Source organism: Oncorhynchus kisutch, linkage group LG2, assembly GCF_002021735.2.
Source record: "Oncorhynchus kisutch isolate 150728-3 linkage group LG2, Okis_V2, whole genome shotgun sequence".
Taxonomy (NCBI): domain Eukaryota; kingdom Metazoa; phylum Chordata; class Actinopteri; order Salmoniformes; family Salmonidae; genus Oncorhynchus; species Oncorhynchus kisutch.
The window spans coordinates 77,431,348-77,503,436 of record NC_034175.2 but is presented as its reverse complement, the minus strand read 5'-3'; the positions used below and the strand labels follow the sequence as shown (position 1 = coordinate 77,503,436).

General features: G+C 45.6%; 1 protein-coding gene across 2 annotated transcripts; it reads right to left on the bottom strand.

Annotated features, from left to right (window-relative positions):
- Positions 1-16,064: 16,064 nt before the first annotated feature.
- Positions 16,065-24,285, bottom strand: LOC109905336 (trichohyalin). 2 transcript variants are annotated; one of them, XM_031801708.1, is made up of 6 exons: positions 21,735-24,285; positions 19,616-19,795; positions 19,357-19,416; positions 19,096-19,173; positions 18,919-18,968; positions 17,299-17,424 (listed from the first exon to the last, which is right to left on the bottom strand). In XM_031801708.1, exons 1-6 carry the CDS (start codon positions 24,063-24,065, stop codon positions 17,406-17,408), a joined length of 2,718 nt encoding a protein of 905 aa, XP_031657568.1. In that variant the 5' UTR covers positions 24,066-24,285; the 3' UTR covers positions 17,299-17,405. The 2 variants fall into 2 exon arrangements, with proteins under 2 accessions (XP_031657560.1, XP_031657568.1); XM_031801700.1 differs by lacking the exon at positions 18,919-18,968 and having other exon boundaries at positions 16,065-17,424.
- Between the last annotated feature and the right edge of the window lie 47,804 nt (positions 24,286-72,089).

Sequence of the window (72,089 nt, the reverse complement as noted above, 5' to 3'; positions counted from 1 at the left end):
GCCATATTATATACAGTTGTAATATGTATACAGCCATATTATATACAGTTGTAATGTGTATACAGCCATATTATATACAGTTGTAATGTGTATACAGCCATATTATATACAGTTGTAATATATATACAGTTGTAATGTGTATACAGTTGTAATGTGTATACAGTTGTAATGTGTATACAGCCATAATGTGTATACAGCCATAATGTGTATACAGCCATAATGTGTATACAGCCATAATGTGTATACAGCCATAATGTGTATACAGCCATAATGTGTATACAGTTGTAATGTGTATACAGTTGTAATATGTATACAGCCATATTATATACAGTTGTAATGTGTATACAGCCATAATGTGTATACAGCCATAATGTGTATACAGCCATAATGTGTATACAGCCATGCCATAATGTGTATACAGCCATATTATATACAGTTGTAATGTGTATACAGCCATATTATATACAGTTGTAATGTGTATACAGCCATAATATATACAGTTGTAATGTGTATACAGCCATAATATATACAGTTGTAATGTGTATACAGCCATATTATATACAGTTGTAATGTGTATACAGCCATATTATATACAGTTGTAATGTGTATACAGCCATAATATATACAGTTGTAATGTGTATACAGCCATAATGTGTATACAGCCATAATGTGTATACAGCCATATTATATACAGTTGTAATGTGTATACAGTTGTAATATGTATACAGCCATATTATATACAGTTGTAATGTGTATACAGCCATAATATATACAGTTGTAATGTGTATACAGCCATATTATATACAGTTGTAATGTGTATACAGCCATAATGTGTATACAGCCAATGGTATACAGCCATAATGTGTATACAGCCATAATGTGTATACAGCCATAATGTGTATACAGCCATAATGTGTATACAGCCATAATGTGTATACAGCCATAATGTGTATACAGCCATAATGTGTATACAGCATATGTGTATACAGTTGTATGTGTATACAGTTGTAATATGTATACAGCCATATTATATACAGTTGTAATGTGTATACAGTTGTAATATGTATACAGCCATATTATATACAGTTGTAATGTGTATACAGCCATATTATATATAGTTGTAATGTGTATACAGCCATAATGTGTATACAGCCATAATGTGTATACAGCCATAATGTGTATACAGCCATAATGTGTATACAGCCATAATGTGTATACAGCCATAATGTATATACAGCCATATTATATACAGTTGTAATGTGTATACAGCCATAATATATACAGTTGTAATGTGTATACAGCCATATTATATACAGTTGTAATGTGTATACAGCCATAATATATACAGTTGTAATGTGTATACAGCCATAATGTGTATACAGCCATAATGTGTATACAGCCATAATGTGTATACAGCCATATTATATACAGTTGTAATGTGTATACAGTTGTAATGTGTATACAGCCATAATATATACAGTTGTAATGTGTATACAGCCATATTATATACAGTTGTAATGTGTATACAGCCATAATGTGTATACAGCCATAATGTGTATACAGCCATAATGTGTATACAGCCATATTATATACAGTTGTAATGTGTATACAGCCATATTATATACAGTTGTAATGTGTATACAGCCATAATATATACAGTTGTAATGTGTATACAGCCATATTATATACAGTTGTAATATGTATACAGCCATAATATATACAGTTGTAATGTGTATACAGCCATAATGTGTATACAGCCATAATGTGTATACAGCCATAATGTGTATACAGCCATATTATATACAGTTGTAATATGTATACAGCCATAATGTGTATACAGCCATAATGTGTATACAGCCATAATGTGTATACAGCCATAATGTGTATACAGCCATAATGTGTATACAGCCATATTATATACAGTTGTAATGTGTATACAGCCATAATGTGTATACAGCCATAATGTGTATACAGCCATAATGTGTATACAGCCATATTATATACAGTTGTAATGTGTATACAGCCATAATGTGTATACAGCCATAATATATACAGTTGTAATGTGTATACAGCCATAATGTGTATACAGCCATAATGTGTATACAGCCATAATGTGTATACAGCCATATTATATACAGTTGTAATGTGTATACAGCCATATTATATACAGTTGTAATGTGTATACAGCCATAATGTGTATACAGCCATAATGTGTATACAGCCATAATGTGTATACAGCCATAATGTGTATACAGCCATAATATATACAGCCATAATGTGTATACAGTCATATTATATACAGTTGTAATGTGTATACAGCCATAATATATACAGTTGTAATGTGTATACAGCCATATTATATACAGTTGTAATGTGTATACAGTCATATTATATACAGTTGTAATGTGTATACAGTTGTAATGTGTATACAGCCATAATATATACAGTTGTAATGTGTATACAGCCATAATATATACAGTTGTAATGTGTATACAGCCATAATATATACAGTTGTAATGTGTATACAGCCATAATATATACAGTTGTAATGTGTATACAGCCATAATATATACAGTTGTAATGTGTATACAGCCATAATATATACAGTTGTAATGTGTATACAGTTGTAATGTGTATACAGCCATAATATATACAGTTGTAATGTGTATACAGCCATATTATATACAGTTGTAATATGTATACAGCCATATTATATACAGTTGTAATATGTATACAGCCATAATATATACAGTTGTAATGTGTATACAGCCATATTATATACAGTTGTAATATGTATACAGCCATATTATATACAGTTGTAATGTGTATACAGCCATATTATATACAGTTGTAATATGTATACAGCCATAATATATACAGTTGTAATGTGTATACAGTTGTAATGTGTATACAGCCATAATATATACAGTTGTAATGTGTATACAGCCATATTATATACAGTTGTAATATGTATACAGCCATATTATATACAGTTGTAATATGTATACAGCCATAATATATACAGTTGTAATGTGTATACAGCCATATTATATACAGTTGTAATATGTATACAGCCATAATATATACAGTTGTAATGTGTATACAGTTGTAATGTGTATACAGCCATAATATATACAGTTGTAATGTGTATACAGCCATAATATATACAGTTGTAATGTGTATACAGTTGTAATGTGTATACAGCCATAATATATACAGTTGTAATGTGTATACAGCCATATTATATACAGTTGTAATATGTATACAGCCATATTATATACAGTTGTAATGTGTATACAGTCATATTATATACAGTTGTAATGTGTATACAGTTGTAATGTGTATACAGCCATAATATATACAGTTGTAATGTGTATACAGCCATATTATATACAGTTGTAATATGTATACAGCCATATTATATACAGTTGTAATGTGTATACAGTTGTAATGTGTATACAGTCATATTATATACAGTTGTAATGTGTATACAGCCATATTATATACAGTTGTAATATGTATACAGCCATATTATATACAGTTGTAATGTGTATACAGCCATATTATATACAGTTGTAATATGTATACAGCCATATTATATACAGTTGTAATATGTATACAGCCATATTATATACAGTTGTAATATGTATACAGCCATATTATATACAGTTGTAATATGTATACAGCCATATTATATACAGTTGTAATGTGTATACAGCCATATTATATACAGTTGTAATATGTATACAGCCATATTATATACAGTTGTAATGTGTATACAGCCATATTATATACAGTTGTAATATGTATACAGCCATATTATATACAGTTGTAATGTGTATACAGCCATATTATATACAGTTGTAATATGTATACAGCCATAATATATACAGTTGTAATGTGTATACAGTTGTAATATATACAGCCATAATATATACAGTTGTAATATGTATACAGCCATAATATATACAGTTGTAATGTGTATACAGTTGTAATGTGTATACAGTTGTAATGTGTATACAGTTGTAATGTGTATACAGCCATATTATATACAGTTGTAATGTGTATACAGTTGTAATGTGTATACAGTTGTAATGTGTATACAGTTGTAATGTGTATACAGTTGTAATGTGTATACAGCCATATTATATACAGTTGTAATGTGTATACAGCCATATTATATACAGTTGTAATGTGTATACAGCCATAATATATACAGTTGTAATGTGTATACAGTTGTAATGTGTATACAGTTGTAATGTGTATACAGTTGTAATGTGTATACAGCCATATTATATACAGTTGTAATGTGTATACAGTTGTAATGTGTATACAGTTGTAATGTGTATACAGTTGTAATGTGTATACAGTTGTAATGTGTATACAGTTGTAATGTGTATACAGCCATATTATATACAGTTGTAATGTGTATACAGCCATAATATATACAGTTGTAATGTGTATACAGTTGTAATGTGTATACAGTTGTAATGTGTATACAGTTGTAATGTGTATACAGCCATAATATATACAGTTGTAATGTGTATACAGCCATAATATATACAGTTGTAATGTGTATACAGTTGTAATGTGTATACAGCCATATTATATACAGTTGTAATGTGTATACAGCCATAATATATACAGTTGTAATGTGTATACAGTTGTAATATGTATACAGCCATATTATATACAGTTGTAATGTGTATACAGTTGTAATGTGTATACAGTTGTAATGTGTATACAGTTGTAATGTGTATACAGTTGTAATGTGTATACAGTTGTAATGTGTATACAGCCATATTATATACAGTTGTAATGTGTATACAGCCATAATATATACAGTTGTAATGTGTATACAGCCATATTATATACAGTTGTAATATGTATACAGCCATATTATATACAGTTGTAATGTGTATACAGTTGTAATGTGTATACAGTTGTAATGTGTATACAGTTGTAATGTGTATACAGCCATATTATATACAGTTGTAATGTGTATACAGCCATATTATATACAGTTGTAATGTGTATACAGCCATAATATATACAGTTGTAATGTGTATACAGTTGTAATGTGTATACAGCCATAATATATACAGTTGTAATGTGTATACAGCCATAATGTGTATACAGTTGTAATGTGTATACAGTTGTAATGTGTATACAGCCATAATGTGTATACAGTTGTAATGTGTATACAGCCATAATATGTATACAGCCATAATATATATACAGTTGTAATGTGTATACAGCCATAATGTGTATACAGTTGTAATGTGTATACAGTTGTAATATATACAGCCATAATGTGTATACAGTTGTAATGTGTATACAGCCATAATATATACAGTTGTAATGTGTATACAGCCATAATGTGTAATGCATAGACCAAGATACAGTAGAATAGTATAGAATACAGTATATACATATGAGATGAGTAATGCATAGAATAAGATACAGTAGAATAGTATAGAATACAGTATATACATATGAGATGAGTAATGCATAGAATAAGATACAGTAGAATAGTATAGAATACAGTATATACATATGAGATGAGTAATGCATAGAATAAGATACAGTAGATGTTGTAACTTTAATGGGTTACAGAGATAATGTTTAAGGTAATTCATTGAGCTGTATCTAAAGATATTTTCTTTACATCTGTAATTGTCTTAGAATTTGTGTGTTGGAGATTGAGAGAACTACATACATATTTGTTGTATTGGTTAGTATTGAATTACGCTTTTGACAACAAGTTCCAGAATGCCTTGCGACCGGAAGTAGAGAGAGAACGCGCCAGTTATGTGCAAATGTCAAGTGATTATTCTGACTTTTCGCTATCAACTTTTATTGTTCTGTAGAATCTAAAGTTGTTAAATGTAACGTGAACAAGTATTATTACTAAAATAAGCTTTCATTTCAAACCCGACGTCCCAAGTCATTACTTTGAAGATAGTTATTCTATAGTAGAATAGTGTGGAATACAGTATATATATATATGAGATGAGTAATACATAGACTAAGATACAGTAGAATAGTATAGAATACAGTATATACATATGAGATGAGTAATACATAGACTAAGATACAGTAGAATAGTATAGAATACAGTATATACATATATATATATATATGAGATGAGATGAGTAATGCAAGATATGTAAACATGATTAAAGTGACTAAGTGTTCCATTTATTAAAGTGGCCAAGTCTGTATAGATAGCAGCCTGTCTATATGTTGCATATATTCACAATGGAAATAGAAAGAAAGGGAAATTATTTAATTATCACTTTCCCCATTCAGTGGTCTACGCATGACAAGCAGTTCCCAAGTGGTGGAGTACTGTGTACGCAGGGCCATGGCTATGCGTAAATTTACGCACTGAAGCAAATGTTCATGTTGATAAATGTGTCCCCGGTCTTTCGGCACCGCTAGGTCGGTTTGCAGCAGCTGACGAGCAGGGCTCCAGACACTGTGGGCCTGGGTTTGAATGCGTTGCTGACCAATATGGCGCACCCCTCTCAGACTGCCCGAAATTACAGTTAAAGGACAGAACATTTTAAAGTAAATTATATTTTCTTGAGAGGGTTTAGTAACGTCAGTCCCTCTATCGTTTTCTGTGAATACCATTGATCGAGGTCGAGAGGGAAGAGAGGATAAACAGGCTACGGTGGAAACGCCTCGTCAGGTCGATCAGCAGGCGCCAGTGTGAGATGGAAACAGATTGCGCATTTTATAGTATCTAGAGCCCCATGGCGGCCGGTAGTCAAAACACATTTAATATCAAAGACGCTGGACAATAACTTATACCATTTGTGGTAGGTGTTCTATACAATTTATGACAGTATGATGAAAACAACGTCTGAAAAAAGGATTCAGTAAAATTGTGTTGTTCTGGAAACACGTTATTTTGTTTTTTTGAAGTTAAAACATACATAGAGTTGAAGTTGGAAGTTTACATACACTTAGGTTGGAGTCATTAAAACTTGTTTTTCAACCACTCCACAAATTTCTTGTTAACAAACTATAGTTTTGGCTAGTCGGTTAGGACATCTACTTTGTACATGACACAAGTAATTTTTCCAACAATTGTTTACAGACAGATTATTTCACTTATAATTCACTGTATCACAGTGAAATAATCTGTCTCTAAACAATTGTTGGAAAAATGACTTGTGTCATGTACAAAGTAGATGTCCTAACCGACTAGCCAAAACTATAGTTTGTTCCCAAAAAACTATAGTTTGTTCCCAGTTTGTTCTGACCCAATACCAGTGGGTCAGAAGTTTACATACACTAAATTGACTGTACCTTTAAACAGCTTGGAAAATTCCAGAAAATGATGTCATGGCTTTAGAAGCTTCTGATGTATTTCAAGGCCTACCTTCAAACTCAGTGCCTCTTTACTTGACATCATGGGAAAATCCCCCCCAAAAAATGTTTAAACCTCAGAAAAAAATTGTATACCTCCACAAGTCTGGTTCATCCTTGGGAGCAATTTCCAAACACCTGAAGGTACCACGTTCATCTGTACAAACAATAGTACACAAGTTTAAACACCACGGGACCACGCAGCCATCATACCGCTCAGGAAGGAGATGCATTCTGCCTGGGTAGATTTACAGGACTACTGTTTAACCCCTATTATAGTGCCATGATTAGTGAGGATCAGGACTACTGTTTAACCCCTATTACAGTTCCATGATTAGTGAGGATCAGGGTAGATTTACAGGACTATTACAGTTCCATGATTAGTGAGGATCAGGGTGGATTTACAGGACTATTACAGTTCCATGATTAGTGAGGATCAGGGTAGATTTACAGGACTATTACAGTTCCATGATTAGTGAGGATCAGGGTGGATTTACAGGACTATTACAGTTCCATGATTAGTGAGGATCAGGGTGGATTTACAGGACTATTACAGTTCCATGATTAGTGAGGATCAGGGTGGATTTACAGGACTATTACAGTTCCATGATTAGTGAGGATCAGGGTGGATTTACAGGACTATTACAGTTCCATGATTAGTGAGGATCAGGGTGGATTTACAGGACTATTACAGTTCCATGATTAGTGAGGATCAGGGTGGATTTACAGGACTATTACAGTTCCATGATTAGTGAGGATCAGGGTAGATTTACAGGACTACTGGTCAACCCCTATTACAGTTCCATGATTAGTGAGGATCAGGACTACTGGTTAACCCCTATTACAGTTCCATGATTAGTGAGGATCAGGGTAGATTTATAGGACTACTGGTCAACCCCTATTGTACACTTTTCTCACCTTCCAATTGATTGATTGAACTTCAATATGACAACTTTCAGGATGAATCAAACCACCATTTTTGATTCATCAATATATTTGGTGCATATAAAGGCTCTCCAAACCTGTTTTTTATTTATTTGATTTATTATACATACTTTCCTAATCCTGCCTAAATAATCTACAAAATCAGAGTATTTTTAAGTGTACCAGTTGGTGCTGAAACAGATGCATATACAGTACCTTGCAAAAATAATTCAGACCGTTTCGTATTTCTTCACAAGTGGGATTAAAATGAATTGACTTGTCATTGAGCAGCTAACCGATCGCTGCAGCTGTACATAGTCTATTGGTAAATAGCCCACCCATTTTCACCTACCTCATCCCCATACTGTTTTTATTTATTAACTTTTCTGCTCTTTTGCACACCAATATCTCTACCTGTACATGACCATCTGATCATTTATCACTCCAGTGTTAATCTGCAAAATTGTAATTATTTGCCTACCTCCTCATGCCTTTTGCACACATTGTATATAGACTCCCCCTTTTTTTTCTACTGTGTTATTGACTTGTTAATTGTTTACTCCATGTGTAACTCTTTGTTGTATGCTCACACTGCTATGCTTTATCTTGGCCAGGTCGCAGTTGCAAATGAGAACTTGTTCTCAACTAGCCTACCTGGTTAAATAAAGGTGTTCTCAACTAGCCTCCCTGGTTAAATAAAGGTGTTCTCAACTAGCCTACCTGGTTAAATAAAGGTGTTCTCAACCAGCCTACCTGGTTAAATAAAGGTGTTCTCAACTAGCCTACCTGGTTAAATAAAGGTGTTCTCAACTAGCCTACCTGGTTAAATAAAGGTGTTCTCAACTAGCCTACCTGGTTAAATAAAGGTGTTCTCAACTGGCCTACCTGGTTAAATAAAGGTGTTCTCAACTAGCCTACCTGGTTAAATAAAGGTGTTCTCAACTAGCCTACCTGGTTAAATAAAGGTGTTCTCAACTAGCCTACCTGGTTAAATAAAGGTGTTCTCAACTAGCCTACCTGGTTAAATAAAGGTGTTCTCAACTAGCCTACCTGGTTAAATAAAGGTGTTCTCAACTAGCCTACCTGGTTAAATAAAGGTGTTCTCAACTAGCCTACCTGGTTAAATAAAGGTGTTCTCAACTGGCCTACCTGGTTAAATAAAGGTGTTCTCAACTAGCCTACCTGGTTAAATAAAGGTGTTCTCAACTAGCCTACCTGGTTAAATAAAGGTGTTCTCAACTAGCCTACCTGGTTAAATAAAGGTGTTCTCAACTAACCTACCTGGTTAAATAAAGGTGTTCTCAACTAGCCTACCTGGTTAAATAAAGGTGTTCTCAACTAGCCTACCTGGTTAAATAAAGGTGTTCTCAACTAGCCTACCTGGTTAAATAAAGGTGTTCTCAACTAGCCTACCTGGTTAAATAAAGGTGTTCTCAACTAGCCTACCTGGTTAAATAAAGGTGTTCTCAACTAGCCTACCTGGTTAAATAAAGGTGTTCTCAACTAGCCTACCTGGTTAAATAAAGGTGAGATAAAAAATAAAATAAAATAAAAAATGTGTTAACAATCTACATGTCAAAGTGGAAGATTTAAAAACAAGTTAATATAAATAATTATAACTAAAATAGTAATTATAACTAAAATAGTAATTATAACTAAAATAGTAATTATAACTAAAATAGTAATTATAACTAAAATAGTAATTATAACTAAAATAGTAATTATAACTAAAATAGTAATTATAACTAAAATAGTAATTATAACTAAAATAGTAATTATAACTAAAATAGTAATTATAACTAAAATAGTAATTATAACTAAATAGTAATTATAACTAAAATAGTAATTATAACTAAAATAGTAATTATAACTAAAATAGTAATTATAACTAAAATAGTAATTATAACTAAAATAGTAATTATAACTAAAATAGTAATTATAACTAAAATAGTAATTATAACTAAAATAGTAATTATAACTAAAATAGTAATTATAACTAAAATAGTAATTATAACTAAAATAGTAATTATAACTAAAATAGTAATTATAACTAAAATAGTAATTATAACTAAAATAGTAATTATAACTAAAATAGTAATTATAACTAAAATAGTAATTATAACTAAAATAGTAATTATAACTAAAATAGTAATTATAACTAAAATAGTAATTGTATAAGTATTCAGACCCTTTGTTATGTCAAAATGAGTTCAGAATGTGGCTTAACAAATCACATAATGACATGGAATAATAGGGGTTGACGTGATTTTGGAATGACTTCCTCTGTCCCCCATACATATAACATCGGTCCCTCAGTCAACTGTTGAAGCACAGATTCAACCTCAAAGACCAGGGAGCTCTACAAAAGCCTTATAAAGAAGGATAGGGATTGGTTGCCGAGTAACAATAACACATCAGACATTGAACATCTCTTTAAGCATGGTTAAATTAATAATTATGCTGTGGATTACACCCATCTAGTACCGGGTCGGTCCCCCTGTGCATGCAGAACAACCTGAATTCTTTGGGGCATGCTACAAGGTATCAGGAACGTTTCACAGGAATGTTGGTCCATGCTGACGCGATAGCATCACGTGACAAGGCACTAAAGTCATATAAATACAAACTGGAAAAGAAATAGACTTGTTGGTCTAAATGTAAAGCCTAACAGCCTTCTGAACAACCTCTATCCCCAAGCCATAAGACTGCTAAATAGCTAACAGCATGGACTCTCTGAGTTAACCCCTGTATTTTATTTTTGCACTGTCTCTATGTACTCTCTCACACACTCTAGTCCACTTCCCCCTATACATATCTACCTCTATTACTGGCTCTATGTACACTCTCACACACTCTAGTCACCTTCCCCCTATACATATCTACCTCCATCACTCCAGTATCCCTGTACATTGTTAATATGGTACTGACCCTGTATATAGTCACCTTCCCCCTATACATATCTACCTCCAGTATCCCTGTCTCCTTCCCCCTATACATATCTACCTCCATCACTCCAGTATCCCTGTCTCCTTCCCCCTATACATATCTACCTCCATCACTCCAGTATCCCTGTCTCCTTCCCCCTATACATATCTACCTCCATCACTCCAGTATCCCTGTCTCCTTCCCCCTATACATATCTACCTCCATCACTCCAGTATCCCTGTCTCCTTCCCCCTATACATATCTACCTCCATCACTCCAGTATCCCTGTCTCCTTCCCACTGTACATATCTACCTCCATCACTCCAGTATCCCTGTCTCCTTCCCCCTACACATATCTACCTCCATCACTCCAGTATCCCTGTCTCCTTCCCACTGTACATATCTACCTCCATCACTCCAGTATCCCTGTCTCCTTCCCCCTACACATATCTACCTCCATCACTCCAGTATCCCTGTCTCCTTCCCCCTACACATATCTACCTCCATCACTCCAGTATCCCTGTCTCCTTCCCCCTATACATATCTACCTCCATCACTCCAGTATCCCTGTCTCCTTCCCCCTACACATATCTACCTCCATCACTCCAGTATCCCTGTACATATTCAGTAGTATGCTTCTTACATTGTGATGTTATTTTTAGGTTTATTTCTGTTGTGTGTTTGTTCTACCTTGTTATCTTCACATTGATATTGATTTACTGTATTGTTGGGTTCGGAACTTTCAAGAAAGGCATTTCACTGTATTTGGACAGGTGACATGAAAACTGTAAACCTTCTGTTTGGGGCAGACCCAATACGTCACTGAGTAACTGCCTCCTTATTTTTCCAGCATAGTGGCGGCTGCATCATGGTATGGGTATGCTTGACATCGGCAAATAATGAGGAGTTTTTCAGGATAAAAATAAATGGAATAAAGCGAAGCACAGGAAAAATTCTAGATGAAAACCTGGTTCAGTCTGCTTTCCACCAGACACTGGGACATGAATTCACCTTTCAGCAGGACAATAACCTAAAACACAAGGCCAAATCTACACTGGAGTTGCTTACCAAGAAGACAGTGAATGTTCCTGAGTGGCCGAGTTACAGTTTTGCTTGAAAATCTGTGGCTGTCTAGCCATGATCCCAACACCTTGACAGAGCTTGAAGATTTTTGAAAATAATAATGTGCAAATGGTGCACAATTCAGGTGTGCGAAGCTCTTAGAGACTTACCCAGAAAGACTCACGGCTGTAATCACTCTTAGAGACTTACCCAGAAAGACTCACAGCTGTAATCACTCTTGGAGACTTACCCAGAAAGACTCACGGCTGTAATCACTCTTAGAGACTTACCCAGAAAGACTCACAGCTGTAATCACTCTTAAGAGACTTACCCAGAGAGACTCACAGCTGTAATCACTCTTAGAGACTTACCCAGAGAGACTCACAGCTGTATTCACTCTTAGAGACTTACCCAGAGACTCACAGCTGTAATCACTGTTAGGGATTTACCCAGAAAGACTCACAGCTGTAATCACTCTTAGAGACTTACCCAGAAAGACTGTAATTGCTGCCAAAAGTGTTTCTGTCTAACCTGTACCGACTCAGAGCTGAATATTCATGCAACAACTATATTTTAGTTATATAATTTCTAATCATCTTTAAAAATATATAGATGTTTTGTTTTTACATGGACAGAATATTTTGTGTACATTGTTGAGAAAAAAGTTCAATTAAATCCATTGGAATCCTTTGTAACATGTGGAGAAATCCAAAAGGGGTCTGAATACTATTGCCTTGTTTTTACATGATCCCTATATTCTGAACCTGTTCTCTAGAAGGATTCTATATTCTGAACCTGTTCTCTAGAAGGATTCTATATTCTGAACCTGTTCTCTAGAAGGATTCTATATTCTGAACCTGTTCTCTAGATGGATTCTATATTCTGAACCTGTTCTCTAGAAGGATTCTATATTCTGAACCTGTTCTCTAGAAGGATTCTATATTCTGAACCTGTTCTCTAGAAGGAATCTATATTCTGAACCTGTTCTCTAGAAGGATTCTATATTCTGAACCTGTTCTCTAGAAGGATTCTATATTCTGAACCTGTTCTCTAGATGGATTCTATATTCTGAACCTGTTCTCTAGAAGGATTCTATATTCTGAACCTGTTCTCTAGAAGGATTCTATATTCTGAACCTGTTCTCTAGATGGATTCTATATTCTGAACCTGTTCTCTAGGATTCTATATTCTGAACCTGTTCTCTAGAAGGATTCTATATTCTGAACCTGTTCTCTAGAAGGATTCTATATTCTGAACCTGTTCTCTAGAAGGATTCTATATTCTGAACCTGTTCTCTAGATGGATTCTATATTCTGAACCTGTTCTCTAGAAGGATTCTATATTCTGAACCTGTTCTCTAGATGGATTCTATATTCTGAACCTGTTCTCTAGAAGGATTCTATATTCTGAACCTGTTCTCTAGAAGGATTCTATATTCTGAACCTGTTCTCTAGATGGATTCTATATTCTGAACCTGTTCTCTAGAAGGATTCTATATTCTGAACCTGTTCTCTAGATGGATTCTATATTCTGAACTTGTTCTCTAGAAGGATTCTATATTCTGAACCTGTTCTCTAGAAGGATTCTATATTCTGAACCTGTTCTCTAGAAGGATTCTATATTCTGAACCTGTTCTCTAGAAGGATTCTATATTCTGAACCTGTTCTCTAGAAGGATTCTATATTCTGAACCTGTTCTCTAGAAGGATTCTATATTCTGAACCTGTTCTCTAGAAGGATTCTATATTCTGAACCTGTTCTCTAGAAGGATTCTATATTCTGAACCTGTTCTCTAGAAGGATTCTATATTCTGAACCTGTTCTCTAGAAGGATTCTATATTCTGAACCTGTTCTCTAGATGGATTCTATATTCTGAACCTGTTCTCTAGAAGGATTCTATATTCTGAACCTGTTCTCTAGAAGGATTCTATATTCTGAACCTGTTCTCTAGATGGATTCTATATTCTGAACCTGTTCTCTAGAAGGATTCTATATTCTGAACCTGTTCTCTAGAAGGATTCTATATTCTGAACCTGTTCTCTAGAAGGATTCTATATTCTGAACCTGTTCTCTAGATGGATTCTATATTCTGAACCTGTTCTCTAGATGGATTCTATATTCTGAACCTGTTCTCTAGAAGGATTCTATATTCTGAACCTGTTCTCTAGAAGGATTCTATATTCTGAACCTGTTCTCTAGATGGATTCTATATTCTGAAACTGTTCTCTAGAAGGATTCTATATTCTGAACCTGTTCTCTAGAAGGATTCTATATTCTGAACCTGTTCTCTAGAAGGATTCTATATTCTGAACCTGTTCTCTAGAAGGATTCTATATTCTGAACCTGTTCTCTAGATGGATTCTATATTCTGAACCTGTTCTCTAGATGGATTCTATATTCTGAACCTGTTCTCTAGAAGGATTCTATATTCTGAACCTGTTCTCTAGAAGGATTATATATTCTGAACCTGTTCTCTAGAAGGATTCTATATTCTGAACCTGTTCTCTAGATGGATTCTATATTCTGAACCTGTTCTCTAGAAGGATTCTATATTCTGAACCTTGTTCTCTAGAAGGATTCTATATTCTGAACCTGTTCTCTAGAAGGATTCTATATTCTGAACCTGTTCTCTAGAAGGATTCTATATTCTGAACCTGTTCTCTAGAAGGATTCTATATTCTGAACCTGTTCTCTAGAAGGATTCTATATTCTGAACCTGTTCTCTAGAAGGATTCTATATTCTGAACCTGTTCTCTAGAAGGATTCTATATTCTGAACCTGTTCTCTAGAAGGATTCTATATTCTGAACCTGTTCTCTAGAAGGATTCTATATTCTGAACCTGTTCTCTAGAAGGATTCTATATTCTGAACCTGTTCTCTAGAAGGATTCTATATTCTGAACCTGTTCTCTAGAAGGATTCTATATTCTGAACCTGTTCTCTAGAAGGATTCTATATTCTGAACCTGTTCTCTAGAAGGATTCTATATTCTGAACCTGTTCTCTAGATGGATTCTATATTCTGAACCTGTTCTCTAGAAGGATTCTATATTCTGAACCTGTTCTCTAGAAGGATTCTATATTCTGAACCTGTTCTCTAGATGGATTCTATATTCTGAACCTGTTCTCTAGAAGGATTCTATATTCTGAACCTGTTCTCTAGAAGGATTCTATATTCTGAACCTGTTCTCTAGATGGATTCTATATTCTGAACCTGTTCTCTAGAAGGATTCTATATTCTGAACCTGTTCTCTAGAATGATTCTATATTCTGAACCTGTTCTCTAGAAGGATTCTATATTCTGAACCTGTTCTCTAGATGGATTCTATATTCTGAACCTGTTCTCTAGATGGATTCTATATTCTGAACCTGTTCTCTAGAAGGATTCTATATTCTGAACCTGTTCTCTAGAAGGATTCTATATTCTGAACCTGTTCTCTAGAAGGATTCTATATTCTGAACCTGTTCTCTAGAAGGATTCTATATTCTGAACCTGTTCTCTAGAAGGATTCTATATTCTGAACCTGTTCTCTAGATGGATTCTATATTCTGAACCTGTTCTCTAGATGGATTCTATATTCTGAACCTGTTCTCTAGAAGGATTCTATATTCTGAACCTGTTCTCTAGAAGGATTCTATATTCTGAACCTGTTCTCTAGAAGGATTCTATATTCTGAACCTGTTCTCTAGAAGGATTCTATATTCTGAACCTGTTCTCTAGAAGGTAGTTAAAGGGATGTACTGAAAACCCTACTGTATGAAAACTCCACAAGAAAATCTGTCGCCCAGCAAGTGGGAGGCTTTTCAGCAGTTTAATTAAATGTATTCAGCGAGCTCAAAAGAAAAGCACGTTACACACCTTCATAAGTTAAGTCTGAATACCAACTACTGAAGTGGGTATGAAAGGCGTCCTAAGTCGGAATCGGGCTTTCATGAATTGGAAAAATCCTCATGAATTGGAAATATTCACTTCCTGAATTGACTACATTGAAAAGTGAATTGACCCCAACTCGGATTTAAAACGCATAAAAGGTATATGATAACTACACTGAACAAAAATATAAACACAACATTTAAAGTTGTAAATTAATTTGTGCACATCACTGTTAGTGAGCATTTCTTCTTTGCCAAGATAATCCATCCCCGACAGGTGTGGCATATCAAGAAGATGATTTAACAGCATGAGCATTACACAGGTGCACCTTGTGCTAGGAACAATAAAAGGCCACTCTAAAATGTGCAGTTTTGTCACACAACACAATGCCACAGATGTCTCAGGTTTTGAAGGAGGGTGCAATTGGAATGCTGACAGCAGGAATGTCCACCAGAGCTGTTGCCAGATAATTGAATGTTAATTTCTCTACCATAAGCCACCTCCAATGTCCTTTTAGAGAATATGGCGATACGTCCAGCCAGCCTCACAACCGCAGACCACGTGTAACCAGGCCAGCCCAGGAGGTCCACATCCGGCTTCTTCACCTGCAAAATCGTCTGAGACCAGCCACCCAGACAGCTGATGAAGCGGAGGAGTATTTCTGTCTGTAATAAAGCCCTTTTGTGGGGAAAAACTCATTCTGATTAGTTGGGCCTATGCCCTCCCAGGCCCACCCATGGACTGTGCCCCTGCCCAGTCATGTTAAATCCATAGATTAGGGCCTAATGAATTTATTTCAATTGAGTTAATATGAAGTGGAACTCAGTACTATTGATATCTGGAATAGTGCATGCTGTGTTTATATCTTTGTTCAGTATACATAGGGCAGGTCCCAAATGGCACCCTATTCCAGATATAGTGCACTACTTTAGACCCAAATGGCACCCTATTCCAGATATAGTGCACTACTTTTGACCAGAGCCCTGGAAGACAATAGGGTGCCATTTCGGAGGCAAACATACTGTGCTTCATCTTCAACTCTGACTGAGAGACAATCTCATCTCCTCCTCCATGACACTCCTATCCAATCGGTGTGTCTCTGACTCTAGCACAGAGGGGATTGGTTGCTGCGAGACCAACACCAGAGAATCAGTCAAGTCTTGGCGAAGAGACACCAGCCATTGGTTGTTCCTGGAGGAGTGTTGGATAAACTCCACCCTCTCCCGGTGGTCGAGGACGAGTGTCAGCTGTAGGTAGTGTACCTGCGAGGTTAGGGAACGTTCAACATTAATATAAAGGTGTATCGTTCAATCACCTTGATAAATGATGATTAAATAAGACAAATCATAGTATACATCTGAAATGACATCGTATTCCCTCACCGGCCCGTGATCAATAGTTATGATCTATAATGATCAGACACCGTGATCAATAGTTATGATTTATAATGATCAGACACCGTGATCAATAGTTATGATTTATAATGATCAGACACCGTGATCAATAGTTATGATCTATAATGATCAGACACCGTGATCAATAGTTATGATTTATAATGATCAGACACCGTGATCAATAGTTATGATTTATAATGATCAGACACCGTGATCAATAGTTATGATCTATAATGATCAGACACCGTGATCAATAGTTATGATTTATAATGATCAGACACCGTGATCAATAGTTATGATTTATAATGATCAGACACCGTGATCAATAGTTATGATTTATAATGATCAGACACCGTGATCAATAGTTATGATTTATAATGATCAGACACCGTGATCAATAGTTATGATTTATAATGATCAGACACCGTGATCAATAGTTATGATCTATAATGATCAGACACCGTGATCAATATTTATGATTTATAATGATCAGACACCGTGATCAATAGTTATGATTTATAATGATCAGACACCGTGATCAATAGTTATGATTTATAATGATCAGACACCGTGATCAATAGTTATGATTTATAATGATCAGACACCGTGATCAATAGTTATGATTTATAATGATCAGACACCGTGATCAATAGTTATGATTTATAATGATCAGACACCGTGATCAATGGTTATGATTTATAATGATCAGACACCGTGATCAATAGTTATGATTTATAATGATCAGACACCGTGATCAATAGTTATGATCTATAATGATCAGACACCGTGATCAATAGTTATGATTTATAATGATCAGACACCGTGATCAATAGTTATGATTTATAATGATCAGACACCGTGATCAATTGTTATGATTTATAATGATCAGACACCGTGATCAATAGTTATGATCTATAATGATCAGACACCGTGATCAATAGTTATGATTTATAATGATCAGACACCGTGATCAATAGTTATGATTTATAATGATCAGACACCGTGATCAATAGTTATGATTTATAATGATCAGACACCGTGATCAATTGTTATGATTTATAATGATCAGACACCGTGATCAATAGTTATGATCTATAATGATCAGACACCGTGATCAATAGTTATGATTTATAATGATCAGACACCGTGATCAATAGTTATGATTTATAATGATCAGACACCGTGATCAATAGTTATGATTTATAATGATCAGACACCGTGATCAATGGTTATGATTTATAATGATCAGACACCGTGATCAATAGTTATGGTCCTCTGCGTGATTCAGAGTCCAAAGCTACAGAACTGTAATAGTCCCGCGGCCCAGTGACCGTGCACCTCCCCAAAATAAACTCTGTGTACACGGCTTCTCTTCTTTTGAACGGCTGGAGAAATCGCTTCAGGGAGGCGCGCTGAGAATTGTAAAAAAAATATGAAAGCAATGGTTCAATATTGTAGAACACTGCTGTGAACTCTGATGAGCCCTTAAGGGAACTGGATACAGATTGGGACACAGCCACAGTGCCCACAGTGACCTACCTGGTCCTCTAGCTCCTTCACCTTGGTCCTAAGGAGTCCCAACTCCTCTGTTTCCAGACCAACCAAGCCCCTGGACTCCTACAGGACAGAAAGGAGTTAACGCTCTGTCTAAAATCAGCACATTTCAGTGCCCCCCCCCTTGGGATGCAAAGTGATTTGTAGATGAGTTGTTTGGTGCAGTCCAATTCCACTGTAGTAGCCCATTGAGTTGTAACTGCTAGTGACATGACCAGAGTAGTTAGTAGACGGTTGATGACCAACCTGAGCTCTGTCTCTGAGGCCGCTGGAGGACAACTCATCACGTGATGATTCTCTCTCCGTCTTTAACACAAACCACATCAGAAGTATCATTCTAAATAGTAAGGTAACTGTTCTGAATTATCCAAGTCTGAGACTAGAAAACAGGCAAATGTGAGGGCACCTCCTTTCTATTCGGGATCCGGAATCAGGTGAATGGATGATTAACTTAACCTTTAGTTGTGCAGGTAAATAAGGTAGAAAACAAGGAGAATCAGTATACCTGTGTCAGCATCTCTCTGAGGTGTTTCCTCTCAGTCTTCAGTCTGTCAGTGCGTTGTTCCAGTTGTGTATTCCTCCTCTGTAGCCGTCTATGGTCTATCTCCAGCTGGGCCACGGCCCTCTGCAGGACAGACAGACGTTCCTGGACCAGGGGGTCTATCTCTATCTGGGCCACGGCCCTCTGCAGGACAGACAGACAGTCTTTTACATCAGGGTCCATCTCCAGCTGGGCCACATCCCTCTGCAGGACATACAAACATTCCTGGACCACAGGGTCCATCTCTAGCTGGGCCACGGCCCTCTGCAGGACAGACAGACGGTCCTGGACCAGGGGGTCTAGCTCTAGCTGGGCCACGGCCCTCTGCATGACAGACAGACCTTCCTGGACCACAGGGTCCATCTCTAGCTGGGCCATGGCCCTCTGCAGGACAGACAGACGTTCCTGGACCAGGGGGTCTATCTCTAGCTGGGCCACGGCCCTCTGCAGGACAGATAGACGTTCCTGGACCACAGGGTCCATCTCTATCTGGGCCACGGCCCTCTGCAGGACAGGCAGTCTTTTACATCAGGGTCGTGTACTGAACTGTACAGCACTACCGTCTCCTGTATGGGCAGACGTGTCTGACAGGAACTCACCAGACAGACACTGAATTGCTGCTCACAACTGGAAAACTGTCCCTTAGGGGGTTATAATGTCCCTTGGGGGGTTATAACATGTCTTGGGGGGTTATAACATGTCTTGGGGGTTATAACGTCCCTTGGGGGGTTCTAAAATGTCCTGGGGGGTTATAACATGTCTTGGGGGGTTATAACATGCCTTGGGGGGTTATAACATGTCTTGGGGGGTTATAACATGTCTTGGGGGGTTATAACATGTCTTGGGGGGTTCTAATATGTCCTGGGGGGTTATAACATGTCTTGGGGGGTTATAACATGCCTTGGGGGGTTATAACATGCCTTGGGGGGTTATAACATGTCTTGGGGGGTTATAACATGTATTGGGGGGTTATAAAATGTATTGGGGGGTTATAACATGTCTTGGGGAGTTATAACATGTCTTGGGGGGTTATACCATTTCTTGAGGAGGGTTTAGAGGAGGGCCCTCGAGGAGGGCCCCGGTCTAAAGCAGTGCACTATATAGGGGATGAGATGTCATTTGTAAAGTAGTGTCTGGTCCAGTCCCTTCTCCTGATTAGCTCACATCCTTTACCTACAGACACCAGCTCACATCCTTTACCTACAGACACCAGGCCACATCCTTTACCAACAGACACCAGCTCACATCCTTTACCTACAGACACCAGGCCACATCCTTTACCTACAGACACCAGGCCACATCCTTTACCTACAGACACCAGGCCACATCCTTTACCAACAGACACCAGCTCACATCCTTTACCTACAGACACCAGGCCACATCTTTTACCTACAGACACCAGCTCACATCATTTACCAACAGACACCAGCTCACATCCTTTACCTACAGACACCAGCTCACATCCTTTACCTACAGACACCAGGCCACATCCTTTACCTACAGACACCAGACCACATCCTTTACCAACAGACACCAGACCACATCCTTTACCAACAGACACCAGACTAACTGTGTCCAGCTCGAAGGACCAATATTGACAGTGGTTTGCATCTCAAATGGCACCCTATTCCCTATATAGTGCACTACAGTTGACCAGCGCCCTATGGCACCCTATTCCCTGTATAGTGCACTACTTTAGACCAGCGCCCTGTGGAACCCTATTCCCTGTATAGTGCACAACTTTAGACCAGCGCCCTGTGGAACCCTATTCCCTGTATAGTGCACTACTTTAGACCAGCGCCCTGTGGAACCCTATTCCCTGTATAGTGCACTACTTTAGACCAGCGCCCTGTGGAACCCTATTCCCTATATAGTGCACTACTTTAGACCAGCACCCTGTGGAACCCTATTCCCTATATAGTGCACTACTTTAGACCAGCGCCCTGTGGAACCCTATTCCCTGTATAGTGCACTACTAGTGACCAGCGCCCTGTGGAACCCTATTCCCTGTATAGTGCACTACTAGTGACCAGGGTCCATAGGGGTCATTTGGGGTGCAGCCATAGAGAGGAGTTGTACTAACCTCAGATCCCGCCCCTCTGCTTTGCTCCTGTTGGTGGGCTCTGTCCCGGTAGCCAATCATGGTAGCCTCAGTCTTCTCCAGGGCAGCTGTGACACGGTCTCTGTCCTTACCGAGTTCCTCTACTCTCTCTCTCAGGGTGTAAAGCTCTGTCTCCCTCTGTCTCAACAGTCTAAGACTCTCCTGGCCCTCCTCTTCTCTCTGTCTCAACAGTCTCTCCCTTTCCTCTGTGTCCAGGAGCTGGGAGGACACTCTCTTCCTCAGAGTATCTACCTCGTCCTGAAGCCAGACCTCTCTTCCTGGACCCTCCCGACTTCTTTCTCCTCTCTTCTGGTCTGTCGCCTCCCTTTGTTCCCCAGGCTCTCTCAGTCTCCTCTGTTCATCTGTCTCTTCTTTCTCCAGACTCTGCAGTTTCACTTCCTCTGTGTCTCTCTTTCTCTCCTCCAGTTTATTTTTCTCCTCTCTGTAAGCTTTCTCTCTCACCCTCTCCAGCTCCGTCTCCCTCTCTCTCAGCATGTCCGTGACTAACTCTACACGCCTCAGGCTCTCCTGCTCCCTTAGTTTCAGACTCTCCCTCCTCTCCTCCTCTTCCTGTCTCAACGTCTCCATCTTCCGCTGAAGCCTCTCGATCTCGCTCTTCTTCTCTTCTCTCACTCCCTCCATCTCTCCCTCCACCACTCTGATTCTCTCTCTGAGCTGTGTAACTGCCGTCTCAGCAGCCAGACATCTGAGCTCTGTCCTCTGTTCCTCCAGGACATCCAGTCTAGCCCTGGTGGTGGTCAGCTCAGCCTCCTTCTCTACCAACACCTCCTCCATCTCCTTCTGTCTCCTGTCCTTCTCTCTCACTACCTCCTCCATCTCCTCCTCTCTGTCTCTGAGCTTTCTCTCCACCTCCCTTTTCTCTTGCTCCACAGCCCTGGTCCTCCCTCGCAGCTCCTCCACCTCCCCCCGGGCAGCACGCAGGCTCTCCTCCCTGCTCTTCACCATCTCCTCTTTCCTCTCCTGCAGGAGGCTCCTTAGCCTCTCCCCCTCCCTGTGGCTCTCCTCCAGCAGCTGGTTCAAGGTAGCCATCTCCTGCATGGCTGTCTTCAGCCCCTCTCTCATCTTCTGGTTGTCCCCCTCCTTCTCCTGCACCTCCTTCCTGCTTCTCTCCCTGCTCCTGGTCATCTCTGCTCCCTGCTCCTTCAGGGTGGCCAGACGGAGGGCCAGCGCCTCCCTGCTCTCCTTCAACTCCTCCTCCATCCTTCTCAGTGAGGAGCCAGTCCTCTCCTTCTCTCTCCTCTCTCTGTGAGTCTCATCCTTCAGGATCCCAGCCTCTCTCTCCTTCTTCCTGATCTCAGCTAAGAGGTGGTCTCTCTCCTCCTCCAGGGCTTTAACCTGAGCCCCCAGCCTCTCTACGCGACATCCTCTATCCTCCTGCAGGAGGCGTTGTCCTCTCTGCACCTCCTCTAGTCTGGACCTCAGTCTCTCTCCCTCCGTCTGCTCCTCTTTCAGCTGGGCACCCAACCATTCCCTCTCCTCCTTGTTCCTCCTCAAAACATCCTCCTGTCTCTCCCTCTCCTCCTCACTCCTTTTCAGTTCCTCCTTCTGTCTCTGTCTTTCTCCACTGCTCTCTACCGCTTTCACTCTAAAGTCCTCCTCCTCTCTCTCCTTCAGGAGCTGTGAGAGCCTTGCTACTTCTTTTATCCGTTCCTCCACTCTTTCTTTCCATTTCTTCACCTCCTCTTCCAGTCTCAAGTTGTGCTGCTCTGTTTCCTGTGCCCATTCTCTCTCCCTCTCCTCCTTGGCCAGGTGCAGTGCTTTATCCCTGTCTCTGCTCTGACTCCTCTCGGTCTCTAGTAAAGACTCCGTCTCTATCAGAAGGTCTGAGACGTGTTTCTCTGAGAGCTCTGACTGGTGCATTCTGTCTTTCAGATTTCTCAACTCTTCCTCGCTCTGCTGTAGCATAGCCCCGGCCTTCTCTTCCTCCTCCCTCAGTTTCTCTACCTCCTCTTCTCTTTCCCTCAGCTGAGCCATCTGTCTCTCCATCTTCCCCTCTAGTGTCTGCTGCTCTCTCTTCACCTCATCCCTCTCTTCTTCTAAGACAATCAACTTCACTCTCAAGACCTCAACCTCTCCTTCTCTCAGCTCCAGCTTTCCTCTCAGTCTCTCCTCTCGCTCCCTTCCCTCCGACTCCTTCCTCCTCTTTCTCAGACTCTCCTCCTGGTATCTTTCTCTCTCCCTCTCTCTGAGCTGTGAGTTCTCTCTCTCCGCGGCAAACCTTTTGTTCTCCAATAGTTCAGTTTTCTTCAGTTCTGCCTCCAGATTGTCTCTTTCTTCCACCAGTGAGATCATTCTAGTTTTCAGTTCCTCTATATTCTCTAATCTCTTCCTTCCATCTACCTCCTCCTTTTTCAGTTGTTCTGCTATCTTGTCACTCTCTCTTTTCACAGCCTTTACTTGTTCACTGTTATTCTTCTCTTTTTCAGTGAGCCTCTGACTCAGTCTCTCATTTTCTCTCTCCCTCTCCTCTGCTTTCTCCCTCCATCTCTCTCCCTCCTCTGCTTTCTCCCTCCATCTCTCCCCCTCCTCTGCTCTCTCCCTCCATCTCTCCCCCTCCTCTGCTCTCTCCCTCCATCTCTCTACCTCCTCTGCTCTCTCCTCTGCTTTCCCCCTCCATCTCTCTCTCTCCTCTGCTTTCTCCCTCCATCTCTCTACCTCTTCTGATCTCTCCTCTGCTTTCTCCCTCCATCTCTCTCCCTCCTCTGCTTTCTCCCTCCATCTCTCTCCCTCCTCTGCTTTCTCCCTCCATCTCTCTCCCTCCTCTGCTCTCTCTCTCCATCTCTCTACCTCCTCTGCTCTCTCCTCTGCTTTCCCCCTCCATCTCTCTCTCTCCTCTGCTTTCTCCCTCCATCTCTCTACCTCTTCTGCTCTCTCCTCTGCTTTCTCCCTCCATCTCTCTCCCTCCTCTGCTCTCTCTCTCCATCTCTCCCCCTCCTCCTTCAGTTTTCTCTCTCTGTGTAGGTGGCTCTTGTGTTCTACGGTTAGTCTCTCCAGCTCTGCGTCTCTCTCCTCCAACAGACACAGCATCTCCTCCCTCTCCTTCTCCAATCCCTCCATCCTGTTCTTCACCTCCTGTACCTCCACGTCTTTCTGTGACAGCTCTTCTTTCAATCTCTCCGCCCTCTCCCTCTCTTCTGCTTCTCTCTTTTCCGTCTTCCTCTCTTCCTCTATCTCCTTGTCCCGGAGTTTGGTGTTGACCTCTTCTAAAGCCTGAAGGTTTCCCTTTAATATCTCAATGACCTTCAACTCTTCCTCCAGAGAGATGACCATGGCTTTCAGCTCTGTCATCTCCTCCTCTCTCTTTCTCATCTCTCCTTCCCTTGTTCTCAGAACTTCTGCCACCTTCTCCATCTCTCTTCTTCTGTCTTTCAGTTGTTCACTCTCTTTATTCTCTGTTTCTTTAAACCTCTGACTCATTTCATCCATTTCCCTCTCCAGATTGTCTCTTTCTTCCTCCAGTGAGATTATTCTAGTTTTCAGCTCCTCTAATCTCTCCCTTCCCTCCGACTCCTTCCTCCTCTTTCTCAGACTCTCCTCCTGGTATCTTTCTCTCTCCCTCTCTCTGAGCTGTGAGTTCTCTCTCTCCGCGGCAAACCTTTTGTTCTCCAATAGTTCAGTTTTCTTCAGTTCTGCCTCCAGATTGTCTCTTTCTTCCACCAGTGAGATCATTCTAGTTTTCAGTTCCTCTATATTCTCTAATCTCTTCCTTCCATCTACCTCCTCCTTTTTCAGTTGTTCTGCTATCTTGTCACTCTCTCTTTTCACAGCCTTTACTTGTTCACTGTTATTCTTCTCTTTTTCAGTGAGCCTCTGACTCAGTCTCTCATTTTCTCTCTCCCTCTCCTCTGCTTTCTCCCTCCATCTCTCCCCCTCCTCTGCTCTCTCCCTCCATCTCTCTCCCTCCTCTGCTCTCTCCCTCCATCTCTCCCCCTCCTCTGCTCTCTCCTCTGCTTTCTCCCTCCATCTCTCTCCCTCCTCTGCTCTCTCCCTCCATCTCTCCCCCTCCTCTGCTCTCTCCTCTGCTTTCTCCCTCCATCTCTCTCCCTCCTCTGCTTTCTCCCTCCATCTCTCTCCCTCCTCTGCTTTCTCCCTCCATCTCTCCCCCTCCTCTGCTCTCTCCCTCCATCTCTCCCCCTCTTCTGCTCTCTCCTCTGCTTTCTCCCTCCATCTCTCTCCCTCCTCTGCTTTCTCTCTCCATCTCTCTCCCTCCTCTGCTCTCTCCTCTGCTTTCTCTCTCCATCTCTCTCCCTCCTCTGCTTTCTCCCTCCATCTCTCCCCCTCTTCTGCTCTCTCCTCTGCTTTCTCCCTCCATCTCTCTCCCTCCTCTGCTTTCTCTCTCCATCTCTCTCCCTCCTCTGCTCTCTCCTCTGCTTTCTCTCTCCATCTCTCTCCCTCCTCTGCTTTCTCCCTCCATCTCTCCCCCTCCTCCTTCAGCTTTCTCTCTCTGTGTAGGTGGCTCTTGTGTTCTGCGGTTAGTCTCTCCAGCTCTGCATCTCTCTCCTCCAACAGACACGACATCTCCTCCTTCTCCTTCTCCAAACCCTCCATCCTGTTCTTCATCGCCACCACCTCTCCATCTCTGTGCCCCAGCTCCGAGCTCAACGCCATCCTCTCTCTCTGCCATCCTTCCCTCTCTTCTCTCTGTTCCTCCTCTTGTCTTGTCCCTTTCTCTGTTGTCTGATCTACCAGTAACTGCAGCCTTTCCAGGTCAGCTTGCCAGACCTCCCTCTCTCTCTGGCTCCTCTCTCTCTCCTCTCGCTCCTCCTGTTTCTCCTTCTCTGTCTGGCTCCTCCCTCTCTCCATCTCTCCCCTCAGACACTGGACCTCCCCTGGAAGATAGAGATATCAGGGACCAATACAACAAAGCCATGAGGAGTTGAATAACTGTTGAAAATTAACACATACAAGATGTGGATAAATGGGCTGGTTCTGTGTAATTTGATGGGGTCTGGAGAACCCAACTCACAGAGAGGTAAATCTGTGGCACTTTTGTCATATTTTCATTGTAGGCTACAATAGGCTTAGATTCTGGAAGTAGGCTCCAAGACTTTCTGTCTTCCTGCCAAATGGAAATTGGTATTCATCTTTAAGGCAACAAGTGTCACTGCTCACCCTGCATCACATCCTTGGTCTGGAGCAGAGTGGTGACCTGGATCTGTAGCTGCCTACTCTCTACCTCCAGCCCTGAGACCTGCTGCTGGGCCTGGGTTAACTGGTGCTGCTGTGAGACCGTCAGGATCCTGGAGAGACAAATACAACTCATACATACAGGGAGAAACAACATACTACTACGATGCTACTACCACTACGATGCTACTACCACCACTACGATACTACTACTACCACTACAATACTATCACCATTACGATACCTCTACCACCACTACGATACTACTACCACTACGATACTACTACCACTACGATACTACTACCACTACGATAGTACTACCACTATGACACTACCACCACTACGATACTACTACCACTACGATAGTACTACCACCACTACGATTCTACTACCACCACTACGATACTACCACCACTACGATACTACCACCACCACGATACTACTACCACCACTACGATACTACTACCACTACGATACTACCACCACCACGATAGTACTACCACCACTACGATACTACTACCACTACGATTCTACTACCACCACTACGATACCACCACCACTACGATACTACTACCACTACGATACTTCTACCACTACGATGCTACTACCACTACGATACTACTACCACTACGATACTACTACCACTACGATACTACTACCACTACGATGCTACCACCACTACGATACTACCACCACTACGATACTACCACCACCACTACGATACTACTACCACTACGATACTACCACCACTACGATACTACCACCACTACGATTCTACTACCACCACTACGATACTACCACCACTACGATACTACCACCACTACGATACTACTACCACTACGATGCTACTACCACTACGATAGTACTACCACTACGATTCTACTACCACCACTACGATACTACTACCACTACGATACTACTACCACTACGATACTACTACCACCACTACGATACTACTACCACTACGATACTACCACCACTACGATAACACTACCACTACGATGCTACTACCACCACCACTATGATACTACTACCACCACTACGATACTACCACCACTACCACTACGATGCTACTACTACTACCACCACTACGACACTACTACCACTACGATACTACCACCACATCTACGATACTACTATCACCACCACTACGATACTACCACCACCAACACTATGATACTACTACCACCACCACTATGATACTACTACAACCACTACGATACTACCACCACTACCACTACGATACTACTACCACTACTACGATGCTACTACCACCACTACGATGCTACTACTACCACTACGATACTACTACCACCACTACGATACTACTACTACCACTACGATGCTACTACCACTACGGTACTACTACCACCACGATGCTACTACCACCACTACGATACTACCACCACCACCACTACGATACTACTACCACTACGATACTACTACCACCACTATTACGATGCTACTACCACTACGACACTACCACCACCACCACTGCGATACTACTACCACCACTACGATACTAATACCACCACTACTACGATACTACTACCACCACTACGATACTACTACCACTATGATGCTACTACCACTACGATACCACTACCACCACTACGATGCTACTACCACTACGATACTACTACCACCACTATGATGCTACTACCACTACGATACTACTACCACTACGATGCTACTACCACTACGATACTACTACCACCACTACGACACTACCACCACTACGACACTACCACCACTACGATGCTACTATCACTACGATGCTACTACCACTACGATACTACTACCACCACTACGATACTACTACCACCACTACGATACTACTACCACTATGATGCTACTACCACTACGATACCACTACCACCACTACGATGCTACTACCACTACGATACTACTACCACCACTATGATGCTACTACCACTACGATACTACTACCACTATGATGCTACTACCACTACGATACTACTACCACCACTACGATACTACTACCACCACTACGATACTACTACCACTACGATGCTACCACCACTACGATACTACTACCACCACTACGATGCTACCACCACTACGATACTACTACCACCACTACAATACTACTACCACCACTACAATACTACTACCACCACTACAATACTACTACCACCACTACGATGCAACTACCACCACGATACTAGTACCACCACTACAATACTACTACCACCACCACCACTACGATACTACTACCACCACTACAATACTACCACCACCACGATACTACTACCACCACTACGATACTACCACCACCACTACGATACTAACACCACCACCACTACGATACTACTACCACCACTATGATGCTACTACCACTACGATACTACTACCACTACGACACTACTACCACTACGACACTACTACCACTACGACACTACCACCACCACCACTACGATACTACTACCACCACTACGATACTACTACCACCACTGTCAAGCCTTTTACATAGACTGACTACAGGGTGGGGACAAACTGTCAAGCCTTTTACATAGACTGACTACAGGGTGAGGACAAACTGTCAAGCCTTTTACATAGACTGATTATACAGGGTGGGGACAAACTGTCAAGCCTTTTACATAGACTGACTACAGGGTGGGGACAAACTGTCAAGCCTTTTACATAGACTGACTACAGGGTGGGGACAAACTGTCAATCCTTTTACATAGACTGACTACAGGGGGAGGACAAACTGTCAAGCCTTTTACATAGACTGACTACAGGGTGGGAACAAACTGTCAAGCCTTTTACATAGACTGACTACAGGGGGAGGACAAACTGTCAAGCCTTTTACATAGACTGACTACAGGGTGGGAACAAACTGTCAAGCCTTTTACATAGACTGACTACAGGGTGGGGACAAACTGTCAAGCCTTTTACATAGACTGACTACAGGGTGGGGACAAACTGTCAAGCCTTTTACATAGACTGACTACAGGGTGAGGACAAACTGTCAAGCCTTTTACATAGACTGACTACAGGGTGGGAACAAACTGTCAAGCCTTTTACATAGACTGACTACAGGGTGGGGACAAACTGTCAAGCCTTTTACATAGACTGACTACAGGGTGGGGACAAACTGTCAAGCCTTTTACATAGACTGACTACAGGGTGGGGACAAACTGTCAAGCCTTTTACATAGACTGACTACAGGGTGGGGACAAACTGTCAAGCCTTTTACATAGACTGACTACAGGGTGGGGACAAACTGTCAAGCCTTTTACATAGACTGCCTACAGGGTGGGGACAAACTGTCAAGCCTTTTACATAGACTGACTACAGGGTGGGGACAAACTGTCAAGCCTTTTACATAGACTGACTACAGGGGGAGGACAAACTGTCAAGCCTTTTACATAGACTGATTACAGGGTGGGGACAAACTGTCAAGCCTTTTACATAGACTGATTATACAGGGTGGGGACAAACTGTCAAGCCTTTTACATAGACTGACTACAGGGTGAGGACAAACTGTCAAGCCTTTTACATAGACTGACTACAGGGTGAGGACAAACTGTCAAGCCTGTCAAGCCTTTTACATAGACTGACTACAGGGTGGGGACAAACTGTCAAGCCTTTTACATAGACTGATTATACAGGGTGAGGACAAACATGTTTGGGTCAACTATCCCTTTAAGGTCGTGTTTTCTTTACAACATTTTCAGCGTTTAACTTTTCCTTTATACATTTGTAAAGCATGAAAAGTATATTCACCTGAGTTCCTCAATGTCCTGCCCCAGCTGGTCTCTCTCTCTCTCCAGTGAGAGGACAGTCCCCGCCACATCCTGGTTCTCTCTTAGTAGTTCCTCAGTCTCTCTCTCTGCCCTCCTCTGCTGCTCTGTCGCTTGGCACAGCTCTGCCTGCAGACCTCTCAACTCCCCACACACTGCACCGTGCTGCACAGACAGCTGTAACCCACATCAAGAACAATAAAATAATCAAGTGAGTAGAAGCAACACAAACCATACAGAGGAAGACTCTACTGTTCTCCTTCACCTCTTCCAGTCGTTTTCCAACCCTTCCTCTTTCCTCTCGTAGGGTCTCCACCTCGCTCTCCTTCTCCTCCCGTAGGGTCTCCACCTCTCTCTCCTTCTCCTCCCGTAGGGTCTCTACCTCTCTCTCCTTCTCCTCTCGTAGGGTCTCCACCTCTCTCTCCTTCTCCTCCCGTAGGGTCTCCACCTCTCTCTCCAGCTCTCTCTCTCTGTCCCTGAGCTGCTGCAGGGAGCTGAGCTCTGATCTTCTACGAGTCCTGTACACACCCAAATACATTGATTGATAAGATATCGATTGATTGTCACACACAGCCTATTACAGAACAATGATGGAACTATCACGATCACAAATCAGCTCTCACAGACAGGCACTGAGGAAAATGAATGTTCATATTTAGTCTTCAAAACAGATGTAATGGACATTAAGGTCTGTCTACTTTGAGGAAGTCACATCATGTCCTACCTTAACTCTGTGCTCTCATTAGACTGGGTGTGAAGCTCCCTACGAAGGGTCACGACCTTTGACTCTAGTCCCTGTAGCTGGACCTGGAGGTCAGCCATCTCCATCTCAAGCTTGAGGGTAAGAGCAGATGTCTGAGAGTCCAGCAGCATATTCAGACGCAGTAATTTATGGAGAACATTTATTTGACAGTGGTCATGTTCAACGTCGATGTACAAGTGCAACAAAGCTTAATGTCTACCTGTAGAGGCTGGGCCTCAGGGTTAATGTCTACCTGTAGAGGCTGGGCCTCAGGGTTAATGTCTACCTGTAGAGGCTGGGCCTCAGGGTTAATGTCTACCTGTAGAGGCTGGGCCTCAGGGTTAATGTCTACCTGTAGAGGCTGGGCCTCAGGGTTAATGTCTACCTGTAGAGGCTGGGCCTCAGGGTTAATGTCTACCTGTAGAGGCTGGGCCTCAGGGTTAATGTCTACCTGTAGAGGCTGGGCCTCAGGGTTAATGTCTACCTGTAGAGGATGGGCCTCAGGGTTAATGTCTACCTGTAGAGGCTGGGCCTCAGGGTTAATGTCTACCTGTAGAGGCTGGGCCTCAGGGTTAATGTCTACCTGTAGAGGCTGGGCCTCAGGGTTAATGTCTACCTGTAGAGGCTGGGCCTCAGGGTTAATGTCTACCTGTAGAGGCTGGGCCTCAGGGTTAATGTCTACCTGTAGAGGCTGGGCCTCAGGGTTAATGTCTACCTGTAGAGGCTGGGCCTCAGGGTTAATGTCTACCTGTAGAGGCTGGGCCTCAGGGTTAATGTCTACCTGTAGAGGCTGGGCCTCAGGGTTAATGTCTACCTGTAGAGGCTGGGCCTCAGGGTTAATGTATACCTGTAGAGGCTGGGCTTCAGGGTTAATGTATACCTGTAGAGGATGGGCCTCAGGGTTAATGTCTACCTGTAGAGGCTGGGCCTCAGGGTTAATGTCTACCTGTAGAGGCTGGGCCTCAGGGTTAATGTCTACCTGTAGAGGCTGGGCCTCAGGGTTAATGTATACCTGTAGAGGCTGGGCCTCAGGGTTAATGTATACCTGTAGAGGCTGGGCCTCAGGGTTAATGTCTACCTGTAGAGGCTGGGCCTCAGGGTTAATGTCTACCTGTAGAGGCTGGGCCTCAGGATTAATGTCTACCTGTAGAGGCTGGGCCTCAGGGTTAATGTCTACCTGTAGAGGCTGGGCCTCAGGGTTAATGTCTACCTGTAGAGGCTGGGCCTCAGGGTTAATGTATACCTGTAGAGGCTGGGCCTCAGGGTTAATGTATACCTGTAGAGGATGGGCCTCAGGGTTAATGTCTACCTGTAGAGACTGGGCCTCAGGGTTAATGTCTACCTGTAGAGGCTGGGCCTCAGGGTTAATGTCTACCTGTAGAGGCTGGGCCTCAGGGTTAATGTCTACCTGTAGAGGCTGGGCCTCAGGGTTAATGTCTACCTGTAGAGGCTGGGCCTCAGGGTTAATGTCTACCTGTAGAGGCTGGGCCTCAGGGTTAATGTCTACCTGTAGAGGCTGGGCCTCAGGGTTAATGTCTACCTGTAGAGGCTGGGCCTCAGGGTTAATGTCTACCTGTAGAGGCTGGGCCTCAGGGTTAATGTCTACCTGTAGAGGCTGGGCCTCAGGGTTAATGTCTACCTGTAGAGGCTGGGCCTCAGGGTTAATGTCTACCTGTAGAGGCTGGGCCTCAGGGTTAATGTCTACCTGTAGAGGCTGGGCCTCAGGGTTAATGTCTACCTGTAGAGGCTGGGCCTCAGGGTTAATGTCTACCTGTAGAGGCTGGGCCTCAGGGTTAATGTCTACCTGTAGAGGCTGGGCCTCAGGGTTAATGTCTACCTGTAGAGGCTGGGCCTCAGGGTTAATGTCTACCTGTAGAGGCTGGGCCTCAGGGTTAATGTCTACCTGTAGAGGCTGGGCCTCAGGGTTAATGTCTACCTGTAGAGGCTGGGCATCAGGGTTAATGTCTACCTGTAGAGGCTGGGCCTCAGTTTTAATGTCTACCTGTAGAGGCTGGGCCTCAGGGTTAATGTCTACCTGTAGAGGCTGGGCCTCAGGGTTAATGTCTACCTGTAGAGGCTGGGCCTCAGGGTTAATGTATACCTGTAGAGGCTGGGCGTCAGGGTTAATGTCTACCTGGTAGAGGCTGGGCCTCAGGGTTAATGTCTACCTGTAGAGGCTGGGTCTCAGGGTTAATGTATACCTGTAGAGGCTGGGCGTCAGGGTTAATGTATACCTGTAGTGCCTGGGCGTTGAGCTCTCTCTTGTCCTTGGCTAAGGCTTCGTTTAAGGCAGCCATCTTCTCTAGGGCGTCACGGTGCTCTGACACTTCTCTCTTCAGAAGGGTTTGACCGGACGAAAGGGTTAACACTGACTCACGGGCCTGGAGAGAAGGAAAGGGCAGAGAGAGGGAAGAGAGAGAGGAAGGGGGAAGCGAGGACAGATGCATGAGAGAGGAAGGGGGAGGAGAGAGGGAAGATAGAGGAAGGAGGAAGAGAGAGGGGGGAGAGAGTAAGGGGGAGGAGAAAGAAGGAGAGAGGAAGGAGGAGAGGACAGATGGAGGAGAGAGGGAGGATAGAGGAATGAGGAAGAGAGAGGAAGGAGAGAGAGGGAGGAGAGGACAGATGGAGGAGAGGACAGATGGAGGAGAGAGGGAGGATAGAGGAATGAGGAGGAGAGAGGAAGCGGGAGGAGAGAGATGGAGGAGAGGACAGATGGAGGAGGACAGATGGAGGAGAGGACAGATGGAGGAGAGGACAGATGGCGGAGAGGACAGATGGAGGAGAGAGAAGCAAGTACTCTATATTATAGGGTGTCCACCACTCTGCCCAGAGAGGGTGAAAACGCGCTTTGGTGATGAAACTGCAGTTCCTTATGTAATAAAACACATTTTACCAAGACAAATATGATTCTTCATGTTCTGAATCGTTCACTGGGGTCTTTCTCTAACAACATTACCATCATATCCATATCGGATTTTGTAACCTATTACACCCGATAATAAGCACCGAGCTCTGTTGTAACCTATTACACCCGATAATAAGCACCAAGCTCTATATTAACCTATTACACCCGATAATAAGCACCAAGCTCTATATTAACCTATTACACCCGATAATAAGCATCGAGCTCTGTTGTAACCTATTACACCCGATAATAAGCACCAAGCTCTATATTAACCTATTACACCCGATAATAAGCATCGAGCTCTATTGTAACCTATTACACCCGATAATAAGCACCAAGCTCTATATTAACCTATTACACCCGATAATAAGCATCGAGCTCTGTTGTAACCTATTACACCCGATAATAAGCACCAAGCTCTATATTAACCTATTACACCCGATAATAAGCATCGAGCTCTGTTGTAACCTATTACACCCGATAATAAGCACCAAGCTCTATTGTAACCTATTACACCCGATAATAAGCACCAAGCTCTATATTAACCTATTACACCCGATAATAAGCATTGAGCTCTGTTGTAACCTATTGCACCCGATAATAAGCACCGAGCTCTGTTGTAACCTATTACACCCGATAATAAGCACGAGCTCTGTTGTAACCTATTACACCCGATAATAAGCACCGAGCTCTATTGTAACCTATTACACCCGATAATAAGCACCAAGCTCTATATTAACCTATTACACCCGATAATAAGCACCGAGCACTATTGTAACCTATTACACCCGATAATAAGCACCAAGCTCTGTTGTAACCTATTACACCCGATAATAAGCACCAAGCTCTATTGTAACCTATTACACCCAATAATAAGCACCGAGCTCTATTGTAACCTATTGCATCCGATAATAAGCACCGAGCTCTGTTGACAGTACATTTTTTAGGATATGACATGTTGTGGTCGTTGTCTGCAAAGTTGTTTCCGCGGGACACAAAAAACTAAATTAGCATGACATGAGCTGGATTCAATTAGCATGACATGAGCTAGTTTAAATTAGCATGACACGAGCTGGATTAAATTAGCATGACATGAGCTAGTTTAAATTAGCATGACACGAGCTGGATTAAATTAGCATGACATGAGCTGGATTAAATAAAAAAGGCTTTGAAATAAAAAGCTTGTGGTACACTACGTTAACATTTCACAGAGATAAGCTTCTTTCTTGTGAGAAATAAAAAAACATAAGGAATTACGCATTAATATGAAAGACGTCGTGGCCAAAAGTTTAGAGAATATGAGAATTTGGAGAATATGCTGCCTCAGTTTGTATGATGGCAATTTGCATATACAGTGCCTTGCGAAAGTATTCAGCTCCCTTGAACTTTGCGACCTTTTGCCACATTTCAGGCTTCAAACATAAAGATATAAAACTGTATTTTTTTGTGAAGAATCAACAACAAGTGGGACACAATCATGAAGTGGAACGACATTTATTGGATATTTCTTTTTTCTTTTTTAACAAATCAAAAACTGAAAAATTGGGTGTGCAAAATTATTCAGCCCCTTTACTTTCAGTGCAGCAAACTCTCTCCAGAAGTTCAGTGAGGATCTCTGAATGATCCAATGTTGACCTAAATGACTAATGATGATAAATACAAAATATCGCAAAGTTCAAGGGGGCCGAATACTTTCGCAAGGCACTGTACTCCAGAATGTTATGAAGAGTGATCAGATAAATTGCAATTAATTGCAAAGTCCCTCGTTTCCATGAAAAATGAAATGAATCTCAAAAAAACATATCCATTGCATTTCAGCCCTGCCACAAAAGGACCAGCTGACATCATGTCATTTATTCTCTCGTTAACACAGGTGTGAGTGTTGACGAGGACAAGGCTGGAGACAACTCTGTCATATGCTGGTTGAGTTTGAATAACAGACTGGAAGCTTCAAAAGAAGGGTGGTGCTTGGAATCATTGTTCTTCCTCTGTCAACCATGGTTACCTGCAAGGAAACACGTGCCGTCATCATTGCTTTGCACAAAAAGGACTTCACAGGCAAGGATATTGCTGCCAGTAAGATTGCACCTTAATCAACCATTTATAGGATCATCAAAAACTTCAAGGAAAGCGGTTCAATTGTGAAGAAGGCTTCAGGGCGCCCAAGAAAGTCCAGCAAGCGCCAGGACCGTCTCCTAAAATGTATTCAGCTGCGGGATCGGGGCACCACCAGTACAGAGCTTGCTCAGGAATGGCAGCAGGCAGGTGTGAGTGCATCTGCACGCACAGTGAGGTGAAGACTTTTGGAGGATGGCCTGGTGTCAATAAGGGCAGCAAAGAAGCCACTTCTGTCCAGGAAAAACATCAGGGACAGACTGATATTCTGCAAAAGGTACAGGGATTGGACTGCTGAGGACTGGGGTAAAGTCGTTTTCTCTGATTAATCCCCTTTCCGATTGTTTGGGTAATCCGGAAAAAAGCTTGTCCGGAGAAGACAAGGTGAGCGCTACCATCAGTCCTCGGATGTCCTCGGATGGGGCCACAGTGTCTCCTGACCCCTCCTGTCTCAGCCTCCAGTATTTATGCTGCAGTAGTTTATGTGTCGGGGGGCTGGGGTCAGTTTGTTATATCTGGAGTACTTCTCCTGTCCTATTCGGTGTCCTGTGTGAATCTAAGTGTGCGTTCTCTAATTCTCTCCTTCTCTCTTTCTTTCTCTCTCTCGGAGGACCTGAGCCCTAGGACCATGCCCCAGGACTACCTGACATGATGACTCCTTGCTGTCCCCAGTCCACCTGGCCATGCTGCTGTTCCAGTTTCAACTGACCTGAGCCCTAGGACCATGCCCCAGGACTACCTGACATGATGACTCCTTGCTGTCCCCAGTCCACCTGGCCATGCTGCTGCTCCAGTTTCAACTTCCACCTGACTGTGCTGCTGCTCCAGTTTCAACTGTTCTGCCTTATTATTATTTGACCATGCTGGTCATTTATGAACATTTGAACATCTTGGCCATGTTCTGTTATAATCTCCACCCGGCACAGCCAGAAGAGGACTGGCCACCCCACATAGCCTGGTTCCTCTCTAGGTTTCTTCCTAGGTATTGGCCTTTCTAGGGAGTTTTTCCTAGCCACCGTGCTTCTACACCTGCATTGCTTGCTGTTTGGGGTTTTAGGCTGGGTTTCTGTACAGCACTTTGAGATATCAGCTGATGTACGAAGGGCTATATAAATAAATTTGATTTGATTTGATTTAAATTTGATTTGATTTGAGTCCTGTGTCATGCCAACAGTAAAGCATCCTGAGACCATTCATGTGTGGAGTTGCTTCTCAGCCAAGGGAGTGGGCTCACTCACAATTTTGCCTAAGAACACAGCCAGGAATAAAGAATGGTACCAACACATCCTCCGAGAGCAACGTCTCCCAACCATACAGGAACAGTTTGGTGACGAACAATGCGTCTTCCAGCATGATGGAGCACCTTGCGATAAGGCAAAAGTGATAACTAAGTGGCTCGGGGAACAAAACATCGATATTTTGGGTCCATGGCCAGGAAACTCCCCAGACCTTAATCCCATTGAGAACTTGTGGCCAATCCTCAAGAGGCGGGTAGACAAACAAAAATCCACAAATTCTGACAAACTCCAGGCACTGATTATGCAAGAATGGGTTGCTATCAGTCAGGATGTGGCCCAGCAGTTAATTGACAGCATGCCAGGGTGGATTGCAGAGGTCTAGAAAAAAAGAAGGGCCAACACTGCAAATATTGATTCTTTGCATCAACTTCATGTAATGAGGTTTGGCTCATTAGTTTTCTCGGAGGAGTATCTACACAATTAACATATTATTTTACCCATTGGTCAAAAGACGCGTTTTTGATCAGATACCCTACAATCTATTTTCAAAATGAAACGTAATGAAACGATGTACAGTGGCAAGAAAACGTATATGAACCCTTTGGATTTCTGGTTACAGTTGATCTGATCTTAATATAGGTCACAACAATAGACAAACACAGTCTGCTTAAACTAATTACACAAACAATTATACGTTTTCATGTCTTTGTTGAACACACCAAGTAAACATTCACAGTGCAGGGTGGGAAAAGTATGTGAACCCTTGGATTTATTAACTGGTTGACCCTCCTTTGGCAGCAATAACCTCAACCAAATGTTTTCTGTAGTTGCAGATCAGACCTGCACAATGGTCAGGAGGAATTTTGGACCATTCGTCTTTACAAAACTGTTTCAGTTCAGCAATATTGTTGGGATGTCTGGTGTTAACTGCTCTCTTGAGGTCATGCCACAGCATCTCAACCTGGTTGAAGTCAGGACTCTGACTGGGCCACTCCAGGAGGTGTATTTTCTTCTGTTGAAGCCATTCTGTTGTTGATTTACTTCTGTGTTTTGGGTCGTTGCCCTGTTACATCACCCAACTTCTGTTGAGCTTCAATTGGCGGACAGATAGCCTAACATTCCCCTGCAAAATGTCTTGATAAACTTGGGAATTCATTTTTCAGTCGACGATAGCAAGCTGTCCCTGAGGCAGCAAAGCAGCTCCCAACCATGATGCTCCCTTCACCATACTTTACAGTTGGGATGAGGTTTTGATGTTGGTGTGCTGTGCCTTTTTTTCTCCACACATAGTGTTGTGTGTTCCTTCCAAACAACTCAACTGTAGTTTCATCTGCCCACAGAATATTTTGCCAGTAGAGCTGTGGAACATCCAGGTGCTCTTTTGCAAACTTCAGACGTGCAGCCATGTTTTATTTGGACAGCAGTGGCTTCTTCCGTGGTGTTCTCCCATGAACACCATTCTTCTTTAGTGTTTTACGTATCGTAGACTCATCAACAGAGATGTTAGCATGTTCCAGAGATTTCTGTAAGTCTTTAGCTGACACTCTAGGATTCTTCTTAACCTCATTGAGCATTCTGCGCTGTGCTCTTGCAGTCATCTTTGCAGGACGGCCACTCATAGGGAGAGTAGCAACAGTGCTGAACTTTCTCCATTTATAGACCATTTGTCTTAGTGGACTGATGAACGTCAAGGCTTTTAGAGATACTTTTGTAACCCTTTCCAGCTTTATGCAAGTCAACAATTCTTAATATTGGGTCTTCTGAGATCTCTTTTGTTCGAGGCATGGTTCACATCAGGAAATGCTTCTGGTGTTTTTTATAGGGCAAGGCAGCTCTAACCAACATCTCCAATCTCGTCTCATTGATTGGACTCCAGGTTAGCTGACTCCTGACTCCAATTAGCTTTTGGAGAAGTCATTAGCCTAGGGGTTCACATAATTTTACCAACCTACACGGTGAATGTCTAAACGATGTATTCAATATAGACAAGAAATATACAATAATGTCTGTGTTATTAGTTTAAGCAGACTGGGGTTGTCTATTGTTGTCACTTAGATGAAGATCAGATCAAATTTGATGAGCAATCTATTCAGAAACCCAGGTAATTCTAAAGGGTTCAGGTACTGTTTCTTGCCACTGAATGTAGTTCGCAGGCTTTAACAGGTGAGGGATCACCATCATAACTTTTATTTAACTAGGCAAGTCAGTTAAGAACAAATTCTTATTTACATTGACGGCCTACCAGGGAACAGTGGGGTTAACTGCCTTGTTCAGGGGCAGAACGACAGATTTTGACCTTATCAGCTCGGGGATTCGACCCAGCAACCTTTCGGTTACTGGCCCAACGCTCTAACAACTAGGATACCTGCCGCCCCTGAAGGCATATTCCCTGACCGGGAATCGAACCCAGGCCGCGGCGGTGAGAGCGCCGAATCCTAACCTAACCAATCATGTAAACAAAGGCCGACTAAATACACAGAGCATGTGTCAGATTCAATCTAAGAGGTTAGATAGAGGTCAGAGGTGATAGTTGTACCTTGCTTAGCGCATCCCTAGCATCAGCAGCTTCCTCCTCTGCCCTCTCCCTGTCCAGCTGTTCTCTCTGCAGCGCTCCCTGTAGAGCATGCAGCTCCATGCGGATACAAGCCTCACGCTCACTGAGATGGGCATTCTCTACCAGGTCCGCCTCCAACCTGTCAATCAAATGGTTTATAAAGCCCTCGTAACATCAACAGTTGTCACAAAGTGCTTTACAGTAACTTTACAGTAACCTGGACTAGGTACCGTCTCTGCCTCTCGCTCTCCAGCTCGTTCCTCTGCTCCTCCTCCCTCTCTCTCTCCAGTCTCAGTCGTTCGTTCTCCTTCCTCCTCTCCTCACTCTGTCTCTCTTCTTCCTCCAGCTGACTCCTCAGGGAGCCCACCATCTCTCTCTCACTGACACACAAACAACATCAACATTAACAGCAACAACAAACAGCAGCAACAACATCAACAACATCAACAGAAACAACAGCAACAACATCAACAACATCAACAACATCAACAGCAACAACATCAACAACAGCAACAACAACAACAGAAACAACAGCAACAACATCAACAGAAACAACAGCAACAACATCAACAACAGCAATAACAGCACAAACATCAACAGCACAAAAAACATCAACAACAAACAGCAGCATCAACAACAAACAACATCAACAACAAACAACATCAGCAGCAGCATCAACAACACAAAAAACATCAACAACAAACAGCAGCATCAACAACAAACAACATCAACAACAAACAACATCAGCAGCAGCATCAACAACACAAAAAACATCAACAACAATCACCAGCATCAACACAAATAACATCAACAAAAACAACAGCAACAGAAACATCAACAACAGCAACACCACAAACAACAAACAACATCAACAAAAACAACAGCACAAACAACATCAACAGAAACAGCAAACCTCAACAACAGCAACACAAAAACATCAACAACAATCAACAGCAGAAACAATAGAGACAACATCAACAGAAAAAGCAACATCAACAACATCAACAGAAACAGCAATATCAACAACAGAAACATAGATGGGTGAATCTCCAGTGATTTCCAGTCAGTGACGTCAGTGGTGAGTAACATGTCCTGTGTGTCCTACCTGAGTAACATGTCCTACCTGAGTAACATGTCCTGAGTGTCCTACCTGAGTAACATGTCCTGAGTGTCCTACCTGAGTAACATGTCCTGTGTGTCCTACCTGAGTAACATGTCCTGAGTGTCCTACCTGAGTAACATGTCCTGAGTGTCCTACCTGAGTAACATGTCCTGTGTGTCCTACCTGAGTAACATGTCCTGAGTGTCCTACCTGAGTAACATGTCCTGTGTGTCCTACCTGAGTAACATGTCCTGTGTGTCCTACCTGAGTAACATGTCCTGAGTGTCCTACCTGAGTAACATGTCCTGTGTGTCCTACCTGAGTAACATGTCCTGTGTGTCCTACCTGAGTAACATGTCCTACCTGAGTAACATGTCCTGTGTGTCCTACCTGAGTAACATGTCCTGTGTGTCCTACCTGAGTAACATGTCCTACCCGAGTAACATGTCCTGAGTGTCCTACCTGAGTAACATGTCCTGAGTGTCCTACCTGAGTAACATGTCCTAAGTGTCCTACCTGAGTAACATGTCCTGTGTGTCCTACCTGAGTAACATGTCCTACCTGAGTAACATGTCATGTGTGTCCTACCTGAGTAACATGTCCTACCTGAGTAACATGTCCTACCTGAGTAACATGTCCTGTGTGTCCTACCAGAGTAACATGTCCTGAGTGTCCTACCTGAGTAACATGTCCTGAGTGTCCTACCTGAGTAACATGTCCTGTGTGTCCTACCTGAGTAACATGTCCTGAGTGTCCTACCTGAGTAACATGTCCCGAGTGTCCTACCTGAGTAACATGTCCTGAGTGTCCTACCTGAGTAACATGTCCTGAGTGTCCTACCTGAGTAACATGTCCTGTGTGTCCTACCTGAGTAACATGTCCTGAGTGTCCTACCTGAGTAACATGTCCTGTGTGTCCTACCTGAGTAACATGTCCTGAGTGTCCTACCTGAGTAACATGTCCTGTGTGTCCTACCTGAGTAACATGTCCTGTGTGTCCTACCTGAGTAACATGTCCTACCTGAGTAACATGTCCTGTGTGTCCTACCTGAGTAACATGTCCTGTGTGTCCTACCTGAGTAACATGTCCTGAGTGTCCTACCTGAGTAACATGTCCTGAGTGTCCTACCTGAGTAACATGTCCTAAGTGTCCTACCTGAGTAACATGTCCTGTGTGTCCTACCTGAGTAACATGTCCTGTGTGTCCTACCTGAGTAACATGTCCTACCTGAGTAACATGTCATGTGTGTCCTACCTGAGTAACATGTCCTACCTGAGTAACATGTCCTACCTGAGTAACATGTCCTGTGTGTCCTACCAGAGTAACATGTCCTGAGTGTCCTACCTGAGTAACATGTCCTGTGTGTCCTACCTGAGTAACATGTCCTACCTGAGTAACATGTCCTACCTGAGTAACATGTCCTGAGTGTCCTACCTGAGTAACATGTCCTGAGTGTCCTACCTGAGTAACATGTCCTAAGTGTCCTACCTGAGTAACATGTCCTGTGTGTCCTACCTGAGTAACATGTCCTGTGTGTCCTACCTGAGTAACATGTCCTACCTGAGTAACATGTCATGTGTGTCCTACCTGAGTAACATGCCCTACCTGAGTAACATGTCCTACCTGAGTAACATGTCCTGTGTGTCCTACCAGAGTAACATGTCCTGAGTGTCCTACCTGAGTAACATGTCCTGTGTGTCCTACCTGAGTAACATGTCCTACCTGAGTAACATGTCCTACCTGAGTAACATGTCCTGAGTGTCCTACCTGAGTAACATGTCCTACCTGAGTAACATGTCCTGAGTGTCCTACCTGAGTAACATGTCCTGTGTGTCCTACCTGAGTAACATGTCCTGAGTGTCCTACCTGAGTAACATGTCTTACCTGAGTAACATGTCCTGAGTGTCCTACCTGAGTAACATGTCCTACCTGAGTAACATGTCCTGAGGTCCTACCTGAGTAACATGTCCTGTGTGTCCTACCTGAGTAACATGTCCTGAGTGTCCTACCTGAGTAACATGCCCTGTGTGTCCTACCTGAGTAACATGTCCTGAGTGTCCTACCTGAGTAACATGTCCTACCTGAGTAACATGTCCTGAGGTCCTACCTGAGTAACATGTCCTGTGTGTCCTACCTGAGTAACATTGTCTTACCTGAGTAACATGTCCTGAGTGTCCTACCTGAGTAACATGTCCTACCTGAGTAACATGTCCTGAGGTCCTACCTGAGTAACATGTCCTGTGTGTCCTACCTGAGTAACATGTCCTGAGTGTCCTACCTGAGTAACATGCCCTGTGTGTCCTACCTGAGTAACATGTCCTGAGTGTCCTACCTGAGTAACATGTCCTACCTGAGTAACATGTCCTGAGGTCCTACCTGAGTAACATGTCCTGTGTGTCCTACCTGAGTAACATGTCCTACCTGAGTAACATGTCCTGTGTGTCCTACCTGAGTAACATGTCCTACCTCAGTAACATGTCCTGTGTGTCCTACCTGAGTAACATGCCCTACCTGAGTAACATGTCCTACCTGAGTAACATGTCCTGTGTGTCCTACCAGAGTAACATGTCCTGAGTGTCCTACCTGAGTAACATGTCCTGTGTGTCCTACCTGAGTAACATGTCCTACCTGAGTAACATGTCCTACCTGAGTAACATGTCCTACCTGAGTAACATGTCCTGAGTGTCCTACCTGAGTAACATGTCCTGAGTGTCCTACCTGAGTAACATGTCCTGTGTGTCCTACCTGAGTAACATGTCCTGAGTGTCCTACCTGAGTAACATGTCCTGAGTGTCCTACCTGAGTAACATGTCCTGTGTTGTCCTACCTGAGTAACATGTCCTGAGTGTCCTACCTGAGTAACATGTCCTGTGTGTCCTACCTGAGTAACATGTCCTGTGTGTCCTACCTGAGTAACATGTCCTGAGTGTCCTACCTGAGTAACATGTCCTGTGTGTCCTACCTGAGTAACATGTCCTGTGTGTCCTACCTGAGTAACATGTCCTACCTGAGTAACATGTCCTGTGTGTCCTACCTGAGTAACATGTCCTGTGTGTCCTACCTGAGTAACATGTCCTACCCGAGTAACATGTCCTGAGTGTCCTACCTGAGTAACATGTCCTGAGTGTCCTACCTGAGTAACATGTCCTAAGTGTCCTACCTGAGTAACATGTCCTGTGTGTCCTACCTGAGTAACATGTCCTACCTGAGTAACATGTCATGTGTGTCCTACCTGAGTAACATGTCCTACCTGAGTAACATGTCCTACCTGAGTAACATGTCCTGTGTGTCCTACCAGAGTAACATGTCCTGAGTGTCCCTACCTGAGTAACATGTCCTGAGTGTCCTACCTGAGTAACATGTCCTGTGTGTCCTACCTGAGTAACATGTCCTGAGTGTCCTACCTGAGTAACATGTCCCGAGTGTCCTACCTGAGTAACATGTCCTGAGTGTCCTACCTGAGTAACATGTCCTGAGTGTCCTACTGAGTAACATGTCCTGTGTGTCCTACCTGAGTAACATGTCCTGAGTGTCCTACCTGAGTAACATGTCCTGTGTGTCCTACCTGAGTAACATGTCCTGAGTGTCCTACCTGAGTAACATGTCCTGTGTGTCCTACCTGAGTAACATGTCCTGTGTGTCCTACCTGAGTAACATGTCCTACCTGAGTAACATGTCCTGTGTGTCCTACCTGAGTAACATGTCCTGTGTGTCCTACCTGAGTAACATGTCCTGAGTGTCCTACCTGAGTAACATGTCCTAAGTGTCCTACCTGAGTAACATGTCCTGTGTGTCCTACCTGAGTAACATGTCCTGTGTGTCCTACCTGAGTAACATGTCCTACCTGAGTAACATGTCATGTGTGTCCTACCTGAGTAACATGTCCTACCTGAGTAACATGTCCTACCTGAGTAACATGTCCTGTGTGTCCTACCAGAGTAACATGTCCTGAGTGTCCTACCAGAGTAACATGTCCTGTGTGTCCTACCTGAGTAACATGTCCTACCTGAGTAACATGTCCTACCTGAGTAACATGTCCTGAGTGTCCTACCTGAGTAACATGTCCTGAGTGTCCTACCTGAGTAACATGTCCTAAGTGTCCTACCTGAGTAACATGTCCTGTGTGTCCTACCTGAGTAACATGTCCTGTGTGTCCTACCTGAGTAACATGTCCTACCTGAGTAACATGTCATGTGTGTCCTACCTGAGTAACATGCCCTACCTGAGTAACATGTCCTACCTGAGTAACATGTCCTGTGTGTCCTACCAGAGTAACATGTCCTGTGTGTCCTACCTGAGTAACATGTCCTACCTGAGTAACATGTCCTACCTGAGTAACATGTCCTACCTGAGTAACATGTCCTGAGTGTCCTACCTGAGTAACATGTCCTACCTGAGTAACATGTCCTGAGTGTCCTACCTGAGTAACATGTCCTGTGTGTCCTACCTGAGTAACATGTCCTGAGTGTCCTACCTGAGTAACATGTCTTACCTGAGTAACATGTCCTGAGTGTCCTACCTGAGTAACATGTCCTACCTGAGTAACATGTCCTGAGGTCCTACCTGAGTAACATGTCCTGTGTGTCCTACCTGAGTAACATGTCCTGAGTGTCCTACCTGAGTAACATGCCCTGTGTGTCCTACCTGAGTAACATGTCCTGAGTGTCCTACCTGAGTAACATGTCCTACCTGAGTAACATGTCCTGAGGTCCTACCTGAGTAACATGTCCTGTGTGTCCTACCTGAGTAACATGTCTTACCTGAGTAACATGTCCTGAGTGTCCTACCTGAGTAACATGTCCTACCTGAGTAACATGTCCTGAGGTCCTACCTGAGTAACATGTCCTGTGTGTCCTACCTGAGTAACATGTCCTGAGTGTCCTACCTGAGTAACATGCCCTGTGTGTCCTACCTGAGTAACATGTCCTGAGTGTCCTACCTGAGTAACATGTCCTACCTGAGTAACATGTCCTGAGGTCCTACCTGAGTAACATGTCCTGTGTGTCCTACCTGAGTAACATGTCCTACCTGAGTAACATGTCCTGTGTGTCCTACCTGAGTAACATGTCCTACCTCAGTAACATGTCCTGTGTGTCCTACCTCAGTAACATGTCTTACCTGAGTAACATGCCCTACCTGAGGGACATGTCCTACCTGAGTAACATGTCCTACCTGAGTAACATGTCCTACCTGAGTAACGTGTCCTACCTGAGGGACATGTCTTACCTGAGTAACATGCCCTACCTGAGGGACATGTCCTACCTGAGTAACATGCCCTACCTGAGGGACATGTCCTACCTGAGTAACATGTCCTGTGTGTCCTACCAGAGTAACATGTCCTGAGTGTCCTACCTGAGTAACATGTCCTGAGTGTCCTACCTGAGTAACATGTCCTGTGTGTCCTACCTGAGTAACATGTCCTGAGTGTCCTACCTGAGTAACATGTCCCGAGTGTCCTACCTGAGTAACATGTCCTGAGTGTCCTACCTGAGTAACATGTCCTGAGTGTCCTACCTGAGTAACATGTCCTGTGTGTCCTACCTGAGTAACATGTCCTGAGTGTCCTACCTGAGTAACATGTCCTGTGTGTCCTACCTGAGTAACATGTCCTGAGTGTCCTACCTGAGTAACATGTCCTGTGTGTCCTACCTGAGTAACATGTCCTGTGTGTCCTACCTGAGTAACATGTCCTACCTGAGTAACATGTCCTGTGTGTCCTACCTGAGTAACATGTCCTGTGTGTCCTACCTGAGTAACATGTCCTGAGTGTCCTACCTGAGTAACATGTCCTGAGTGTCCTACCTGAGTAACATGTCCTAAGTGTCCTACCTGAGTAACATGTCCTGTGTGTCCTACCTGAGTAACATGTCCTGTGTGTCCTACCTGAGTAACATGTCCTACCTGAGTAACATGTCATGTGTGTCCTACCTGAGTAACATGTCCTACCTGAGTAACATGTCCTACCTGAGTAACATGTCCTGTGTGTCCTACCAGAGTAACATGTCCTGAGTGTCCTACCTGAGTAACATGTCCTGTGTGTCCTACCTGAGTAACATGTCCTACCTGAGTAACATGTCCTACCTGAGTAACATGTCCTGAGTGTCCTACCTGAGTAACATGTCCTGAGTGTCCTACCTGAGTAACATGTCCTAAGTGTCCTACCTGAGTAACATGTCCTGTGTGTCCTACCTGAGTAACATGTCCTGTGTGTCCTACCTGAGTAACATGTCCTACCTGAGTAACATGTCATGTGTGTCCTACCTGAGTAACATGCCCTACCTGAGTAACATGTCCTACCTGAGTAACATGTCCTGTGTGTCCTACCAGAGTAACATGTCCTGAGTGTTCTACCTGAGTAACATGTCCTGTGTGTCCTACCTGAGTAACATGTCCTACCTGAGTAACATGTCCTACCTGAGTAACATGTCCTGAGTGTCCTACCTGAGTAACATGTCCTACCTGAGTAACATGTCCTGAGTGTCCTACCTGAGTAACATGTCCTGTGTGTCCTACCTGAGTAACATGTCCTGAGTGTCCTACCTGAGTAACATGTCTTACCTGAGTAACATGTCCTGAGTGTCCTACCTGAGTAACATGTCCTACCTGAGTAACATGTCCTGAGGTCCTACCTGAGTAACATGTCCTGTGTGTCCTACCTGAGTAACATGTCCTGAGTGTCCTACCTGAGTAACATGCCCTGTGTGTCCTACCTGAGTAACATGTCCTGAGTGTCCTACCTGAGTAACATGTCCTACCTGAGTAACATGTCCTGAGGTCCTACCTGAGTAACATGTCCTGTGTGTCCTACCTGAGTAACATGTCTTACCTGAGTAACATGTCCTGAGTGTCCTACCTGAGTAACATGTCCTACCTGAGTAACATGTCCTGAGGTCCTACCTGAGTAACATGTCCTGTGTGTCCTACCTGAGTAACATGTCCTGAGTGTCCTACCTGAGTAACATGCCCTGTGTGTCCTACCTGAGTAACATGTCCTGAGTGTCCTACCTGAGTAACATGTCCTACCTGAGTAACATGTCCTGAGGTCCTACCTGAGTAACATGTCCTGTGTGTCCTACCTGAGTAACATGTCCTACCTGAGTAACATGTCCTGTGTGTCCTACCTGAGTAACATGTCCTACCTCAGTAACATGTCCTGTGTGTCCTACCTGAGTAACATGCCCTACCTGAGTAACATGTCCTACCTGAGTAACATGTCCTGTGTGTCCTACCAGAGTAACATGTCCTGAGTGTCCTACCTGAGTAACATGTCCTGTGTGTCCTACCTGAGTAACATGTCCTACCTGAGTAACATGTCCTACCTGAGTAACATGTCCTACCTGAGTAACATGTCCTACCTGAGTAACATGTCCTGAGTGTCCTACCTGAGTAACATGTCCTGTGTGTCCTACCTGAGTAACATGTCCTGAGTGTCCTACCTGAGTAACATGTCTTACCTGAGTAACATGTCCTGAGTGTCCTACCTGAGTAACATGTCCTACCTGAGTAACATGTCCTGAGGTCCTACCTGAGTAACATGTCCTGTGTGTCCTACCTGAGTAACATGTCCTGAGTGTCCTACCTGAGTAACATGCCCTGTGTGTCCTACCTGAGTAACATGTCCTGAGTGTCCTACCTGAGTAACATGTCCTACCTGAGTAACATGTCCTGAGGTCCTACCTGAGTAACATGTCCTGTGTGTCCTACCTGAGTAACATGTCTTACCTGAGTAACATGTCCTGAGTGTCCTACCTGAGTAACATGTCCTACCTGAGTAACATGTCCTGAGGTCCTACCTGAGTAACATGTCCTGTGTGTCCTACCTGAGTAACATGTCCTGAGTGTCCTACCTGAGTAACATGCCCTGTGTGTCCTACCTGAGTAACATGTCCTGAGTGTCCTACCTGAGTAACATGTCCTACCTGAGTAACATGTCCTGAGGTCCTACCTGAGTAACATGTCCTGTGTGTCCTACCTGAGTAACATGTCCTACCTGAGTAACATGTCCTGTGTGTCCTACCTGAGTAACATGTCCTACCTCAGTAACATGTCCTGTGTGTCCTACCTCAGTAACATGTCTTACCTGAGTAACATGCCCTACCTGAGGGACATGTCCTACCTGAGTAACATGTCCTACCTGAGTAACATGTCCTACCTGAGTAACGTGTCCTACCTGAGGGACATGTCTTACCTGAGTAACATGCCCTACCTGAGGGACATGTCCTACCTGAGTAACATGCCCTACCTGAGGGACATGTCCTACCTGAGTAACATGTCCTACCTGAGTAACATGTCCTACCTGAGGGACATGTCTTACCTGAGTAACATGCCCTACCTGAGTAACATGTCTTACCTGAGTAACATGCCCTACCTGAGGGACATGTCCTACCTGAGTAACATGTCCTACCTGATTAACATGTCCTACCTGATTTACATGTCCTACCTGAGTAACATGTCCTGAATGTGAGTGAGCTCCTGTCCTTCATACAGGCTCTGTTTCTGCCTCTCCTCTGTGTCCGTCTCCAGCTGTCTGACTCTCTGTTCCAGTCCTGCTCTCTCCTCACCCAGCCTCCGCAGGCTAGCCGCAGCCTCCTGAAGGGATGAGACATGGACACTGGTTGGTTGTTTGGTCTTAACTAGTTCATGGTGAAAAAGGAAGAGATATCTTCGCTACCCAGGATGAAAAACAGGTTGAAATGACATCAGTAGAACACGCTTGGCCTGCTGGGTGCCGTCTTCAAACAGCCTATCGGAACAGCGGGACAGATACATGTCATCAACAGACCTGTACTTCCTGGTGCCGCCACAGCAGGTTGGTCTCAGCCTGGGCCAATACAGACAGCACCTGGGTTAGCCCTCTAGTCAACAGGTCTTGTCCTAACCAATCACTGGACAGAGACAGAGTATGGCTACTGCTACTCTGTCCATCCAGACTCTGGGAGCTCAGCACCTTGGACTGGACAAGAGAAACAACAGAATATATGTAAAACAGGCTATTCTAATGGAACAATATAGTGGGCTGGGGGATGTGTTCATTTATAACATTAAACAGGCTATTCTAATAGACCAATACAGTGGGCTGGGGGATGTGTTCATTTATAACATTAAACAGGCTATTCTAATGGACCAATACAGTGGGCTGGGGGATGTGTTCATTTATAACATTAAACAGGCTATTCTAATAGACCAATATAGTGGGCTGTGTTCATTTATAACATTAAACAGGCTATTCTAATGGACCAATACAGTGGGCTGTGTTCATTTATACGTAGTAAAAGAAGGGTACCAAAACAATGGATTTGTAAATAGCCTTATTCTAAAATGGATTAAATATTTTCTTCATTTACATTTTTTTTTAAATTACACACAATATCCCATAATGACAATGCGAAAAGAGTTTAAAAAAATAATTTTAGCAGATTTATAAATACCTTATTTACATCAGTATTCAGACCCTTTGCCTTGAGACTTGAAATTGATCTCAGGTGCATCCTGTTTCCATTGATCATCCTTGAGATGTTTCTACAACTTGATTGGAGTCCACTTGAGGTAAATTCTATTGATTGGACATGATTTGGAAAGGCACACACCTATCTATATAAGGTTCCACAGTTGACATCGCCTGTCAGAGTAAAAACCAAGTCATGAGGTTTGAAAGATTTGTCCGTAGAGCTCCGAGACAGGATGGTATCAAGGCACAGATCTGGGGAAGGGTACCACATTTCTGCAGCATTGAAGGTCCCTAAGAACACAGTGGCCTCCATCATTCTTAAATGGAAGAAGTTTGGAACCACCAAGATCCTTCCTAGAGCTGGATGCCCGGCCAAAATGAGCAAACAGGGGAGAAGGGCCTTGGTCAGGGAGGTGACCAAGAACCCGATGGTCACACTGACAGAGGTTCAGAGTTCCTCTGTGGAGATGGGAGAAACTTCCTGAAGGACAACCACCTCTGCAGCACTCCACCAATCAGGCCTTTATACTAGAGTGACCAGATGGAAGCCACTTCTCAGTAAAAGGCACATGACAGCCTGCTTGGAGTTTGCCAAAAGTCACCTAAAGGACTCTCAGACCATGAGAAACAAAATTCTCTGGTCTGATGAAACCAAGATTGAACTCTTTGGCCTGAATGCCAAGCGTCATGTCTGGAGGAAACCTGGCATCATCCTTACGGTGAAGCATGGTGGTGACAGGATCATGCTGTGGGGATGTTTTTCAGCAGCAGGGACTGGGAGACTAGTCAGGATCAAGGGAAAGATGAACAGAGCAAATTACAGAGAGATCCTTGATGAAAACCTGACCCAGAGTGTTCAGGATCTCAGACTGTGGCGAAGGTTCACCTTCCAACAGGACAACGACACTAAGCACACAGCCAAGACAACGTAGGAGTGGCTTAGGGACAAGTCTCTGAATGTCCTTGAGTGGTCCAACCAGAGCCCAGACTTGAACCTGATCGAACATCTCTGGAGAGACCTGAAAATAGCTGTGCAGAAATGCTCCCCATCCAACCCGACAGAGCTTTAGAGGGTCTGGAGAGAAGAATGGGAGAAACTCCTCAAATACAGGTGTGCCAAGCTTGTAGCGTCAAACCCAGTATGTAATCGCTGTAATCACTGTGATCACTGTAATCACTGTAATCGCTGTAATCACTGTAATCACTGTAGTCGCTGTAATCGCTGTGATCGCTGTAATCACTGTGATCGCTGTGATCGCTGTAATCACTGTGATCGCTGTAATCGCTGTAATCGCTGTAATCACTGTGATCGCTGTAATCGCTGTAATCACTGTGATTGCTGTAATCGCTGTAATCGCTGTGATCACTGTAATCACTGTAATCACTGTGATCGCTGTAATCACTGTGATCGCTGTAATCACTGTGATCGCTGTAATCACTGTGATCGCTGTAATCACTGTGATCGCTGTAATCACTGTGATCACTGTAATCACTGTAATCACTGTGATCGCTGTAATCGCTGTGATCACTGTAATCACTGTAATCACTGTGATCGCTGTAATCGCTGTAATCACTGTAATCCCTGCCAAAGGTGCTTCAACAAATGAATACTTATGTAAATGTGATACTTCATTTTTTGTATTTTTATAAATTAGATTTTTTTAAATAAAAACCCTGTTTCGCTTTGTTATTATGGAGTATAATCTGTAGAGAAAAAAATGATTTAATTCATTTTAGAATACGTCTGTAACGTAACAAAATGTTGAAAATGTCAGGGGGTCTGAATACTTCCCGAATGCTCTGTATATTCTGTATATTCTGATCCGTCTTACCAGTTTTAGAACGGCCTGATAGACACACTCTAGAGTTCTCTCTGTGTTTGTCTGTCTCTCCTTTTCTCTCTCCTCCTTCTTCTCCGAAGCCATCCCTCGCTCCATCTTCCTCTCCTCCTCCTGTCGTTCTATCTTTTGATCCTGAATGGTACGAGATAACTCTGAGATCCTGTGGATGCAGAGTGAGAGGAGACGGGTTGGAGGAGTGCAGAAACAACCCTGTATATCTCTAGACAATGAGAATGAGGATGTATCATGTCTGAAGCAGAGACAAAGGCTGTGTCCCAAATGCAACCCTGTTCCCAGGAAGTGCTCCCCCCCGGTCAAAGAGAGAGCCCCCTGGTCAAAGGGAGAGCCCCCGGTAAAAGGGAGAGCCCCCGGTAAAAGGGAGAGCCCCCCAGTCAAAGGGAAAGCCCCCCATTCAAAGGGAGAGCCCCCCAGTCAAAGAGAGAGCCCCCCAGTCAAAGGGAGAGCCCCACAGTCAAAGGGAGAGCCCCCCAGTCAAAGGGAGAGCCCCCCAGTCAAAGGGAGAGCCCCCCAGTCAAAGGGAGAGCCCCCCAGTCAAAGAGAGAGCCCCCCAGTCAAAGAGAGAGCCACCCAGTCAAAGGGAGAGCCCCCCGGTCAAAGAGAGAGCCCCCCAGTCAAAGGGAGAGCCCCCCAGTCAAAGGGAGAGCCCCCGGTCAAAGGGAGAGCCCCCCAGTCAAAGAGAGAGCCCCCCGGTCAAAGAGAGAGCCCCCCGGACAAAGGGAGAACCCCCCGGTCAAAGGGAGAGCCCCCGGTCAAAGGGAGAGCCCCCCAGTCAAAGGGAGAGCCCCCGGTCAAAGAGAGAGCCCCCCGGTCAAAGGGAGAGCCCCCCAGTCAAAGGGAGAGCCCCCGGTCAAAGGGAGAGCCCCCCAGTCAAAGAGAGAGCCCCCCGGTCAAAGAGAGTGCACTATACAGGGAATAATGTGCCATTTGGGACACAACCAAAGCAGTGAGTATTGTTTTCAGATGGTGAATGCAGGAAAGGCAGGGCAGGGCGCTCCCTTTACGGCTGGAGTAACCTTTTAGTCTGACCTGTTATTCAGATGCAGGGTCTCAGCTTCATAGAGGGTTCTGAGCTCTGTCAGCTCCCTCTCTCTCTCCCGCTCTCTCTCCTTCTGGTCGTGGTCCAGATCCTGCAAGGAGAGAGGGCCTAGGGTGGAGGAGAGAGGAGGTGAGCCCGGGGTGGAGGAGTGGGGTGGGGCGGAGGCAGAGCGGAGAGCAGGATGGAGGCTGGTTGTAGGGTCACTGGGCCGTAGAGATAGAGACACCACTGAACCACAGTGAGAGAGGAGAGAGGAAGACAGACGAGAGAACTCAGCTCTAAGCTCCCAGAGGTCCCTGTGGGTGGGACAAACAACAATCATTATCAACTGGACTATATATCAGAAGTACGTCCAGAATGGCACTCTAATCCCTATACAGTGCATTACTTTAGACCAGAACCATAGGGCTCTTTAAACCAGAGCTCTAGTCAAAAGTAGTGCACTATATAGGGAGTAGGGTGCCACTTCAGACACAACCGTAGAGATAGAATTTAAGATACTGGTTTGAATTGTTTTCCAGGCATCTGTTTACCTCACCTGTCAGTGGCAGTCTTCACAGTGTGACAGTGTCGTCTCAGAGTGACCACATCTCCCCACATGGACATCAGACGACTCTGCCCCCGGTCGACATGACCGGTCAGTCGCTGAAGAAGAGAGAGAGAGAAGAGGGGAAGGAAGACAGGGATGGTCCTGCATGATGACAACTCCAGTAACTTAGGTAACATGAAACAACAATGAAACACATCTCCTATTCAGTCTTTGTCAATCAGTCTACCTCTTTCTCTTTCTGCCACTCCATCTCCCTCAGTCCCGCCTCCTCCACCGCTTTGGACCAATCGGTAGTCAGTTTGCAAAGGTCCTCTCTCAGTGCTTCATTTACCTGGCCTGATTGGCTGAGCTGGCCACGAAGGAGAGAGTTCAGCTCTGCCAGCCCTACACTCCTGCTCACACCCAACACACCCAAACACACCAAACACACCCAACACACCCAACACACCCAACACACCCAACACACCCAACACACCCAAACACACCCAACACACCCAAACACACCCAAACACACCCAACACACCCAAACACACCCAAACACACCCAAACACACCCAAACACACCAAACACACCCAAACACACCAAACACACCCAACACACCCAACACACCCAACACACCCAACACACCCAAACACACCCAACACACCCAAACACACCCAAACACACCCAAACACACACCAAACACACCCAAAGGGAATTAAGCGTCACATTCTTGTCAAGGTACGTTATTATATTGATTGTGTCAAAATAAATATATATATAGTGGTGGTTACAGGTACTATTCCTATGATTTAACAGGCAGTTTATATCATATTTACCTGTGAGCTGACACTCAAAGACAAACTAAAACATTTAGAAAAAAATACATAAACAAAATAAAAGTATTGATCATATAAAGATAAAGAAACCTAATGTGGTGAGCCACCCTACATCCTGTTCCTCCAGCCCCACGCCTCCATCCACCCTACATCCTGTTCCTCCAGCCCCACGCCTCCATCCACCCTACATCCTGTTCCTCCAGCCCCACGCCTCCATCCACCCTACATCCTGTTCCTCCAGCCCCACACCTCCATCCACCCTACATCCTGTTCCTCCAGCCCCACGCCTCCATCCACCCTACATCCTGTTCCTCCAGCCCCACGCCTCCATCCACCCTACATCCTGTTCCTCCAGCCCCACGCCTCCATCCACCCTACATCCTGTTCCTCCAGCCCCACACCTCCATCCACCCTACATCCTGTTCCTCCAGCCCCACGCCTCCATCCACCCTACATCCTGTTCCTCCAGCCCCACGCCTCCATCCACCCTACATCCTGTTCCTCCAGCCCCACACCTCCAGCCACCCTACATCCTGTTCCTCCAGCCCCACGCCTCCATCCACCCTACATCCTGTTCCTCCAGCCCCACGCCTCCATCCACCCTACATCCTGTTCCTCCAGCCCCACGCCTCCATCCACCCTACATCCTGTTCCTCCAGCCCCACGCCTCCATCCACCCTACATCCTGTTCCTCCAGCCCCACGCCTCCAGCCACCCTACATCCTGTTCCTCCAGCCCCACACCTCCATCCACCCTACATCCTGTTCCTCCAGCCCCACGCCTCCATCCACCCTACATCCTGTTCCTCCAGCCCCACACCTCCATCCACCCTACATCCTGTTCCTCCAGCCCCACACCTCCAGCCACCCTACATCCTGTTCCTCCAACCCCACGCCTCCATCCACCCTACATCCTGTTCCTCCCAACCCCACGCCTCCATCCACCCTACATCCTGTTCCTCCAACCCCACGCCTCCATCCACCCTACATCCTGTTCCTCCAACCCCACGCCTCCATCCACCCTACATCCTGTTCCTCCAGCCCCACGCCTCCAGCCACCCTACATCCTGTTCCTCCAACCCCACGCCTCCATCCACCCTACATCCTGTTCCTCCAGCCCCACGCCTCCAGCCACCCTACATCCTGTTCCTCCAGCCCCCACACCTCCATCCACCCTACATCCTGTTCCTCCAACCCCACGCCTCCATCCACCCTACATCCTGTTCCTCCAGCCCCACGCCTCCAGCCACCCTACATCCTGTTCCTCCAGCCCCACACCTCCATCCACCCTACATCCTGTTCCTCCAGCCCCACACCTCCATCCACCCTACATCCTGTTCCTCCAGCCCCACGCCTCCATCCACCCTACATCCTGTTCCTCCAACCCCACGCCTCCATCCACCCTACATCCTGTTCCTCCAACCCCACGCCTCCATCCACCCTACATCCTGTTCCTCCAGCCCCACACCTCCATCCACCCTACATCCTGTTCCTCCAGCCCACGCCTCCATTCAACCTCTGTTCCTGTTCCTCCAACCCCACGCCTCCATCCACCCTACATCCTGTTCCTCCAACCCCACGCCTCCATCCACCCTACATCCTGTTCCTCCAGCCCCACACCTCCATCCAACCTCTGTTCCTGTTCCTGTTCCTCCAACCCCACACCTCCATCCAACCTCTGTTCCTGTTCCTCCAGCCCCACACCTCCATCCAACCTCTCTTCCTGTTCCTCCAGCCCCACACCTCCATCCAACCTCTCTTCCTGTTCCTCTAGCCCCACACCTCCATCCAACCTCTGTTCCTGTTCCTCCAGCCCCACACCTCCATCCAACCTCTCTTCCTGTTCCTCCAAACCCCACACCTCCATCCAACCTCTCTTCCTGTTCCTCCAGCCCCACACCTCCATCCAACCTCTCTTCCTGTTCCTCCAGCCCCACACCCTCCATCCAACCTCTGTTCCTGTTCCTCCAACCCCACGCCTCCATCCAACCTCTCTTCCTGTTCCTGTTCCTCCAGCCCCACACCTACATCCAACCTCCTGTTCCTGTTCCTCCAAACCCCACAACCTCCATCCAACCTCTCTTCCTGTTTCCTCCAACCCCACCAACCTCCATCCAACCTCTCTTCCTGTTCCTCCAGCCCCACACCTCCATCCAACCTCTCTTCCTGTTCCTGTTCCTCCACCCCATGCCTCCATCCAACCTCTCTTCCTGTTCCTCCAACCCCACACCTCCATCCAACCTCTCTTCCTGTTCCTCCAGCCCCACACCCTCCATCCAACCTCTCTTCCTGTTCCTCCAACCCACACCTCCATCCAACCTCTCTTCCTGTTCCTGTTCCTCCAACCCCACAACCTCCATCCAACCTCTCTTCCTGTTCCTGTTCCTCCAACCCCACGCCTCCATCCAACCTCTCTTCCTGTTCCTGTTCCTCCAACCCCACACCTCCATCCAACCTCTCTTCCTGTTCCTGTTCCTCCAACCCCACGCCTCCATCCAACCTCTCTTCCTGTTCCTCCAACCCCACGCCTCCATCCAACCTCTCTTCCTGTTCCTCCAGCCCCACGCCTCCATCCAACCTCTCTTCCTGTTCCTGTTCCTCCAGCCCCACACCTCCATCCAACCTCTCTTCCTGTTCCTGTTCCTCCAGCCCCACGCCTCCATCCAACCTCTCTTCCTGTTCCTGTTCCTCCAACCCCACACCTCCATCCAACCTCTCTTCCTGTTCCTGTTCCACCAGCCCCACACCTCCATACAACATCTCTTCCTGTTCCTGTTCCTCCAACCCCACACCTCCATCCAACCTCTCTTCCTGTTCCTCCAGCCCCACACCTCCACCCAACCTCTCATCCTGTTCCTCCAGCCCCACACCTCCATCCAACCTCTCATCCTGTTCTTCCAGCCCCACAACTCCATCCAACCTCTCATCCTGTTCCTCCAACCCCACGCCTCCATCCAACCTCTCTTCCTGTTCCTGTTCCTCCAACCCCACGCCTCCATCCAACCTCTCATCCTGTTCCTCCAGCCCCACGCCTCCATCCAACCTCTCTTCCTGTTCCTGTTCCTCCAACCCCACGCCTCCATCCAACCTCTCTCCTGTTCCTCCAACCCCACGCCTCCATCCAACCTCTCTTCCTGTTCCTCCAGCCCCACACCTCCATCCAACCTCTCTTCCTGTTCCTGTTCCTCCAGCCCCACACCTCCATCCAACCTCTCTTCCTGTTCCTCCAACCCCACACCTCCATCCAACCTCTCTTCCTGTTCCTCCAGCCCCACACCTCCATCCAACCTCTCTTCCTGTTCCTGTTCCTCCAGCCCCACACCTCCATCCAACCTCTCTTCCTGTTCCTTTTCCTCCAGCCCCACACCTCCATCCAACCTCTCTTCCTGTTCCTGTTCCTCCAGCCCCACGCATCCATCCAACCTCTCTTCCTGTTCCTCCAGCCCCACACCTCCATCCAACCTCTCTTCCTGTTCCTCCAGCCCCACACCTCCATCCAACCTCTCTTCCTGTTCCTCCAACCCCACACCTTCATCCAACCTCTCTTCCTGTTCCTATTCCTCCAGCCCCACGCCTCCATCCAACCTCTCTTCCTGTTCCTCCAGCCTCACGCCTCCATCCAACCTCTCTTCAAATCAAATCAAATCTTCCTGTTCCTGTTCCTCCAGCCCCACGCCTCCATCCAACCTCTCTTCCTGTTCCTGTTCCTCCAACCCCACGCCTCCATCCAACCTCTGTTCCTGTTCCTCCAGCCCCACGCCTCCATCCAACCTCTCTTCCTGTTCCTCCAGCCCCACGCCTCCATCCAACCTCTCTTCCTGTTCCTCCAACCCCACGCCTCCATCCAACCTCTCTTCCTGTTCCTGTTCCTCCAGCCCCACACCTCCATCCAACCTCTCTTCCTGTTCCTCCAGCCCCACAACTCCATCCAACCTCTCTTCCTGTTCCTCCAGCCCCACACCTCCATCCAACCTCTCTTCCTGTTCCTCCAGCCCCACACCTCCATTCAACCTCTCTTCCTGTTCCTCCAGCCCCACACCTCCATCCAACCTCTCTTCCTGTTCCTCCAGCCCCACACCTCCATCCAACCTCTGTTCCTGTTCCTCCAGCCTCACGCCTCCATCCAACCTCTCTTCCTGTTCCTCCAGCCCCACACCTCCATCCAACCTCTCATCCTGTTCCTCCAGCCCCACGCCTCCATCCAACCTCTCTTCCTGTTCCTCCAGCCCCACACCTCCATCCAACCTCTCTTCCTGTTCCTGTTCCTCCAACCCCACGCCTCCATCCAACCTCTCTTCCTGTTCCTGTTCCTCCAACCCCACACCTCCATCCAACCTCTCTTCCTGTTCCTCCAACCCCACCTCTCCATCCAACCTCTCTTCCTGTTCCTCCAGCCCCACACCTCCATCCAACCTCTCTTCCTGTTCCTGTTCCTCCAACCCCATGCCTCCATCCAACCTCTCTTCCTGTTCCTCCAGCCTCACGCCTCCATCCAACCTCTCTTCCTGTTCCCCCAACCCCACGCCTCCATCCAACCTCTCTTCCTGTTCCTCCAGCCTCACGCCTCCATCCAACCTCTCTTCCTGTTCCCCCAACCCCACTCCTCCATCCAACCTCTCTTCCTGTTCCTGTTCCTCCAGCCCCACACCTCCATCCAACCTCTCTTCCTGTTCCTGTTCCTCCAACCCCACGCCTCCATCCAACCTCTCTTCCTGTTCCTCCAGCCCCACGCCTCCATCCAACCTCTCTTCCTGTTCCTGTTCTTCCAACCCCACGCCTCCACCCAACCTCTCTTCCTGTTCCCCCAACCCCACGCCTCCACCCAACCTCTCTTCCTGTTCCCCCAACCCCACGCCTCCATCCAACCTCTCTTCCTGTTCCTGTTCCTCCAACCCCACGCCTCCATCCAACCTCTCTTCCTGTTCCTCCAGCCTCACGCCTCCATCCAACTTCTCTTCCTGTTCCTCCAGCCCCACGCCTCCATCCAACCTCTCTTCCTGTTCCTCCAACCCCACGCCTCCATCCAACCTCTCTTCCTGTTCCTGTTTTCCTCCAGCCCCACGCCTCCATCCAACCTCTCTTCCTGTTCCTCCAACCCCACGCCTCGATCCAACCTCTCTTCCTGTTCCTGTTCCTCCAGCCCCACGCCTCCATCCAACCTCTCTTCCTGTTCCTCCAACCCCACGCCTCCATCCAAACTCTCTTCCTGTTCCCCCAACCCCACACCTACATCCAACCTCTCTTCCTGTTCCTCCAACCCCACGCCTCCATCCAACCTCTCTTCCTGTTCCCCCAACCCCACACCTCCATCCAACCTCTCTTCCTGTTCCCCCAACCCCACACCTCCATCCAATCTCTCTTCCTGTTCCTCCAGCCCCACACCTCCATCCAACCTCTCTTCCTGTTCCTGTTCCTCCAACCCCACGCCTCCATCCAACCTCTCTTCCTGTTCCCCCAACCCCACGCCTCCATCCAACCTCTCTTCCTGTTCCTCCAGCCTCATGCCTCCATCCAACCTCTCTTCCTGTTCCCCCAACCCCACGCCTCCATCCAACCTCTCTTCCTGTTCCTGTTCCTCCAGCCCCACACCTCCATCCAACCTCTCTTCCTGTTCCTGTTCCTCCAACCCCACGCCTCCACCCAACCTCTCTTCCTGTTCCCCCAACCCCACGCCTCCACCCAACCTCTCTTCCTGTTCCCCCAACCCCACGCCTCCATCCAACCTCTCTTCCTGTTCCTGTTCCTCCAACCCCACGCCTCCATCCAACCTCTCTTCCTGTTCCTCCAGCCCCACACCTCCATCCAACCTCTCTTCCTGTTCCTCCAGCCCCACACCTCCATCCAACCTCTGTTCCTGTTCCTCCAGCCTCACGCCTCCATCCAACCTCTCTTCCTGTTCCTCCAGCCCCACACCTCCATCCAACCTCTCATCCTGTTCCTCCAGCACCACGCCTCCATCCAACCTCTCTTCCTGTTCCTCCAGCCCCACACCTCCATCCAACCTCTCTTCCCTGTTCCTGTTCCTCCAACCCCACGCCTCCATCCAACCTCTCTTCCTGTTCCTGTTCCTCCAACCCCACACCTCCATCCAACCTATCTTCCTGTTCCTCCAACCCCACACCTCCATCCAACCTCTCTTCCTGTTCCTCCAGCCCCACACCTCCATCCAACCTCTCTTCCTGTTCCTGTTCCTCCAGCCTCACGCCTCCATCCAACCTCTCTTCCTGTTCCCCCAACCCCACGCCTCCATCCAACCTCTCTTCCTGTTCCTCCAGCCTCACGCCTCCATCCAACCTCTCTTCCTGTTCCCCCAACCCCACTCCTCCATCCAACCTCTCTTCCTGTTCCTGTTCCTCCAGCCCCACACCTCCATCCAACCTCTCTTCCTGTTCCTGTTCCTCCAACCCCACGCCTCCATCCAACCTCTCTTCCTGTTCCTCCAGCCCCACGCCTCCATCCAACCTCTCTTCCTGTTCCTGTTCTTCCAACCCCACGCCTCCACCCAACCTCTCTTCCTGTTCCCCCAACCCCACGCCTCCACCCAACCTCTCTTCCTGTTCCCCCAACCCCACGCCTCCATCCAACCTCTCTTCCTGTTCCTGTTCCTCCAACCCCACGCCTCCATCCAACCTCTTCCTGTTCCTCCAGCCTCACGCCTCCATCCAACTTCTCTTCCTGTTCCTCCAGCCCCACGCCTCCATCCAACCTCTCTTCCTGTTCCTCCAACCCCACGCCTCCATCCAACCTCTCTTCCTGTTCCTGTTTTCCTCCAGCCCCACGCCTCCATCCAACCTCTCTTCCTGTTCCTCCAACCCCACGCCTCGATCCAACCTCTCTTCCTGTTCCTGTTCCTCCAGCCCCACGCCTCCATCCAACCTCTCTTCCTGTTCCTCCAACCCCACGCCTCCATCCAAACTCTCTTCCTGTTCCCCCAACCCCACACCTACATCCAACCTCTCTTCCTGTTCCTCCAACCCCACGCCTCCATCCAACCTCTCTTCCTGTTCCCCCAACCCCACACCTCCATCCAACCTCTCTTCCTGTTCCCCCAACCCCACACCTCCATCCAATCTCTCTTCCTGTTCCTCCAGCCCCACACCTCCATCCAACCTCTCTTCCTGTTCCTGTTCCTCCAACCCCACGCCTCCATCCAACCTCTCTTCCTGTTCCCCCAACCCCACGCCTCCATCCAACCTCTCTTCCTGTTCCTCCAGCCTCATGCCTCCATCCAACCTCTCTTCCTGTTCCCCCAACCCCACGCCTCCATCCAACCTCTCTTCCTGTTCCTGTTCCTCCAGCCCCACACCTCCATCCAACCTCTCTTTCTGTTCCTGTTCCTCCAACCCCACGCCTCCACCCAACCTCTCTTCCTGTTCCCCCAACCCCACGCCTCCACCCAACCTCTCTTCCTGTTCCCCCAACCCCACGCCTCCATCCAACCTCTCTTCCTGTTCCTGTTCCTCCAACCCCACGCCTCCATCCAACCTCTCTTCCTGTTCCTCCAGCCCCACACCTCCATCCATTCTCTCTTCCTGTTCCTCCAGCCCCACACCTCCATCCAACCTCTGTTCCTGTTCCTCCAGCCTCACGCCTCCATCCAACCTCTCTTCCTGTTCCTCCAGCCCCACACCTCCATCCAACCTCTCTTCCCTGTTCCTGTTCCTCCAACCCCACGCCTCCATCCAACCTCTCTTCCTGTTCCTGTTCCTCCAACCCCACACCTCCATCCAACCTATCTTCCTGTTCCTCCAACCCCACACCTCCATCCAACCTCTCTTCCTGTTCCTCCAGCCCCACACCTCCATCCAACCTCTCTTCCTGTTCCTGTTCCTCCAACCCCACGCCTCCATCCAACTTCTCTTCCTGTTCCTCCAGCCTCACGCCTCCATCCAACCTCTCTTCCTGTTCCCCCAACCCCACGCCTCCATCCAACCTCTCTTCCTGTTCCTCCAGCCTCACGCCTCCATCCAACCTCTCTTCCTGTTCCCCCAACCCCACGCCTCCATCCAATCTCTCTTCCTGTTCCTGTTCCTCCAGCCCCACACCTCCATCCAACCTCTCTTCCTGTTCCTGTTCCTCCAGCCCCACGCCTCCATCCAACCTCTCTTCCTGTTCCTCCAGCCCCACGCCTCCATCCAACCTCTCTTCCTGTTCCTGTTCCTCCAACCCCACGCCTCCACCCAACCTCTCTTCCTGTTCCCCCAACCCCACGCCTCCACCCAACCTCTCTTCCTGTTCCCCCAACCCCACGCCTCCATCCAACCTCTCTTCCTGTTCCTGTTCCTCCAACCCCACGCCTCCATCCAACCTCTCTTCCCGTTCCTCCAACCCCACACCTCCATCCAACCTCTCTTCCTGTTCCCCCAACCCCACGCCTCCATCCAACCTCTCTTCCTGTTCCTCCAGCCCCACGCCTCCATCCAACCTCTCTTCCTGTTCCCCCAACCCCACGCCTCCATCCAACCTCTCTTCCTGTTCCTCCAGCCTCACGCCTCCATCCAACTTCTCTTCCTGTTCCTCCAGCCCCACGCCTCCATCCAACCTCTCTTCCTGTTCCTCCAACCCCACGCCTCCATCCAACCTCTCTTCCTGTTCCTGTTCCTCCAGCCCCACGCCTCCATCCAACCTCTCTTCCTGTTCCTCCAACCCCACGCCTCCATCCAACCTCTCTTCCTGTTCCTGTTCCTCCAGCCCCACGCCTCCATCCAACCTCTCTTCCTGTTCCTCCAACCCCACGCCTCCATCCAAACTCTCTTCCTGTTCCCCCAACCCCACACCTACATCCAACCTCTCTTCCTGTTCCTCCAACCCCACACCTCCATCCAACCTCTCTTCCTGTTCCTCCAGCCCCACGCCTCCATCCAACCTCTCTTCCTGTTCCTCCAGCCCCACGCCTCCATCCAACCTCTCTTCCTGTTCCTGTTCCTCCAACCCCACGCCTCCACCCAACCTCTCTTCCTGTTCCCCCAACCCCACGCCTCCACCCAACCTCTCTTCCTGTTCCCCCAACCCCACGCCTCCATCCAACCTCTCTTCCTGTTCCTGTTCCTCCAACCCCACGCCTCCATCCAACCTCTCTTCCCGTTCCTCCAACCCCACACCTCCATCCAACCTCTCTTCCTGTTCCCCCAACCCCACGCCTCCATCCAACCTCTCTTCCTGTTCCTCCAGCCCCACGCCTCCATCCAACCTCTCTTCCTGTTCCCCCAACCCCACGCCTCCATCCAACCTCTCTTCCTGTTCCTCCAGCCTCACGCCTCCATCCAACTTCTCTTCCTGTTCCTCCAGCCCCACGGCTCCATCCAACCTCTCTTCCTGTTCCTCCAACCCCACGCCTCCATCCAACCTCTCTTCCTGTTCCTGTTCCTCCAGCCCCACGCCTCCATCCAACCTCTCTTCCTGTTCCTCCAACCCCACGCCTCCATCCAACCTCTCTTCCTGTTCCTGTTCCTCCAGCCCCACGCCTCCATCCAACCTCTCTTCCTGTTCCTCCAACCCCACGCCTCCATCCAAACTCTCTTCCTGTTCCCCCAACCCCACACCTACATCCAACCTCTCTTCCTGTTCCTCCAACCCCACGCCTCCATCCAACCTCTCTTCCTGTTCCCCCAACCCCACACCTCCATCCAACCTCTCTTCCTGTTCCCCCAACCCCACACCTCCATCCAACCTCTCTTCCTGTTCCTCCAGCCCCACACCTCCATCCAACCTCTCTTCCTGTTCCTGTTCCTCCAACCCCACGCCTCCATCCAACCTCTCTTCCTGTTCCTCCAGCCTCACGCCTCCATCCAACCTCTCTTCCTGTTCCCCCAACCCCACGCCTCCATCCAACCTCTCTTCCTGTTCCTCCAGCCTCACGCCTCCATCCAACCTCTCTTCCTGTTCCCCCAACCCCATGCCTCCATCCAACCTCTCTTCCTGTTCCTGTTCCTCCAGCCCCCCACCTCCATCCAACCTCTCTTCCTGTTCCTGTTCCCCCAACCCCACGCCTCCATCCAAACTCTCTTCCTGTTCCTCCAGCCTCACGCCTCCATCCAACCTCTCTTCCTGTTCCTCCAACCCCACGCCTCCATCCAACCTCTCTTCCTGTTCCTGTTCCTCCAGCCCCACGCCTCCATCCAACCTCTCTTCCTGTTCCTCCAACCCCACGCCTCCATCCAACCTCTCTTCCTGTTCCTGTTCCTCCAGCCCCACGCCTCCATCCAACCTCTCTTCCTGTTCCTCCAACCCCACGCCTCCATCCAAACTCTCTTCCTGTTCCCCCAACCCCACACCTACATCCAACCTCTCTTCCTGTTCCTCCAACCCCACGCCTCCATCCAACCTCTCTTCCTGTTCCCCCAACCCCACGCCTCCATCCAACCTCTCTTCCTGTTCCCCCAACCCCACGTCTCCATCCAACCTCTCTTCCTGTTCCCCCAACCCCACGCCTCCATCCAACCTCTCTTCCTGTTCCCCCAACCCCACACCCATCCAACCACACACATCCTGCCCCCCACCCTGAAACCATGTTTTCCACCCCTCCCCACAGCAACTAAGGTTTCTTGTCAGTCAGTCCTCCACCCCCCACATCTCTATCTGCCCCACCCAGAAAACCCTCCCCATACCACCTCTTCCACGTGGACCTGAAAGCAACAATGTATACGAAATGCTTCAGTCTAGTTTTAGACCCCATCATAGCACTGAGACGGCACATGTGAAGGTGGTAAATGACATTTTAATGGCTTCAGACTGAGGCTCTGCATCTGTCCTCGTACTCCGAGACCTTAGTGATGCTTTTGATACCATCGATCACCACATTCTTTTGGAGAGATTGGAAACCCAAATTGGTCTACACGGACAAGTTCTGGCCTGGTTTAGATCTTATCTGTCGGAAAGATATTAGTTTGTCTCTGTGAATGGTTTGTCCTCTGACAAATCAACTGTAAATTTCGGTGTTCCTCAAGGTTCCGTTTTAGGACCACTATTGTTTTCACTATATATTTTACCTCTTGGGGATGTCATTCGAAAACATAATGTTAACTTTCACTGCTATGCAGATGACACACAGCTGTACATTTCAATGAAACATGGTGAAGCCCCAAAATTGCCCTCGCTAGAAGCATGTGTTTCAGACATAAGGAAGTGGATGGCTGCAAACTTTCTACTATTAAACTCGGACAAAACAGAGATGCTTGTTCTAGGTCCCAAGAAACAAAGAGATCTTCTGTTGAATCTGACAATTAATCTTAATGGTTGTACAGTCGTCTCAAATAAAACTGTGAAGGACCTCGGCGTTACTCTGGACCCTGATCTCTCTTTTGACGAACATATCAAGACTGTTTCAAGGACAGCTTTTTTCCATCTACGTAACATTGCAAAAATCAGAAACTTTCTGTCCAAAAATGATGCAGAAAAATTAATCCATGCTTTTGTTACTTCTAGGTTAAACTACTGCAATGTTCTACTTTCCAGCTACCCGGTAAAGCACTAAATAAACTTCAGTTAGTGCTAAACACAGCTGCTAGAATCCTGACTAGAACCAAAAAATGTGATTATATTACTCCAGTGCTAGCCTCCCTACACTGGCTTCCTGTCAAAGCAAGGGCTGATTTCAAGGTTTTACTGCTAACTTACAAAGCATTACATGGGCTTGCTCCTACCTATCTTTCTGATTTGGTCCTGGCGTACATACCTACACGTACGCTACGGTCACAAGACGCAGGCTTCCTAATTGTCCCTAGAATTTCTAAGCAGACAGCTGGAGGCAGGGATTTCTCCTATAGAGCCCCATTTTTATGGAATGGTCTGCCTACCCATGTGAGAGACGCAGACTCGGTCTCAACCTTTAAGTCTTTACTGAAGACTCATCTCTTCAGTGGGTCATATGGTTGAGTGTAGTCTTGCCCAGGAGTGTGAAGGTGAACGGAAAGGCTCTTGAGCAACGAACCGCCCACGCTGTCTCTGCCTGGCCGGTTCCCCTCTTTCCACTGGGATTCTCTGCCTCTAACCCTATTACAGGGGCTGAGTCACTGGCTTACTGGTGCCCTTCCATGCCGTCCCTGGGAGGGGTGCGTCACTTGAGTGGGTTGAGTCACTGACGTGATCTTCCTGTCTGGGTTGGCACCCTCCCTTGGGTTGTGCCGTGGCGGAGATCTTTGTGGGCTATACTCGGCCTTGTCTCAGGATGGTAAGTTGGTGGTTGAAGATATCCCTCTAGTGGTGTGGGGGCTGTGCTTTGGTAAAGTGGATGGGGTTATATCCTTCCTGTTTGGCCCTGTCCGGGGGTATCATCGGATGGGGCCACAGTGTCTCCTGACCCCTCATGTCTCAGCCTCCAGTATTTATGTGTCGGGGGGCTAGTTTGTTATATCTGGAGTACTTCTCCTGTCTTATCCGGTGTCCTGTGTGAACTTAAGTGTGCTCTCTCTAATTCTCTCTTTCTTTCTTTTTCTCTCTCGGAGGACCTGAGTCCTAGGACCATGCCTCAGGACTATGTGGCATGATGACTCCTTGCTGTCCCCAGTCCACCTGGCCGTGCTGCTGCTCCAGTTTCAACTGTTCTACCTGCGTCTATGGAACCCTGACCTGTTCACCGGACGTGCTACCTGTCCCAGACCTGCTATTTTCAACTCTCTAGAGACAGCAGGAGTGGTAGAGATACTCTTAATGATCGGCTGTGAAAAGCCAACTGACATTTACTCCTGAGGTGCTGGTCATCTATGAACATTTGAACATCTTGGCCATGTTCTGTTATAATCTCCACCCGGCACAGCCAGAAGAGGACTGGCCACCCCACATAGCCTGGTTCCTCTCTAGGTTTCTTCCTAGGTTCTGGCCTTTCTAGGGAGTTTTTCCTAGCCACCGTGCTTCTACACCTGCATTGCTTGCTGTTTGGGGTTTTAGGCTGGGGTTCTGTACAGCACTTTGAGATAGGAATTGATCTGTGATTTTCAACGTGTTTGGGAGTGATTGAGATACATGGTCTAGATATAGTAAAATATAATCTGCGTATAATGAGATGAAGTGATCAGTAGATTTGAGGGAAATTGGTGTTATTTCTTTTGATTGAGGAAACGTCAGGTGTTCCAATGTATAACAAAAATGGGAAAGGAGAAATTGCCTTTTCTGCTGCTTCTAGTGATTTTAAACAACGCAGACCTGTTATCACTATGGCTGAGAGGCATATAGTACGTTAATCATATTAATACAATTGGAGCCAATTCCCATATGTTCCAAGACAGACCAGAGACCATTCTAGTCTATTAAAACCTTTTTCTGCCTCGAGACATAATACAGCCAAGGAGCTGTTGGTTCTGACGAAGCATCTAAGACATAGTCGAACGAGGTTATCTGAAGAGAAACGGTTTTTAACAAACCCGCTTTGGTCCGTGTGGACCTATTTGGGTCTGGAGATGAACAGTTTAATATCGATATTTATCAAACATAGGACACGGTGAGGACACGGTGAGGACACGGTGAGGACACGGTGAGGACACGGTGAGGACACGGTGAGGACACGGTGAGGACACGGTGAGGACACGGTGAGGACACGGGCATTCTTACCTTTTTTAATAAAAGCTAAATGAGTGACATCTCTCCCAAATGAAGAAGCAGGAGAATACTTAATTCATTCATTTGGGTTCTGATTGTAATTCCACAGTTTCATTTGGGTTCTGATTGTAATTCCACAGTTTTAGATTCAATAGTTGCTATATCAGTTAATTGATCATTACTGCGTAGCTTGTAGGCCAGTAAAGGACTGGGACGATTACCATGGAAGTAGTGGTTGAGTCTAACTCCATGGATGGCACATTCTGCTCTCGGTCTTATCAATAAATTAAGTTTTGGATTGACTTTGGGAAGACTAATACCTACCTGGTCTGAAAAGAGTGTTTGTTGACAACGCTCTGACACAGTCAACAACATTTCCAACTCTGACATCTTCTTTAACTGTGATGTATTCAACCCAGACACAGTTAGAGCTTCTGTGTCTGTTTAACACGATGTGTCCCACCCACCTCTGCTGTTCTTCCTCCAGCCTGATGAGGGCGCTCTCTAAGGAGTCACTGTGCTCATCCCTGATCCTCCTCTGCACAACAACACAACAGAAGAAGACAAACCCAAATGAACTGATATCACAGATTAGATTATTGACTTGATACTGTAGTGGCCGCTCTAACAATGGGAAGAAGAAAAAAATGAAAAAAAATGGAAGGAGGCGAGATCAGGTGGGACCATTCTAGCCAATAAGAGAGCAGATATGCGTGTTTACAACAGGCACAACGGTTTCCACTAGTTACCACAACCACAAATTGGCTACATCATAAAAAGTCATGAAAACAAAACATTTGCTTGTCGGTCTTAATTGAAGGTCAGGCGTAAGGTTAGCAGTGCGGTTAGGGTTAGGTTTAAAATCACATTTTACGGAAATAACATAGTATAAATAGGGTTTATGACTTTGTGTCTGTGGTACCTTGTGGCAACCAGGCACAATGCTGATATAAAGTGTTTTTTTCTCAAAGTTGTCAAGATGTCACAATTCCTACTTATATCAGTACACTCGTAACGACCAAACCATTACAAAACTCCTATTCGATTAAATAAGCCACACATAGCAAATAAGCTATTCATTTTTTTTTTTTAACAAATTCGACACTCTCTCATCTCATCGCTTGGTGGGCGAAAAAAACTGACCGATTTGTTTTATCCGTGTCGCCTCTTCCTCTCTGCTGATATGCAGATTCAATAAACTACAGCGTTGAAAAACACACTTCATCAAAAGCTTGATAAAGAGATTCAATATCTTAATGGAGACCTGGTTAAATACAGTATTCATCCAATGATAGATTTCCCTCTAACCTCACGTTTCAGGAGCTCTCTTTCTTCAGTCTTCACCTGGTATTCCAAACCCTGACAGCGATCCCGGTATTCAACCACCTGACAACAGACCATATGATCACAGTGTAAACAAGGGAGCAACAATTATTTTCACGGCCATGTTTATTATATTATATATTATTATATATTATAATTCTGCTCAGTCGCTGATCATTGACTTGATGACTTTATGCTCTTAAAATATATTTATTTTATTTAACCTTTATTTTACCTTTATTTAACCTTTATTTAACCTTTATTTTACCTTTATTTAACGAGGCAAGTCAGTTAATAACAGATTCTTATTTTCAATGACGGCCTAGGAACAGTGGGTTAACTGCCTGTTCAGGGGCAGAACGACAGATTTGTACCTCGTCAGCTCGGGGGTTTGAACTTGCAACCTTCCGGTTACTAGCCCAACGCTCTAACCACTAGGCTACCCTGCCGCCCCATTGCCATGTACAAGTCCATTATAGCCCCACAGCGCCAACCCTTTAAACCCTGACCTTGTTCTGCAGTTTGTGGATGAGTAGAGCCTGCCGGGCCTCCCTCTCTCTGCCATCTCGCATCTTCCTTCTCAAGTCACTGTCCGGGCGCAGAGGCAGGGACGGGTCCAGGGACTGGGACAGCTAACCAGGGGATAGAGACAGAGAGTTAGTTACACTGCAAAACGTTTGGGGTCATTTAGAAATGTCCTTGTTTTTGAAAGAAAAGCAAGTTTTTTTGTCAATTAAAATAACATCAAATTGATCAGAAATACAGTGTAGACATTGTTAATGTTGTAAATGATTTTTGTACCTGGAAACGGCAGATATTTTTATGGAATATCTACATAGGCCCATTATCAGCAACCATCACTCCTGTGTTCCAACACAGATGGACAACGACCCCAAGCATACTTCCAAAGTTGTGGAAAAATAGCTTAAGGACAACAAAGTCAAGGTATTGGAGTGGCCATCACAAAGCCCTGACCTCATTCCTGTAGAAAATTTGTGGGCAGAACTGGAAAAGTGTGTGTGAGCAAGGAGGCCTACAAACCTGACTCAGTTACACCAGCTCTGTCAGGAGGAATGGGCCAAAATTCACCCAACTTATTGTGGGAAGCTTGTGGAAGGCTACCTGAAACATTTGACCCAAGTTAAACCATTTAAAGGCAATGCTACCAAATACTAATTGACTGTATGTAAACTTCTGACCCACTGGGAATGTGATGAAAGAAATAAAAGCTGAAAGAAATCATTCTCTCTACTATAATTCTGACATTTCACTTTATTAAAATAAAGTGGTGATCCTAACTGACCTAAAACAGGGAATATTTACTAGGATTAAATGTCAGCAATTGTGAAAAACTGAGTTCAAATGTATTTGGCTAAGGTGTATGTAAACTTCCGACTTCAACTGTATGTATTTATATATATATATATATATATATTTGTGTTACTGCTCGACTAAAACAATCTGGGTCGACCAAAAGCATAACGACCAAACAACCAACCAGTCCACTAAATGGGGTCCGTCCTAAAAGAAAGCCTCGACTCCAGAAAACGTAGGTTTCTCCAGAAGACCAGAACTCAACCCATTCTCCACTCAACAGTGTTGAGGTCTGGCCCCGCAAGACGAGTTCAAATGGACTGGTGGATGTGTTGGTGCTCTGTGATCTTCTTGGTAGCGACCCTCTGTGAGGGCCTGGGGAGGTGGGGACTCACCATGTCTGTGAGGGCCTGGGGAGGTGGGGATTCACCCTGTTTGTTGAGGGCCTGGGGAGGTGGGGACTCACCCTGTCTGTGAGGGCCTGGGCACGTGACTCCAGCTCCTCTCTCTCAGCGTGACTCTCAGCCAGCTCATTCTGCAGGCGAGACACCTCCGCCCTCAGCTCCGCCCTCTCCTCCTTCCAGCCATCCAACAGCGCTGTCTCCATCCTGGTCCTAGACACCGAACCCGCCCCAGAGACTCAGGAAGCTGGGGAGGAATTACAAGTCAAACCCCTCTCACATCACTGAGGATGTATCATGGTCCAAACACACCAACACAGTCATGAAGAAGGCAGGCGGTACCGATGCACCAAGTCTGGGACCAACAGGACCCTGAACAGCTGCTACCCCCAAGACATGAGACTGATAAGTAGTTGAATAGTAACCAAACAGCTGCTACCCCCAGGACATGAGACTGATAGTTAGTTGAATAGTAACCA

Coding starts and splice junctions, on each gene's coding strand:
- LOC109905336 (XM_031801700.1), bottom strand. CDS start 24,065: ATGATCTCACTGGTGGAAGAAAGAGACAATCTGGAGGCAGAACTGAAG. Junction 19,417..19,615: donor TCAGAGAGATGCTGACACAG/GTATACTGATTC, acceptor TTTGTGTTAAAG/ACGGAGAGAGAATCATCACG. Junction 19,174..19,356: donor GCCTCAGAGACAGAGCTCAG/GTTGGTCATCAA, acceptor TCTGTCCTGTAG/GAGTCCAGGGGCTTGGTTGG.